The following is a 72,089-nucleotide window of genomic DNA, read 5'->3' on the forward strand; positions in this document are numbered from 1 at the left end:
AAAAGACATTTGAGGATTTTGTTGTTGAAGTTGAGAAATGATGGAGCTAAGACCATTTGCAATCTCCCTTCTATCTTGTTGCCTTTTACCCTCATAATCTTTTAGTAAAGCTTAAACCTCTAGAGAATGCTTCTCTTCAACATCCTTCATCAAAGCCTTTTGCTTTAATTAAGTTGATGAAACACCTCTTCCATGAAAATTTAATTGAGACTTTTTCATGTTATCAGAACCAATAATAGTTGAAATCACACTTACAACCTCCTTTTCATAATCTAATTTCTCAAGTTCATTCTAGATTTTAAAAGATAAAGAAAAAAAATTAATATTGACAAAATTTAATGCAAAAAAAATTAATATAAAATGAGAATGAATTTTACCATCAATTTGTCCCTTAGGTTACCAGGCTTTCGCTTTGTTAGCTTTTCCTTGCGTGTTGCTATGAACATTTGAGCTACAGTAGGATTTTGTGTAGTCTTATTATCCTTTTTCTATACAAGAGTGATGAGTTTAAATCATTTTAATGAAGAAAATAAAACCAATGAGAAAAGAAAACAAACACACACACAATAAACAAACTCACCCACTCATATCGAACCCTAGCAAAACTCTTTGATCCTGAAGTATGCATAATGTTCCTTTCCTTTCCAACTAATCGATTTGCTTTATTTTGCATACATCGTTCCTGACAAATAAAGAAGGTGAACTAAATAAAATAACCTAGATTTTTCTTTATACAAGAAATATACAATCCGTTATAAAGGGGGAGAAATATAAAACTTGTATAAATGTAAATACCTCAGATTTGCATTGTCATCATTCCAAATCTTTAACAAGTCCTGGAACATTTTTTTGGGACTCGTTTTGGTCGTTTGATCATCCTTATTTTATCATTGTCATATTTATGAAAGTGTACTCTTTTCAAATAACATTTATACATTCTTCAAGCAGCGCCAATGGTTTGCAAAACCCATTTTTTGGGCTCAATTGGGACAATATATTGTTTCTACAATAATTAAAAAAAAAGAGTAGGTTATACCAAATTGATCAAATTGGCAATGTTAAACAACTCACTGCCACTCAATTAATCTAATCACAAATCAAGAACATAAGAAAATAACTCACTGAAAGTCTGAAACCTATTATACCACTTAGAAAACATGTCACCGAGCATAAAACGCAGCAGGCAGCCAAGCAGAACACCAGGTTGGCTCGCAACTGCTCTACCAGCCGCATCAGATCTACATCAACAATAATGACATTAGGGTATTCAATTTTTTTTACATAATATATGTTAATCAAGAAAGTTTAATATGACATGATAGCAAGGACCATATAGGACAAGTTAAGCAATTATTATAAAACATTTCTATCATGTTTATTTAAATGAATAAGTAACTCACCAAGACATAATCCCAAAGTCCTTCTTTCTTCTCGTTCCTTCGTATGGGCCAATTCTTCACAGTCAATGGTAGGATATTTTCTTTTCGAGCTATTGTTCCTAAGAAGCTAATGAACTCATTGCATGTTTTGTCATCAGGACCAATAGGTTGTCCATGTTCATTCAAGGTAATTTTCGAGCATTCTACTTCGCTGCGTCCATTGACTTTGTAGCACATAGTGGGTCCTCTTCTAGGCTTATCCTCTTCAGCTAACATGAGCAAAGAAATTCAAAAGTTAACACAAATAATGAATGATCATGCATGCAGGTAAAGATTTTTAAATACAAAAATGAAAGATAGCTTGCCATTTCTTTATCATTCTTGTCATTATTTAAGTGTTCAACTACTAATCCGAGCATTTCAACCGTTTCTTGTGATGTATGATTAGGGGTTGATGAGCCACCATGTGAACAACCCAAATCAACATTCTGCTGACGTTTTGCCAAAGCTGTTGTCACTGCCTTTCGAGTTAGAGCCTTCATTTCGCGAATTTGCATTTAGGAACAAACATGGAAAACATAAAGAGATATAGTACTCTAATATATGTATGTACAAACGTTATATAATAAAACATAACTTCAAATAAAAAAAAAGTTACACATTATAGCTCTTGATAAATATATAAGCATTTTTTTTAAACAATTTATAAGCAATTAAATGATCATAGACCACACATACATAAGAGCATATATAAGAAATTAAACATAATGTCTAACTAAGCATGTTCTTCATGTAGCCTTGGGAATTGTGTTCTTTAGTGTTTCAGACACCATATTGACATAAGAGGCCACATTTGAGCTGAACTTTAGGTATATGCGCATACAAGGAAAATGTGATGGACCAAACTGATGGGTGACCACAGCTCAAGCCCAAACCTGTATTGCAAAATCAGGGAAGGGGAAAACCACAGCGGCACAAGGGAACAAAATTAATTAATTGCTAACGAATGAAGGACAGGGGAAGAGGGAAGTCTGCAGGAAAGGGGAACAACACTCACTAGTGGAGCAGTAAACTTGGAGCAGCATGTCAGAGTAGGTGGAGATAAGACAAAGTGAATTAAGGCAGCCTCTTCTGTATTAGACAGAAGCCTTGTATATATAAGACAAAATATAGAAGCACATTCTAAATTTAATACCCACATTCTCAATTTAAAGAACAAAGATATGCTTATTTATAAATGTATAGCAGAAAAACAACTACCTTCCATTGAATAGAATTGGACTTGTCTCTACTGTTATACTGTGGAACGGGTAACTCTTCATCGGTGGAATCAAGCTCATGCTCCATATCTTGGTTAGGCCTATAGAGCTCATTGTCTCCCGAAACCTTTTTCTTTTTATTCTTACTTTGATTGCCTCTATTATTTTGAACTTGCGCCATCAGTGACTTAGCCTGTTCCTTCAAACCTAATTCTTCCATTCTCGTTAAATTTTTTTTAATCGTTTCCATTCCCAGCCTCTCATATTCTGCCATTCTTGGTTTACGAATTTGATGCTCATCACCTGAACCTCTAATAGCTCTAAGCTTAGTGGAATTTTTCTTTGTCATACTTGGAGCTAATTGATTTTGAAAATGAATCCAATTTATACAGAAGAGAAAAAAATTATATATATATATATATTTATATATATATATATAATAATAATAATAATAATAATAATAATAATAATAATAATAATAATAATAATAATAATAATAATAATAATAATAATAATAATAATAATAAAGCAAACTTGTACAAATAAAGAGTAAGGACTACACAACCAAACAATAGCTATATGCATATTGACCAACGTAAAAACAAATTAGATGAAAAAACATGAATATCAAATTCCAATTTCAGTTCAGAATCAATTAAGAAATCATTGAAGAAATAATGTAGTTTTGGTAATGAGAGAAAAATGATGTAAAAGACCCAATATCCAGACCACAGTTACAGCTTTACACCAAGAGTAATCATAAAAAGGGAAGGCCCCAGAGGAAAAGCACAAACAGCACACTCTGCAGGGCCAACAGGGCATTAAAGCACAACAACAAAAATGTAATTAATTCTTTACTCAAGGAGGGAGCTGAGCAAGGTGAAATTGGAGTTGCAGAGCTGATTCTTCAATAAAATAGTGACAAAATCCTTTAATGTTAGGTTCACTTATAAACTTGTAAGCTTGAGTATATATAGGAATTAAGGCAGTAGTAGTCATTATGTTTGCATTGTGAGGAATTTTGTAAAAGAGATAGTTAATTGGAAGTTACCCATCATTGAGACTGATTGCCTAAGTTGTTAAGTTATCCCTTCTTGCCAGAGTTAATAAAAAATACTCACGCTTTATTTTTTCTTACATTGTTATTACAAGTTTAGTCTTCAAATATCAATCTATACCAAATGACACACAGCGACTCCATAAAAAAATATATATTGATGCTTCACAAGCAAATTTTGGCAACACAGGCCTTAGCTTGAATCCCCTAACATAGTTCAATCATTAAAAAAAAAGGGGTGAGCTGTGACCTCAAGCTATAATTAACACATCTCAACCATACCTTGTTGCTTTTGAAAGGCCATCATAAAGGGACAATTCTATCATAAAGTACTTTACTATTCTCAAGCAATTTAGCATAAAGTTGAATACATTGGAAGCACTTTTACTAATACCAAATTGCCTACCATTCAGCACACCCTAACTTAGTAACTCCTATTATTAACACACACCTAGCTTTCCCTCTTTCTGCACAAGGAGTATAAAAAGTAGTCTATATTTGTCAATAATTTAACACATAAACAAATCAAGCACCTAAGTTTAGCAATTGGCTGGGTATGCTATAGATAATTTAAAGTCTTTTCTTTAGTCTGCACTCTCCAATTGGATTTAGATGACCTAAGCAAGGAGATAATTGCAAGTCGAAGCAATTGACTAGTGTTAAATTGATAACAAGAAGTCATATACGGAGTATTTTGTAAAAATTGATTGTATCATCAACTAATACAAAAACTCTTTCCAAAAGAAAAAACCCACCACAATTATTTTTATCATCAACTAATTGCAATTATATTTATACCCACTCCTTAACAAATGCATAATCACTGCAAGCAACAACCAGAAGTTACATAATTTTTAGTAATTCAATCAAGCATAAAGCTAACCCAGAAACATAACCAACCAAAAAAAAATACGCTAGAATTAAGACAACCTAGAAGATATGTACATCTAAAAATCAGATCCAACATCAAATCAAGCAGTTAAAAAGATTAAATTCATTTGGGAGATTAAAGGGGCAATGGTAACTTACAAATGAAATTCAAAAAACAACGACAACTTTGCCGGCATCAAACCCAACTAGCCAATCATAAAAGCAAAGGAAGTAGTGTGAGTATAGAGCAATGCAACTAGTTAATTACAAAACAGATACTTTATACTCTTAATTAACTCTCACTTGAGTAGAAAGAAAGGAGGTGAGTAACCGATTGATGGATATGATGATTTTAAGGTGATGAGTGTGTTGTATAATGAGATCAACAACTGAAAACTGGAGTAACTGCTGATTCATAATGAAAAAAGTTTGGAGCAAAAAATTCACCATTTCGCGGGTTTGGAGAAGAAACCGGGGTTGAGGAGTTGACGAGTTTAGCTGTTGAGGATGATTGTGGTTTTTTTTTATTTTATTTTTGGGAAATAAATGTGGAGTATTATAAATTTATAATTTCTAATTATGAGAAGACAAGCTAAGAGGTACACGCTACGCGTGTACAATATAATTTTATTTTTACTGTATACGCGTAGCGTGTGCCTCTTAGCTTTTGTAGTATAAAGTGAGAATAGAAAATTATTTTCGTCCATATTTTTCTTTATCATTTATGACAGGTTAAATATCATACAATCTGATTATTTAGACATTTGAAACGGGGTTCAAATAATGGAAAGGAGAAGATGAATTTGATATTCTGCAATAAAAAATAAAAAATTTATACTGGCTTATATAAAATATAAGAATGGGGTTTATCTTAAAACATGATCCTAATTATTATCACAAAATCTAATATCATGCAATCACTTTTTTTTTTTTTTTTTTTTTTTTTTTTTTTTTTTTTTTTTTTGTAATCATCAAACAAACTATAGAATCTGTAAATCAATGGCAGATAAATTTATTTTGTACACACACTGAAAGTAAAAAAAATTGTTTACCTTTTTGAAGATAATGTCACTCCATCCAAAAGTAAACAAATAATCATATGATTTTGTATCCTTTGTTGAGTCCCATGTCAACCAATCAAACAATCAACAAATCCTTCAAATTCAACTAATAATAATATCATATATCCGAAACAATGAAAATAATCAAATTAATCCGAAATAGATGAACACTTGAAATGAAAAATGGTTTCTAAATAAAAGATAGTTTCTTGAAATATGACAATCGACTTTAATGGTTTATTATTAGACGAAATAATAAATTTTTGGGGTTAATCAATTTTTTTTGTGAAAGGTTAATGAGGCAAGTATAATTAAAGAGCAATTATGGTGTAACAGATTTTGAGTATTGGAGATTTGTTCGGAGAAAAAAAAATCGTCAAATGCTTAGTAGTTAGTGAGAAATGACATAGTACATTATATATTTTTATTACTCGTATTAGGATAAACATGCATATATATTAGCAGTTAGCCAGTTAGCAATGATATGCTTAATGATAATTTTTTTTTTCGTCAATTTGGTTCATCCATTACAGTTAAGTGATTAACTCCATGTTTCACGTAAAAGAGCAGTTATGTTTTTTTTTTTTTTTTAATTACAAAAGCAGTTGTGCATTTTTAAGGTAATTTTAAAGATTGAGAAGGGCATTTTGGGAAAAGCCAAATTTATCATCTAAAGAGCCCTTTCTCTTTATATAGTACGATAGATATGAGGGATTGAGGGAGTATTGGATATTAGGACTTAGGAGTTTAGGACCGACTTTGGTTCTTCACTTTTCTTCTTCTTTAATTTTTTTTTTTATTAGTTTTTGTTTTTTTTAAGTTTGGTTGAAAGATGATTCATCATTTCTTTGTAGTTTATTTGGGAAATTGGGAATAAACTAGGGGATCTTACTTGGGTAGTTGGGTGGAATTAAAAAATATCTTAATGAAAACAATGTTGTAATGTGATATGACGAATAAATTAATATGGCTAAAAGTTACTCCGTAGTTGCAACATGCTAATTTGTGAATGGTAATTAATTAAATATTATCTTTTAATATTAGGAATTTTATCTAAATATGTAACAAATTTTAGCTCATAAATACAAAAAAAAAAAAAATATATATATATATATATATATAAAATAAAATAAAATAATCAAACAAATTGTGAATAGCATGGGCTTCATCTAGTATAAATAAAATGTTGTCTGTGTTCTAATGATAAATTTACTCTCTAGAAACTAATAAAAATTAAAGGTTTGTAAGTAAAGGTAACTATAATATCCATATAAAACTTATTTTAAGGGCAATTTACATTAAAATCTTATCAGCTTCAAAGTTACCCAAGAAATTAAAAATTATCCAAAATTGGCAAAATAGTTACCGTACTGAACTATTTCAAGTTACTCTAAAGCATGTTTAATTTTATCTAAGGTTAAGTAATAAACATGAACACAATAAAGTCTTGTTTGTAATAATTTTTGATGAAGTTTTATACAAATGTAATATTGAATCAAAATCAGCAAAGTTGTAATCAAGGAGATCCAAAGTCAACCAATATGAAATAGACCCCCCAAAACCCGTTTTGAACCTAATACTCCAATTTGAGCATTAATACGAAGTTAATGGCTTTGCTCAAACCTGACATGGACCCGATAGCTACCACCCAACTCAAAATTGATCCGACCAAACCGAGGTGGTTTTAAAGGGTAACCTTGACCATTATGACAATCTATTAATATTAATTATACAAATGTGAAAGTCAACTTATTATATAGAATAAAAAGAATCATATTGTGAGATTAACCATTAAGTTTTATACACATGAAAAAGTAAAATTGTTTATTATGTTGATAAGTTTTGTAAAAATGTTAAAGTTAAATTGTTTTATTATGTTAATAAGTCTTGTGCCGATTTCACCAAATTTAATCTCAACTAATTCTAGTTTGACAATCATGAATTTAACCCGGCTCAACATCGACCTGTATAGATATGAGATATCTGATGTAATCCAAACTATTTTGAGCCGATTTGATGTTAGCCCAACTTGTTTTCGAACATAACAAGTTGAATTGACACGACTCATCTAATCTAAACGGTTCAGGTTAATTAAAATGGTAACTTTGACTCATTATGATCCAGTCACTAAATGAACTGATCAACTCGTAATTAAATTGATACTATATAACCAGTTGATACCAATCATGTGCTTACATAATCGATACAACAACAAAACTTGACACACATGCATTACTTTGAAATTAGATAAACTTGATTTTATATTGGTAAACAATATTAATAACAAGAGATTATAAAACTTTAGTGTAACGGAGTAATACCTATTTAAAACTATATTTCATGATAAAATTTTATTTTTACACGTTATTAAAAAACGATGGTCAAAATTAGCATACAAATTGTGAAAAAAGTCAAACATGTCATCTTTACTCAATAGATATTGACTGAAAATTGACAGATCTAACCCAGGATGAATGAGGTGGATCAAAATGGTAACCACAACTAAGGCTATGGTTCCATCCCGCCTTGGGAGGAATTTGACTCGTTATGACTCGATCCGTAAATGGTCAGCCCATAATTGATACAATATTTCAAGTTGACAACTCTACCTATAACTAATTGTCAAATTCTCATTCATCTAACCATCACTAATCATACTTTATTTTAGAAAATACACTCAGAATACATTTTTATTTTGACACAACATATGAAGTATTATAATTGATAATAACATAGTATGTATAAAGTTTAAGCTCATGATTATCTCTTTCAATAATGATTTAATAATTGTATGTTCCCCTCACACAATACTTCATACTATATTATTATTATTATTATTATTATTATTATTATTATTATTATTATTATTATTATTATTATTATCATCATCATCATAAAAGATTGGTTTGATTAATGCTTTTAAGTAGGAAATTTTTTGATTTAGCATCTCTTGATTTAGGGTGCGTTTTATTCACCTGATTTTTATTTATTTGAACTTATTATTTGAACCTGATCTAAACTTATTTTTGAAAGCAAATATAGCAGTGTTCTTATATAAACAGAACAAGGCCTTAATACTCAGTAAAGTATAGCAGTAGTGTTTTTTTTTTAAAGCAAATATAGCAGTATTCTTATATAAAAAGAAAAAGAGAATTTCAAAAAAAAAAAAAAAATCAATTAATTCGTTAGTAGATGGCAGGCACACAAAATCAAACAAATCCATAACAAACTTCCCACAAAATCAAGCACCGTTCTAACTTTTCATAAAAAAAAAATTGTTAATCATATTTCCCAAAAAATCGAACAAACCCCAATTACGAAATCAAAAGATTGTCTCTGTGCTAAAATTAGATTTTGATTGTTGTTTTCTGGTATCAAATTGCAATTTATTGGAGTAGATTGTTTGGTATCATCTTGCCTGGAGTCGATTGAAGATAGCAGCTTGTGGATTGAGGAAAAAACAAAGACAAGTAAGTTTGGCAACTTGACTCAACTAGTTATTTTAATTTCATAGTATGTCAGGCTAAGTCTTAGTAGGTTTGAAAAGTTAGGGAATTTTAATTATTTTTCATCAAATTAGATAAGTATGTTTATTATTTAATTGGTTTGATAATCTAAATTAATAAAGAAGACAAACAATCTTATAGTGGGATAACATAGGTAGATGATCATTAAATGTTGACCACCTCTAGGTGATGTCTCTATATAATATTGCGTTCTTGATTTATAATGTGATGTATGGATAATATAATTTCTAAATTCTATTATTCATTAGGTGCTTGTTGCAGTTCTCTTTGGTTGTATTGGATGTAAAATAGAATCTAATGTTTAATGACTATAATCTTATATGTATATATGGGATGGTTAGGTGCTTGTTACCATTCTCTTTGGCCCTATCTCTTTTAGGGTGTGAATCAATTGTGGTATTGTGACATTTGTGACCTTTAATTGCAGAGAGTTGAAATTGAATATGCATTTTTATTAGCTGAAAGTTTGTCTTCTTATTTTGTTTTAGCCAGTCCAAGAAATCATGTCAATATTTATGTCTTAGTTTATTACCTTTGTTGTTGATCCTCCACATAACTTCTTATGTTATAGAGTATTATAATGGCAAACATGAACAAAGATTGGATTGATGCACCCCAAAGTGCCGAAGAATATATCAAAGGAGTTGAGAATTTTCTAGATTTTGCATTTCTAAATTCAACCATGAGTAGAGAGGAAGATGATGAACTGGAAATTTTATGCCCATGTATGAAGTGTGTTAACAAATTTTGGTTCCCAAGGGAGGAGATTTTCAGTCACCTAATTGCTAACAGATTTAACAAGAGGTATAAAGTGTGGAGCTTTCATGGCGAAGCATTTACAACAGGGTCTTCTTCAAGGGAAGATGGGCATCAATGTGATAATCAAAACACATTAGACAATATGGACGAGATGATTAATGATATTTTCAGAGATGTTATAGGAGGTTCAAGTTCCGATGCAGAAGAACTTTGGAAGGGTCCAGATGAGAGTGCTAAAAAGTTTTATAAGTTGTTAGAGGATGCATGTGGGGAATTATATCCAGGCTGTAAGAATTTTTCTGTGCTTTTCATACACAGTGCGACTCTATCTACTTAAATTTCTTAACGGGTGGAGCAATTCTTCTTTTGATAAGTTGATGAAGCTTCAATGTGATGCCTTTCCATTTGCAAAGCTTCCTACTTCTTTTCATTATGCTAAAAAAATGGTGAAGAACCTTGGACTTAATTACAATTGAATTGATGCGTGTCCTAATGATTGTATGTTGTATTGGAAAGAACATGCAAATGACAAGTCTTGCCATGTTTGTAAAGCTTCTCGATGGAAGTTAAATGAGAAGCAAAAAGTGGAAGGTGCATTGCCTGATGATGGAGTTCTTGCAAAAGTTCTGCATTACTTTCCTGTGAAACCTTGTCTACAAAGGTTGTTCATGTGCTCTAAGATAGCTGAACTTATGACATAGCGTGAAACTGATCGCAAGAAAGATGTCAAATTAAGGCACCCTGCTGATGGACAAGCTTGGAAAGATTTCGATGCTGCACATCCACAATTTGCAAGTGATTTTCGAAATGTGAGGCTAGGTCTTACTACTGATGTTTTCAACCCATTCAGAACTATGAGTGTGTCATATAGTATTTGGCCTGTTGTTTTATCCATTTATAATTTGCCTCTGTGGTTATATGATAAGTCCGAGTACAATATCATGTCTTTGATTATACCTGGTCCTCCTTCTCCAGGTTATGATATTGATGTTTACTTGCAACCATTAATCGAGGAATTAAAGGAGTTATGGGAAATTGGAGTTGATACATATGATGCTGTGAAAGATGAAACATTTTCTTTAAAGGCAGCCTTGTTGTGGACAATCAGTGACTTCCCTGCATATGCAATGTTGTCCGGATGGAGCACCAAAGGAGAATTTGCCTGCCCGAATTGCAATCATAAGACTTGGTCCAAATACCTGAAGTATAGAAGGAATATGTGTTACATGGGACATCATAGATCTTTGAAAGAAAATCATCCGTGGCGTCGTAATAAGAGAGCTTTTGATGGTAATGTAGAGACAAGGCCTCCTCCTCCTACTAGACTCTCGGGTTCTGAGGTATTAAAGGATTTAGAAGGGTTTGAAAATAAGTTTGGGAAAACTCAAAAGAAGGGCCGAAAGAAATTTCCATGGAAGAAGAAATCAATTTTCTTTGAGCTTCCTTATTGGGAAACTAATACCTTGCGTCATAATCTTAATGTTATGCACATTGAGAAAAATATTTGTGACAGTGTGCTCGGTACTTTGCTTGATATCCCAGGAAAGACTAAGGACCATGTGGCATCCCGCTTTGATTTACAAGATATGGGTATAAGAAATGAACTCCATCCAAAGAGAACAAATAATAGAGGGAAGCGTTTATACTCCAAAGCCTGTTTTTCTTTATCTTCTAGTGAAAAAGACTTGTTTTGCAGTGTGATGAAAGGTGCTAAGTTTCCCGATGGTTGTGCATCAAACATCTTCAGATGTGTCCAATCCAATGAGAGGAAGATTGCTGGTTACAAGAGCCATGATGCCCACTTTATGCTTCATTATTTGCTCCAACTTGCGGTAAAGAATGTCTTGCCTAAGGAAGTAGCATCGACTTTGATTAGGCTAGGATCCTTTTTCAGGGGTTTATTTAGGAAAGTTCTAAAGCCTAAATATCTTGATGATCTTGAATCTGAAATCATACAGATACTTTGCCAACTTGAGAAGATATTCTCCCAAGTTTCTTTGACATAATGATCCACCTTTCACTTCATCTTGTAGAGGATGCAAGGCTTGGGGGCCCTGTTAAAGGTCGTTGGATGTCTCCGAAAGAGCGGTATTTGGGTAAATTGAAGTCCTATGTAAAAAATAGAAGTCGACCCAAAGGTTCCATTGTAGAGGCCTACTTGGCAGAAGAATGCCTTATTTTTGTTCTCGGTATCTTCACGATGATTTTTGTTCAATGTTGAATGGAGCACCTAGAAATGATGATGATACTGCATCCAATGAAGATGGAAGCCTTTTTCCTAATGTTGGACGTCCTTTAGGTGTAAAAAAGAAAAATAAAGGCAAAAAGGTTTCTTTAGATGAGGACACTTTGATGAAAGCTCATCACTATGTACTCTTTAATTGTGATGAAATCAGTGATTACATAAGGTTCGTAAGTAATTTTAAATTGGTATTATTTCATATTAACTATATTTAATCTTTATTGTTTATAATTGACTAATACAACTAAGTTGCTTTGTTATATGTATGTAGTGAACATCAAGATTGTGTAAATCGTCAAAGAAGTCAAGGTAGACGGGTTAAGCGGAGTAGGTGGGCGAGAGGACAAGAGCACAATCATGACATTGGAACATGGTTCAATGATTGTGTACGAGAAGAAAATGTTTCCAAAGAAATCAAGGCTTTATCCCAAGGTCCTGACTATACTGTAAGAAGTTTTAAAGGGTACCTAATAAATGATAACAAATTTCATACAACTGCACATGAGTCAAAAAGAAAAACTCAATGTAGTGGATTTAATGTAACATCTTCAATGTCGAGTTTTGCAAGTTCTAGGGATCAAAATCCTGTTGTTGGGGATGTAAAATATTATGGAGTGGTGGAGGATATCATTGAGTTAGATTATTTTGGTCATTTTAAAGTGGTCTTGTTTCGCTGTTAATGGTTTCAAGTGGAGTAAGATGAGTTTGGGCTAACATGTGTAAATTTTAAAAGGTTATGCTATACAAATGACCCTTTTGTGATGGCTAATCAAGTAAACCAAGTTTTTTATGTGCAAGATTCCAAAGAAAAGAATTTGCATTACGTTATGGAAACTATCCCCGGAGACTTCTTTGATATGAGTGAAGAATCAAATGGTGATGTTGGAGTTTCTTAGTGGAATGAATTTGCTAGCGATGGTGTTCTCCCAGGGAAACCGTTGATGATGATTATGATGTTAGTTGGCTGAGAGAGGACTTTCCTGCCACTACTGTTGACGTTCCAGAATACATGTTGGATATGCGAGCAGAGCCTGAAATTGATGATTCTGATGATGAAATCGAGGACGATACTCTATGGGATTCCATGCAAGCATGTGAAGATGAAGATTAGGAAATATGATTGGTCCTTTCTAGTATTCTTCTCTTAGTTACTTTGGAGTAAAAAAAGAACAGGGATTTTAGCTTAAGCATTTTTGGTTTTGTTTGACTGCAAAATTATCCGTTTTAATGACCAAAAGTTTTGTTTTTGTTTGGTTTTGCGATTATTTGATAATCTCTTGAAGCTTAATTTGTTTGTTTTGGATTTGAATCAGCCAACTGCCCAAATATTAGACCAGCTTATGAATGTCGTGAATTATATTAGTCAGCTTGGACTGCCAGAGAAGCGCTGAGTATGAAAAACCATAAGAAACTAGTCTTATTTTAATAATCTATTATCTAGTTTTATTTTGCATTATTGTTATTTTGATCTTGCTAACGAGCGCTCCGAGGCGTTAGATAAGGATAAATTATATTGGTTGAAATGGTATTAAGTTAGGAATTCATGACAAAATCACGCGTCGTTCGGTGTAATTAATGTTAATTTTACTCTAATATTTGCACTTTAATTCTCTTATCTAACGCCCCCGGGGCGTTCATTAGCTTTTGCCTTGTTATTTTGGTAATATATTTGTGATTGTGATATGTATGAGTTTTGTATAATACATCAATGTGATTTGATAAGCTTACGAATGTTGGCGGAGATATTAAGAATTTCCTAGCTGCCAGACAGCCGCAGCAGCAGGCAGCTGCTAGCCCTACCAGCAGGCAGTCAGAGCCGTTAGCAGTTGGCAGCCTGCAGTTGGCAACATGCATCTAGCAGCCTGCAGCTATCAGCCACTAGTAGGCAGCAGCAAGCCGCCAGCCACTAGATGCAGCTAGCCGCCACAAGCAGGAAGTCACCAGCGGGCGTGCAATCGCAGACTGTAGGTTGCAACAACAACTTAGGTAAAAATATAATGAATTCTTGGTTTTTTTTTTCTTTTTGAAACAATTCTTGGGTTTTTATTATTGCAAATTATTTTTTAAATTGGACTTTAGAATAAGAAGTGATAATGCACCTAGACTTGTATCTTTGTCAATCCTTCAAAATCAATGTCCAAACTAATAGTGTTGATGTACCTATAGTCCTATAGATTAGTATACACTCCTCAATTACCTCTTGAAGATTCATCCCACCATGCTGATACTTGTTATTGCCTGCAGCTTGTTGAATCTATGTTAAATTGCATACATGAGTGTACCAATAGATCACCCTTTACTGCTTCTATAGCTTTCATTTCCTCCTTTCTCTTGTTGATGATTGCACGTAGTGACCTGTGAATTTGATCTTCTATGTTCTTAAATCTTCTATTCTTCTAAATCCTAATATAATCATTTATTTATCAACCATACAAAGAAATTATACTCGTATATTTTTGAAAAAATGCTGCTTGCATTGAGATATATCCCTACAATGAATTGACTTTGAATTATCTGGCGAATCACTTCTTTTTCACTGGTCAACATTTTTTAGTTGAGCAGCTGACAGAAACTGCGTTGGCTGTTACAAATCACGGACCAACTAAAGCTCATTCATACTACAACTTGGCTCGATCTAATCACAGCAAGGTTTGAGAATATTTTCAATTATTTTAATGTCATTAAATGCGGAACTTCCTATATGTAGAGTATACAATTGACTAAGGAGAAAAAGATCTAGAGTGAACCCCTTTTCCCATATATTAATTCTATCCAGCTGTTCAATATTATTTTTGTGCCACTCACTCGTTTTTTTTCATCCTGCTTTCATTATCTGCTATCCAGATCATTTTGAATTGTGATGTAAAATTGTAACTGATCATGCTTCTCCTGCTACAAGATTTATGCATTTTGATATCCTAATCTATCTTGTTGGCTCGTTATAATGTATTAGATAGTATGAGTTAAAATTGTGTTTTTGTGATAATACATGAATATTTCTTATCTTTTATAAGAATTAGGTTATGGATTTTTCTAATTTCGGAATTACTGTTTTAATTCTTAGTACGTCCAAATTTAATTGTATTGAAATATGAGATTTTTTTGTGTGAAATTAGATAATTAAGATTATGGTAAGCACGTGCAGTCGCTGTTTTGTTTTTTAGCTGCAAGAAGCAGGAAGCAGGAAGCAGCTAGCAGGTAGGAGCCACTAGTAGGAAGCATCTGGCCGCCAGCCACAGGATGCAGCTAACCGTCACCAGCAGGAAGTTGCCAGATGCAGCTAGCCGCTGGCAGCCGATAGTTGACAGCCACAGGAAGTCACAAGCTTCAGGTAGCAGCAAATCGGGTAAAAATATGCTGAATTCTTTCAGCTACTTTGTAAAATTTATGTAATGCTTAATCAAGCGTTCTAGCTTAAGCAATTTTGGTTTTGTTTGATTGCAAAAGTATTTGTTAAAGTGGACTTTTGAATAAGAATTAGTTGAGAAAATTTTACTTTGGGTGAACTCATGTTGGTAATTAAAATTAGAAAATTGTAAGTATTAGTATTCTCACAGACATATGGTATATATACCAATTAGACACAAATATTATAAGATCGTGGGGATTTTGTGAGTTTATTGATATTTTTACAACGTCCATGTCAGATTTTGGAATTATAACATTTGAGAATTAGATTTTGGGCTGAATATTGACATACATATATTTTTGTTTTTGTAAGAATAATTTCCATGTTATTCGGGTTGATGTGGAGAGGATATGAAGGCAAATGCAGCTGTGTAGGTAAATACTGTTCTTCACTCCACCTTTTTCTAGTTTCATATAGCATACAAAAAAGAAAAGAAAAATGGAGTATGAATTGCCTCTTTATGCTTTTAGTCTTATTTACTTGTTTTTGCAGGAACACTGTCTTGCTGATCATGCTTACCTAGCTCTTTATGGGGAAGGAAAATCACATCCCAAAGTTGCTCCCTATGCTCGCTTTTACATTTGTTATCCTCACCTTGGGCTCCCTGTATATTGTGCTCCCTTCTAAGAGTTCTTTACTGGGTACTCACTACCATCATCAAAGTATTTAATAGGTAAATTTCTTCTTCTATACAAAGGTATTCGATTTTTTTCATCGTCCTTGGAGTTAAAATGATCTTGGATAGGATGGTATACATACAACTTTATGGCAAAACCTTAAAGTATAATTACAAACTTGCACTGTTAGTCCTGTTATGAAGCTCACAATACTCTTTTATGACCAAGACTATGTTTTTCTGAACCATAAATTATATTACGACTCTAAAACAGATGAAGAGAGAGGATAAGACTGAGGTTGGCTTCGTTTTGCAGCAATTGGAGGCAAGGGATGTGAGGTCCTTTATTGATTTCGTTACATTTCTTGCTCATTACAGTTGTTACGTACAGTTACGACTTACGAGGTCAGTCTAAAATTTTAGTACTAGTATTTTTTTTCAAAACAACCCCAAAGGGCGAGACTAATTCATTAAATCAACTGAAGCAAGTTCAATTACACGAGACAGAAAGGCATCACACCACAAACGGTGATCAACCTCCCATGGTTGAAGGTGGGCCAATTAATGTGCAATTTTGTTCCCTCCTCTTCTCACAAAAGACCAGAAAACACTAGAAAAAATAGAACAAAAATCCTAAATACTCGTATCATCTATGACTAAGATGAAAGAACTAGAGCCGCAAGACTTATTCTTATAAAAATTATACTTGCATACAATCACTTTCTAGCACCAAGTGATCAACCCCTGCATCCTTCGTCATATGCAAACCAAACAACACTGCCTTGGCCTCAGCTATCGACGTCTCCCACTTATCATAAGACTGAGAAACTCCACAAGCACGCACATTCCCTTCTGAATTTGGATTTGACAAATAAGATTGTGATGATAGTTTTGGGTGTGATTGTTTTCAACTTGATGCTACATCGTTTGTTCAAGGGAATTATTATTTCTTTTATTGTTGTTATTGTGCAAGTGAGATTGGTAAGTTTCTGGAGTATTTGGTTTGAAGGAACCAATCTATTTTCAGTAATGTCGTAGTATCTCCCTTGGAAATTATCAAGGGGAAGCTAGATAGATTTTTCCAGTGAGAATAGATAGATTTACAATGATGAAGTGGTGTGAGACCATGATTAAACTATACATAGTTAGCTGTGAATCAGATCCTGATCATATGTCAGATGTACGCACTGGGAGGAAAGCTAGGGGATTGGCCTTCCAAATAGCAATAAAAAAAATACAATATTCAAGTATGATTCAAGCTACGTGGTTCCGAATCAGATTATGATAATCCATAAAATGCTCACAATGACAAAGACGCTAGCACAGTCAACTTTTCAATAAACAATAAACCAGAAGAATACAGTATTCGAGAAAGATTCAGGCTAGCTACTTGATTTTGAATCAGACTGTGAACACATTTACAGAGAATCTAGTGGGTTGATTTTTCCAAACACAAACAAAAAGAATCCTAAACCATAGAAGTCACAGAAAATCCCTTGGAAAAAATGTATATTTGCAGCCTCACATTTCACAACAGAAGGATTTGTGGAAATATTTTTGTAATAGTGATAAGTCTATTGTACAGACTCCAGCTTTTGATGAATTCTATACTGAATATTTTTAATTTGTAAAATCAACAAAACTAGCCCCAGGTTCTCGCAAGCTGTGCTCCAGTGACCAGGAAATAAGCGTGAACAACCTAAAATGTATTTCAAGACTAAAATTCAGGATATGTTGTTCCTCCATCTCACCATTACTTATACCATAATGATGTGAGGATCCAGAGATTAATTCGTAGTCGTTTACCTTACTTTTTCCCCATTGACTACTACTGATGTAGAATCTATATATTACATGTACTATGCTTTTCTTTGTTGATTTGTGTATTTTAAACACTAAAGAAATTTTAAGATCTGAAGTCTGATGATTCCTTGCTACTTGGATCAGGAGTCAATTTGGTCAGGATGGTGGTAAACGTCAAACTAGAAGACAAGTCACTTTAGAGAAAAGCTCCAGAAAGGGAAGAAAGAAATCTAAGAACTCGGTTTTAGAAGGAACATCACTTGAAACTGGATACTAGATTAACCCTAAACAGACAGCTAGCACTCCAAAAGATGCTGGCAAGAGAAGGGTTCATGCTGATGGCCAATTTGCTAGTCGTTGGATTTTAGCATAAAATGGAAAAAGGTGAGGATGTAATGAGCCAGAAGTGTGCTTGCTTAATCACAGTTGACTGTTTGATAAAGCAATTAGCATTTTATTAATGATTTCAGTTGTTTGACTACTTTAAGTTGCTGCATATGTTTTCTTACTAGATGAAATCATCAGTGTTAATTGGAGGTAGATATATTTTGATAGGAAAGAAAAAGTGTATTTATGTTACACTGATTTTTCTAAATATAGCTAAACTATCATGTGTTGATGAAAGAAAACCTGCTTGAAACTCCATTTTTTACAACATGTGGAGCATCCTTGTTTTACTTGATCACTTCCAAAGTTCCAAATTCTAATTTTTTGTGCTACATCTGGTTCACACAATTGACGATTAAGGAATAGAATTACCATCAACAATTGTATTTGCTTCCTATTTGGCTATTTCCCAATGGAACTGTTTTTTTTTTTGCAGTTATTTTCATTTGTGTTATTAGCTTGTGTATGTTGTATAATTGTGTCTATTAATAGCAATTTGATCAATATGAACATTATCTCCAATTATTTTTATTGTGATTAATGTCACTGCAGTCACCTCTTTATTCAGTTTTGTAAATCTTTTTCAGGTGTATATCACTAAATAAGAACAAGAACTGACATGTCAAATTGCCTACAGACATTAAAGAAAGGTATCTATAACCAAATTGTTCTGATATGTCACTCTGCTCATGTTACTAAACGATTTAAGCTTTGCGGTCATATATCTTAGTACCATGAAAATTCTCCTTTCTTTATTTCCTGCTAGAATTCAGTGAAAGTGCATGAAACACCACAACATTGTCGGTCATTTCTATTTGCACTTTAGGGAAGATGACCAATGCTTGATTTTGTTCTTGACAAGAAAGTGGAAATAGTTATAAGAAGTATAAAAAGAAGCATTCTATGAAGAAAAAGTGAAAGTTTCAAGCTACTGTGTGTAGACATCTACTTTTGGCCTCCTGTCCCGACAGGAAGTGCAATGACGATAAATAAAGCCATATTCGTGCTGGACCGAAGTCAAGAATACTTATGGATAACTGGCTAAGCCACAAAACACAAAAGACTAGCCCAAATTAAAGGAAAAGCCAAAACAAAGATCCAATTAACTAAACCTCATCATAATTAGGCTTAAGCCCGTGCTTAAACCCTAATTAATAATGACGGATTTAGGAGTGCCTAGGTTAAATCTTAGTGTTGTCGCTGGAAAAGCCGCGCACATCTCGCAAAGTTGCGCTAGTTTGCGACGCACAACTAATTCGGTTGCGCGCGACACCCAGCATAACTTTCATATTTGCGCTGCGGAAGATTTGTAATTATTCGGAAATTATACGGAAAATATAAAATCGAATCTTACCATAAAGTCGCGCGAAAGACCATTAGTTGCGCTGCACATAGCAGCACAGCTCTATAACTTGCGTTGGGTTTCCGTGTGCAACTCTCTCTGTTGCGCGCGAGACTTACTGCAGCAGAATGCTCGAAAACCTAAACCTAATCATTCCTTATAAATACGAGCTTAAACCGAGGCTTCAAGAGACAAAAATTAACCAAAAACTCTGGCGAAATAACTTGTGAACTTGTGCAACCTAGCCCTCTTGTCCTAAACACTCACCCTTTCGATACTTTGTTACTACGGTGGAGGTTCCGCAGCAAGAAGGAGTCCATAAGTATTCCAAACGGAGATCTAGCAAAGAGAAGTGGTAAATTCCCGAGCACTTAGTTAAATCACCTTTATTTTCTTGTTTAAAAGGACTCTAATTAATTAATTAGTGTTGTTTGATCACCTTTAAAATAATTAATTAATCAATTCCACATAGTATCTTGCGTTAAATAAAGATTAGAATTGAATTAAATAATTGTTGGTTGATCACTTAAGCCAAGGTGAATCTTATTTATTTATTGTTCTTTCAGGAATATTATTAAATAAGAATAACGACTTTTGCAATGTAATTCCTACGTGAATTAATGCTTGTAAATAAAATTAACTTACATAGTTTTAGGTACCGCGTTGCATATATTGTTTGGTGATGAAATTGTGAAAAAAGGAAGATCTAGTAGAGGCCGTACTAGGGCTAGGATGACGATTCCCCTCTAAAAGGAACGTTATCTTAGTACCCTCGCTCCCGAACTCATTTCTGGTTTATAGACCAATTTGGGCATGGGTAAACTTATTATTTGTGCTAATTATTCCATGAATATCACATGGAAGAATGGCATTAACGAGGTTTATGAGTTTTTCCTAAAACTCATTGGCGACTCCTACTTGTTTTCTTATAAAAAAGCGTGATGATAGAATTAATTCTAATTCACGGTCCCCCAAACAGTCAGGAATTCAAATCCTACTACACCCTAACAAGTGTAAAGTCCTAGGCTTTTAAGTGGCCAAGGGCATTTAAGGAGAGCACCCCTTACGATGGGATCGCCCTCCTTACAGTGGCGATTCAACTGGGGACTTAGAGGCTACATGATTAATTCATAGTTATGGTCCAAGGTATCCAACACTAGGTTGCCTATGGCTTGTAACGAGAATTCACTTGGACAATCTCTAGTTAGAGAGCAAGACTTGAACGCATAATATCTTCCTTTTGCACAAGAGTAAAAACAAAACAAGCAACATTGCATCATGCATAAGCATAACACACTTAAACCATTGGGGATTGGCTCATTGACTAGGGGTCGCCAACACTAGGCGTCTATCTCAAAATCAATAAGAATCATCCAACCCATATCACCAATAAAATGTTGGGAGGGCGATGTCATGGGTCAACACGTTGAGTGATCGATTTATGCGTCGTTTCTTAAGGTATGGTACCTTTGGACACCTAAGCCTTTTTTGACCTTAGAACGACATTGCGTGAATCTTGACTAGTGACATGCTTATATGATTATGTGACTATGTGCAACGTGTTAGGATAGTCTTCTTTTTTCTTTTTTTTGGTTTGGTCTAGGTTCCCAATTAAGAAGTTGTCTCTTCGTGATTTAGTGTCAAATTTAAAGGATAACATAAAAAAAAGGGTCAAGTAAAAAAAATCGAATAAAAAAAACGCTCGAATTAAAAAAAAATATTACGAGCAGGTGGCGCGCTCAACTAAAGAAGTTGCGCGACCCCTCCCAGCGCAAGTAATTTCCGAGTCACTTGCGCGCGCCCACTGGACGAGTCAGTTCTGATTTCTCAAAAAATAAATTAACTCGTCCGAACAATATCTTCATTGAAGAATTGTTAAGGGCGATGTTATCCTTTTGAGTATATTTTGCGTCTTTTTCTTTTTTTTTTTCCTTTTAAAAGCAAGCGTATCGATTTACTTATACTTTCGTACTCCTTTAGGGCCGGTTTTCAAGCTTGGGAAAGAAGACCCCCGGGCACTCGCATTCTACGTTTACCACCCAAAGATCAACCCCTTTCAAACCACTTTCCATCGACAACTAATCCTAGTCCAACAAAAATGACAACCGTCGAAGAACTTCAACAAGAGATTCTTCGTATGGGAGAGAAAAAGGCTCAAGAGGCCGAGGAGAGAAGAATTAAGAAGATGGAAAATGTTGAAAAGAAAAAAGTTGAAGCGTTAGCCTTACAAGAAAAGATGGAGCAATTATCCATCAAAGAAAAGTCGTTGGAGAAGCTAGTTCTTTGTTCTACAATGGGGAACAAGTACTTTGACGCAGAATAGTTTGCTCCTCCCCTAGGACTTGCTTTACTAGAAAAGTTCGTAGCTACGGACTTGCCAATATTTAAGGTGACCTATAATTTACAAAATCATTTAATATGTTTTACTGGCACTATAACACTAAAGGGAGTTGATCCTAAGCTTTATGCTTTGACTTTCTCTTTATCACTAGACCTAACTGCGAGAGAGTGGTACTATGGGCTAGATCCAAAATTTAAAGCAACATGGGAAGATGTAGTTTCGGCTTTCATCACCCAATACGAGAGTAACATAGAGTTAAAGTCAACTTTACGCGAACTTGAGATGCTTAAGCAAGGCGGCGATGAAGGTTTCCTTGCTTTCCATGGTAGATGGCGAGAAAAGGCGGCCCACCTTTCCCAAAGGCCTCCTGTACTCGAGTTAGTAAAAAAATTCATTGACAATTGTCATGAAAAGTACAACAAACATCTACGTTACCTTGGTCTAGACACTTTTCAAAAGGTCTATTATGTGGCTACTAGGATTGAAGATGATCTTTCTAAAGAAAAAGCAAACAAATCTCATTATCATCATCAACATAAGAATAACTACAAGAAGGGGAATGATGACGCATCATCCTTTATTGACGTATTTGCGACTTCCACGCAATACAATAACACAAATCGATATGATGATCCTATAAAAAGATGGACAAAAGAGAGAAAATTTACTCCATTTCCTGTAAGCTATAAAGAATTGTTAGAAAAATTAAATGAAAAAGGCTTACTTGCCCCAACAGGGCCAACACCACCCACTCCACTAGAAAAGATGTTTCCTAAATGGAATGGTGGTGCTTATTGTGCTTATCATAGAGGCGTTGGACACGATACTGAACGTTGCTATGTTTTAAAGCACAAGATACAAGATTTAGTAGACGATGGGAAAACACCCACGCCCAAACCTAACAATAATGCATCCCCCTTAGGGATGTTTCACATCGATGAAGACCATATGGGAAGTGATACGTTCAATCCTTTGGACTATATCACACCCATAGAAGAACCTCTATCCACAATACTCATAGGGGCAACTAATGTAGTATGTGGACTATGGGACGACGACTTTCAAGATTTATATGTCTCTAAGTATGCCGCCGTCCCACCTCCATATTGTTTGCAAAATGAAACAATGGAGCGCTTGATTGGGATCATTTCTTGGGGAAATCGCAAGATTTATCGAATCTCTCCTTGGATGAACAATGACATCAAGCACAACTCATGGAACATCATGAAATGGAGGCACATCCAAAGCCTCTAGAAGAAAGTTGGTTTATGAGTCCTACGACTAATCCAAATGAGATAGATCATTTAACTCGTTCTGGGCGAGTCTACCAAGCACCATCACCAAATAGATCTTCGACCACAAAAAATCAAACTTAAGGTCAAACACAAAATACAGTACCACCTTCACTTGAGGTGGAAGATCCATTGGTCAAACAACTTCGCCAATCCAAGGCGAATGTTAGCATTTGGGAACTCCTAAGTACTTCTAAAGAACATAGGAATTCTCTCATGAACGCTCTAACGGCTTTGTCTGTAATCACAGACACAACCCCTCGGGACCTTGTTAGCTTGCTTACTAGCGAGAAATCCGACAAGTCAATCGTTTTCAATAATGATGATTTTCCTTTAAAAGATACTACCCACAACAATGCGTTATACTTAACTGTGGGATGCAAGGGATACAATATCCCTCTAACTTTGGTAGACAATGGGTCGACTGTAAACGTCTGCCCATTACGATCGGCAAAATACTTAGGCCTTAATCCTGAAAAAGATTTCCAATCAACAAAACAAAGCATTAGGGCGTATGACAATTCGAGAAGATCGGTGTGTGGAACTGTTAAGGTACCAATTACCATAGGCCCAATAAAAAAGATGGTTGAATTCCATGTTATGGACATAAAACCTACATTCAACCTTTTACTTGGACGTACTTGGATACATAAGCTTGGTGCAATACTGTAGACACCCATTTGTGTCTCCCCAAAACCAAACCTGGTGATGAGTGCCTTTCACGTCAAATCATAATAGAATGAAACGAAAGTGTGGAAAGGTCTAGTGTTGCGGAAAGTTTTATTTCTTTTCTCTTCTCCCTGTTTTTGAAAACTTTATTTTAAGAAAACAGCCAATCCAGTTTGGTTGGTCCATGATATGGGTCCAATAGTGGTGTAGTTGGATGGGGCTTCCAAAGACCTTTCCAACGATATATTATAAGCCCAATTCCAATGAATATTGAGGAAGTTATGGCCAATTTACTAAACTGGGCCCGGTTTGAGTTTTAAGTACGGCCCAATGATCTAGGGGAGGGCCTAATATAATTTATCATTCCTAATGCAATTAGGAATGGTTTTAGTCTTCTAGAACATTCTAGAAGGTTCTTTTCATTCCTAATTCAATTAGGACTCTTCAGAGTTTTAATCGAGATCAAATAGCATTTTCGACTGAAATTATATTATTTTATCTTCCAGTACGGGAAATTTATCGGATTTTCGAAAACGCGTTAAAAATTAGTTTGGCGTCCAACCCCAGGCCTTGGCGCCTGGAACCAGGCTTGGCGCCAGACGCTAACCATTGGCGCCTGGCGCTAGCCACTAGTCCTGGCGCCAATTAGCCAGGGCTGGCGCCAAGGTGTTTTTTCGATCTTCAGACTCTGTTTTGTTAAATTATCTTTTTTGGATGATTTTCTCTATAAATATCGTATCAAAAACTCCGTTTTCATTCACGAATTCTCATCAACAATTAGTTTTAGTTAGCTTTCATCAACTCTCTTCATTCACCAACTCTCATCAAGATTTTCTTGATTATTCTCTCTCTTTTCTAAACTTTGTTTTCACATACAAAATTCCGCATTCGCAAGATCTAGAAACACCTAGCCATATTCAAAGTTGCCTTCGCCTTAGACGTGAAAGGTTTAATTTCTGAGGGTTTGGTCCCAAATCTCTTTTTCAATTATTTAATTTAATTGTTTGTTTATTATTTTCCTTGAAGTTACTAACGTGTGTATTTTGTTATTAGAAAGAGATACGAGGCATCAAAGTAAGTACTTTAATTGATTAATTGATATTATGATGTAGAAATCATGTTTATATTGTTATTATGATATTCCTAGTATCATGTTTAGGGAAAAGGTTATAATATCAAATATATTAAATATGATTGTTGCGATGCTTCCTATGTTCTTCCTAATATTAATTCATGTTAGTATCATGTTAGGGCTAAATATTTGATTTTTATTGCTTAGTGACATGCTAGGGTTTGTTATTAATCTTGTTATTATTATGCTTTAATATTAACATGAATATGATTATGATTATAATTGTTATAATTTATTATTATTTTGATGATTATTATTTTATTTATGATGATTATGATTATTATTATGATATGATTATTATTATTCTTCATGATTATTCATTATTATGTTGCTTGATGCTTATTATTTATTGTTTGATCACCTTTATTGCATGTTAAAGGGAATTGGTATTTGCAACCACGCTTAATAAGATATTTAATAATCTTGTTAGGTTAATTGTGATTATATTTCAAGTGATCGCCAATAATAGTTTATTTGTGCATTAAATTCAACCAACATAGATTAAACAGGTTTAGGGTTAATCCTAATGATTGCATGTTAGTCAGAAAGCGCACATGAATACGAGCAGAATAAAGTAGAGGCCTATTATTAGGGCAGGTTCAATCTCTTTTAGGTTGGATTTGTACCATCATCCCCGAACCCTATTTTGGTTCATGACCTTATGGAGTTTACGATCTCTTGGATCGTTAAGGGGTGTAACCTTCACCTCGTGAACGGTTTACAAGTTCCTTAAAAACTTGTTGGCGACTCTTTAGCTTTATCTTCTTCCCTTTTGGACGCCACCGTACTTTAGTGTATGATCACAGTGGGGTTCAAGCTAGTGGGATTTTAAAGGCTTGAAATTATTCCCTACAAATACCATCCTCACTTCATCAAAGGATTAGGTTGAACTATCAAGGGCTTCCTATGACTATACATGCTTCTCCACTCAAAATAGCAATAAATGATCAATCACACTTAGAAATAAACCATTATAATGATGAAGAGGACATGTGGGGATTTTCCGTGGAGCCAATCTTCACAATTGAAATGGAAGAAGACTTGGAAGAACCATTCAAGCTTGATCCATATTCCACTCGGATAGTAAACAACATTTTGCTCAAGAGTACTTACTTTCCTAGGATGCCTTTGGGAATAGGAATGAAGAAATCTCTCTTACTTCCTATCCCTAAGAAAAGCTTCTCCTTTTAATTGGAGTATAAACCAACCAAAGAAGAATTGGAGTCTCACGATGCAAAAAACAAAACACGTAGAGACAATAATAAGAAAGGGATAATTACTTTACTCCCATCCTATCAACAAACCCTTAATGGACAATTTATTAGGGAGGGAGAAGATTACCCATGCTACGACTTTCCAGAACCCTTAGTTTTGGAAGAAATCAAGAAGCCTGGATTTGAAATATTTCATGATTGCTACTTCTTGGATGACTATCTTAGTATCGTTAAATTAAAACACCCAACTCTAGGGTGCTATGATGGGCAAGCATTTAACTTGCTATTTGGACTAGAGCAAAATCATGTCGCAATAATGACCAATCAAAACGCCATTCAAGATGAAGCTATTTCTCTATTAATGCTTGGCATATCTTCATATGACCAAACAAATACATCAATAAATTCTTTGAGTAGATTAATTAAATCATATCTTTCTTCTTTATTAAGCATTAGTCCGATTTTAACTTCTCTTTTAATGGTTGAATCATTTGAGATATCAACCGTTTCAGTATCCTCATTTACCGGTGTTTTCTTTTCAAGTGTTTCCATTGCTTTAATAATTTCTTTGTCATTTTCATTGTTAGTTAAGCAATGCTTGTCATCTTGGGTTAATGAAAAGCACAAGGAGTAAGAGGAAGAAAACATATTATTGAATTCTGAAACCATTACATCGAATAAAGAAATGTCCTCAGGTAATTGATTACTAACTATCCTAGGAGTAGAAATAGAAGAATTAGAACTAGGGGGTGCTACAGCTAAGGATTTGGAAGATTCTACAGGAAAAGATTCAGACTCTGACTCCGACTCAGATGACTCTTCAAACATTGGTCCTTGTCCTGTCGTTATTGAGATTTTTCTTTCACTCGGAGTAGTCACCTTGACCGTCTTGCGCCATCCTTGCACTTAACCATCTGCTGGAGTGATGAGCTTCGAAGGGTCAAAGCTCTCACTTTGTAGGACCGTTTGAATGAGCGAGGAATTATCCTCTATATATTTTGGCTCATCCTTTTCACGCCCAAAGAGTAGTCCCATGACATTAAAGTCAAAGAATGGGAGTGCTTTTTCCTTGTGAATAGGAGTTGGGATCTCATCTAGAAAGTAACAATCCAGAAAGATTTTGAACCCAGGTTGCCTTATGCCATTTACAATGAAAGGTTTGGGAAATTCATAGCATTGATAGTACTCTCCTTCTCTTATGAATTGTCCATTGAGAGTAAGAGGATATTGGTCCGTTGGGATTGCTTTCTTTTGGGTGCGAGCGTTCCTACGCGCCTTAGATATTTCCTGGGCTCGCTTAAGCTCTTCCTGAGTCGGTTCGAAACCAAGTCCGAAAGTATCTAACTTAGGGAGGCCAAGTAATTCCATTTGTTTTGCTATCTCCTTTTTCTTTCCTAGAGTCATTCTTGGAAAGTGTCCCTGTCTCTTGAGAATAACATTTACCGTCATATTAGAGTGGGGGTCGTGAGAAAGATGGGTCCTTTCATCCTCCTCGATTAAGGAGACCTCTTCATTAAAGCCCCACAAGTCTTCATCATTCTCATCGTGCTCCACATTAATGATCGGATTTTCAATAGCTTTAATCCTCATAGGTGAAGCATCGATTGTAATAGGGATTCCTCCAACTATAGCCTTTACTTGTTGGTGAAGAGATGAAGGGACGACCTTAGGGTCATGAAGCCAAGGGCGTCCTAACAATAGGTTGAAGGAAGCCTTAATATCTACCACTTGGAAGGTAGTGGCATGTTGTATTGCTCCCGCTGTTACATTCATAGTGATTTTTTCAAGAGCTTGACGACGAGTATTGTCGTAGTCTCTTATTCCTTGTGTTGACGGTATTAAGTCTTCATCCCTTATTCCTAACATTCTCGCAGTTCTAAGCGGACATACATTGATTACCGATCCATTGTCTACAAGAGTCATTGGGACGTTCATCCTCTTGCAGACTACTGTGAGGTTTAAAGCCTTGTAATGTTTGTCACCTTTTAGAGGCAAATCTTTATTAGAAAAGATGATTAGATTGATAGGACTAGGGAGATCACTCGTAAGAAAGTTAGCCAACCCCTCGGGAGTGGTTTTGGAATCTATCCCTATCTTATCCAAGGTGTTCATTACCGCCAACCTATGTTCTCGGGATGTAGCTAGAAGTTTCCATACATTCATTTCGACCTTGGTCTTCTTGAATTGTTTGACAATATCATTTTCCTTTATAATTGGTATGGGAACTTGTTGCACGGTACAAATAGGTTGTGTAGAGATGGGAGGTTGCATTCTCCTAGATCTTGTGAGGACTTCTATGGGTGAATCTTCTTCATCCCAAAAATCGCTTACAGGATATACATGACTAAAAGCGGAGGTTCTTCCATATCCTTAAGATAAACGTCTTCATCATCGCTGTCCCAAACCCCATTGATGTTAATATCTTGTTCTTGTGGGATTTGAACTAGCTTCTTATTATCAATCATCTTCTGAATTAAATCTTTGAATTTAAAACAGTTCTCAACGGTATGTCCCCCAGATTGATGGTATGGACAGTAGAACCTATCTGTTCTCTTTAGTGATTCAAATGGTCTCGGTTTGAGAGGTTTGACTTTACCACTCTCGGAGAGCATTTTGAACATATTAGCATAAGAGGTCCCAATTAGAGTGTTGGGCTTGCTACTCTTCTTGGGTGTGTCAATTACTTGGAGAGAAAATGGTTACTTCTCCATAAGTGGAACTTTAGCATATTTGCTTTGAAGCTCTTTTCATTGTTTCTTTGCTAATTCAATAGCTTCACGTAACGAGTCTATTCCCTCCCACATTGATCGAATGAGAATCCATACTTCTTCCTTGGTTGTAGTTTCTTGTTCAGAAGGAAAATCACTCATGGCATCGAAGAAGGTTTCCTCCTCTTCTTGGATAACATGAATTTCTTTAACAGGTTTAATGGGAGATGAGGGGTCAACATGGTCTTCCTCATCAGAGATAGCCAAAGAATTAGAGAGGGGTGCATTGTTAATTCTTGGATTCTTTCTTGTAGGGGGAAATGGTAGCTTATTGTTGTCAATCAAGTCTTAGATAGCTTCCTTAAGCTTCCAACAGTTCTCAGTGAGATGGCCCCTACCTTGATGGTATTTGCAATGTGCATTGGGATTCCAGTTAGCTATTCTCTTTTCAACCGGTGGATCCCCGAATGGTCTAATAGTAGTTATAAGAACTTTTGCATTAAATCGATCGAATGTGGTGTCATAACTCATACCAATAGGAGTAAAGTTCCTCCTAAATGGGTTCTTTTGTCCTTGGTTGTTCATATCAAGGACTTCACTCAAATTAAAGGTGCTAACATTATTTGAGTGGGTGGTTTTGGAAGAAAAAGGATTGTCGTTCTTCTTACCTTTTCAACCACTGTTGGAGTTACTTTTAGCAGCTTTTTGTTTAGTAAGGTCGTCTTCAATGTTAATCCCAATTTCATACACGGCCTTGAAGGTGTGAAGATTGTTTTGGTACTTAAAATTCTTGGAGTACTTTTCTTGGAGGTTCATAATGAACATCCTCACAGATTCCTTTTCACTTGGTACTTCAATCATCCTAGCAGACGTTTCTCTCCATTTATTAAAGAAAGAAGTGAAACCTTCATTCTCTTTTTGCTTAAGTATTTCAAGTTCCCTATGATCAGTTTCAACTTGAATATTGCATTTACACCTATCAATGAAAGCGTTTACAATTGATTCCCAAGTACAAGTTTTCTCTTTGTCAAGGGAAAAGAACCATTGTTGGCAAACGATTTCAAGAGATAAGGTAAATAAAGAATGAAATACTTTTCTATCAATCCCCTTAATATTCATTGTAGTTTCAAAGGCTCTTATATGAAAATAAGGGTTATCGGTTGCCTTAAACTTTGGGATTTCGTTGGCATTGAACTTCTACAGAAGAAGCTTCTTGTCTACCGAGACCCCTTGTGAGCTAATGCCCTGGAACATGTAATCATTAGATATCTTGCTCAAGCTCTCATGCATGAGCTCCATGTGTTGTTGTTTCACAGGGTCATTGATTTGGAGGGCTAAGGTTTTTAGCAGCTCAGTAACACCAGCCATTTGCTTCTTGAGCTCATTAACTTCTTCTTGGCTTGCAATTATCTTCTTAGCTTTTCTTTTCCGGCCGATTGGTTTGTCAAAAAGTTGTACTTGAACGAAAAGGTTGTCTCTGATTAAGCGCCCTTTCTTTCTTGACCACGCGCTGTAAATTAAACCATTTTTTTTATTTTAATGACTCGACTCAAATTGACTTTTACTTTACAGGTTTATAAAGAAAAAGAAAAAAGAAAAAATAGGGTATGTATTTTTGGGAATCAAGTATATGGGTTCAAACAAGTAGTTTAATTGGAGGATTAATATCCGACTTACCCCCCTAAAAAAAATGACGGAAAACACGTGCATAAAAGACTCTCTAGACATGGTCAAAGTGTACATTAGTGTGTGCTTTATTTGTGAGTGTAAGTGACATGCTTTGACTCTTGTGTAAGACCATGGGACTAAGTTCTTAGACTCAATTATGGACTAAACATGGTTACTATTTAATTAATCGTACTGATTAATAAACTATTTAATTAGACTCGTCGTGATGACTCGAGCTAAATCTGAACTGTCGCCAAAGAAACAAGACAATCGCCACACACTGCAATGCAGCGCCAGACAACAGAATTGTCACACGGCATTACGTAGCAGCGTTTGGCGTTGCAGCCCAAATTTTTGCTCCATTGCTGGAGCATTAATCTGGGACTGCTTTCAATATTTTTACTCTACAGGACAAGCCTAAAGTCGTACTAAGTCAGTTCTAATTAATTTATAAGCTTTAATCACTCAAATTAATTAATTAATTAGACAAAGTCCTTTTAGTCATTAATTAGTTTATTTAGGGCTTAAACATAAGTCAAACAAACGGTTAGGAAAAAACACACAGAATATGCACAAATAGTCAAGTAGGCACAATATGATGCAATGAGTTTGCAACCTAACCATGGCTCTAGTTTTCTAAAGTTCGGGATATGGGTTAGTTAAAGAGGGTTCATAATTATGAGTACGGATGCACCGCGCGGAAGCGTTACCTTTGGAAGGGTTGGTGCATGTGGATGGGACCCCACGAGTTAAACTCGCTTCCATGGTTTGGTGAATTCAACATTCTCGGATGTACCCTTTGTTGTTTAGAGCGTTCAATCGGGTAGATGGAGCATAAATTCCCATAGGTTTATGTCCATATGTAGAATACATATGGGTTTCAGAAAAGTGACAAAAAACTTAATCAGGAAGTAGAATCAAGCCAATAGTGTTAGAACTGGTCGAAATAAGAACGCATATTTCTGGATCGATAATGGAAGAACGCAGTGCCAGCCAACAGGGACTGTCGCCGGGATATAGCCCTGTTGCCTGCGCGACAGAGCCATATCTTCGGCGACATGCTCTGTTTTGTAGACGCCAGTTCCAACATGTCGCAGCAGCTTTCTGTATTCTTAAATTTTCCATTTTTTCACAGCATTATTTCGATTCTAGTTGTGAAAGATATTTCTCAAATTTCCTACGTGTAAAATCCTTTTTTTTTACTCATTACAGATGGTCTTTCCATTGAGAGCCTTTTTTATGCATATGACAATAATTTTAATCAAAATTACGTACATGAAGTACTTAGAACTTTTTGAGTCTCATCCACTCATTCTAAATAATTGCCAAAATAAATTTCAAGAATTAAAATAGAAATCCTCCCCAGTGGAGTCGCTAAAAACTATAGGGAATATTTGAAGCATTAGCCCAAACTTGAAACCCACTATGATCATACACTTAAGCATGGTGGTGTCCAAAGAGAAAAAAGCTAGAGCAAAGAGTCGCCAACAAGTTTTAGGAACTTGTAAAGTGTTCACAAGGTGAAGGTTACACCCTGACAGGGGAATGAACACGTCGTCAATTGTCTATCCCTAGATCAAATACAATTTATACAACCTAAACAAACCTAATACGAGTATAAGGCAAGCATAGGGGTCGAACCACAGAGAACGGTAAACACCACCAAATGTTATCGACAATTAAGCTAGTCCGGAATAGGAGATAAATAAACTAAAGTCTAAAGATGCTAAAACAAGAAATAAAACATTAAGGGAAATGGTTTAGGTATAGCATTCACTTGAACATAAACAAAGGCATAGAAATTGAATTAATTATGAACTAAACATGCTCGAATATCGAAATTAAGAATCCAATCTAGCCGCCTTCCGGGGTCAATTGGCTTCTCCTAACATAGCCTCTATGTTTCCACATTAGGACCATATACTAGGAGGTACTATTAAATAACAATCGATAGTAATGAACCTTAACTAAGTCAACTTCCGTTTCTTGTTAGCAAAGATTCACCTTTAATCAACCAACAATGTGCACTTGCAAGAAGATTAAAGAATATCAAGCATATAAAGACTTTAATCACAAATAAATCAATTCTAAACCCTAGAACATACTCAAGGTCCAACTACACCACAACCATCCCCTTAATGGGGAAATTACTCACTAATCATGATAATAACAAGATTAACCAACAAATAATCAAGAATCAACATGATCAACAAGCAATACCAACAACTAAAATAATAATCAAAATAAACAAATAAAAATAGAGGAGAGAGAGTAAGAAATTGCTCATTAATTGAAGATGAAGGTCTACAAAGGATTGAACAAGCTCCTTCTTCAAAATCCAAGTTCATTAATGAAGAAAACCTCACTTTCTCTCTCTACCAAAGAAGACTAACCCTAACCTAACCTAAAACTAAAAACTAATTAGAGAGAGGAATAGATAGTTATTGAATGTCCTTTTAATTACCCTAAAAATTGGGTATTTATACTAAGCTAGCCAAAGTAAGAAAAATAAAAGAAGGAAAAATAAAATAGAGAAAGAAAAGGAAAATAAAAAGAAAAATAAAATAGAAAAGAAATAAAAGAGAAAAGAAAAAAGAAAAGGAAAAGGAAAGGAAATGAAAATAAAAGAAAAAGAAAAAGAAAACCAAAACCCATCAATTCCCCACCCAAAACAATCAGCACGATTTCCTTCTTCTTCTTGGCTGCTCTATCTCCATTGATCACCATCACCACGCATCAAAGTAATCAATCATCACCGCTTATCATCATCATCTTCATCAAGCATCCAAGATCGTGGCCGTCCAATTTTCTTTAAAACTCGCGTGCATAGCTCGTGAAGTGGTTCGGTCGAACCATGGGTTGGTTCGGTCGAACTACGGGGTTGGTTCGGTCGAACCATGGGTATGTTCGACCACTCCTCTTCGATTAACGAAACCCACAAAGTCTCTGACTCGAACTTCGACCGAACCACAAACGGTATGCTCGAACTTGATTAAAATCAAATTTTAATCTGATTTTTGCTTAATTGAGGGCCGAAATGCTTGATTGGTGGCTTGAGTAGTTGCGGGTCAGGTGTGGTGAAGGGCTGCCGTTTTGGGTGGCTAAAAGAGGTTTATTGCGGTGGTGGTAGGCGTCGTGGTTGAGGTGCGGCTGCTGTTGCTGCTGCAGTTGGGGTTGCGGGTTGGTTAGGTTGGTTGAATGGTGGTGTATTGGTTGCGGCAGTGGAGGTGTATTATGGAGGCAGCAGGGGAGTTGCGTTCAGGGGTTAAATTGGTGGTCAGGTGGTTCTGGTTGTTGCGCGGCTGTGCGGGGTGTTCTGATTGGTGATAATTGTTGTTGGCTGATTGGATGGGAAAGAGGAGCAGGGGAATTGTTGTTGTTGCTGATGGTGTGGGTGGAGCATGGGATGTGCGTGAATTGGTGGGTGATTGTGGTTGTTGTTGCTGGCAACTGGAAGTGAGGAAGGGGCAGCGAAATGCTTGTGTTGTTGGTGTGTGTGGTGTTTGCGGGGAGAAGCAGGGGAAGTTGCTGGTGGTGTTAGGTTGCGCAATATTGCTGCTGTTGGTGCTAATGGAGGTGCGCTGGTGGTTTTGGTTTGGTTTGGGTTGTGGTGGTGCGGCTGCTGTGCGTGAATTCGGGGCTAATGGGTTGGTTGATGTGGCTGCACGGATTGGTACGGGGGTAATTGGTGGTGTTTGTTGGTGGCAGCAGGTGAGTACGGTTGTTGTTGCTGCTGGTGTGAGAATAAGGGGTTAACTGGTGGTGAGTGGTGTTGTGTGGCTGTTTTGGGCAATTGCGGGTTGGTGGTGGTTGATTGGTGGCAGCAGGGGAAGAGTGTTGTTGCTTGGGGTGGTGTAGGATAATGAAGGGTGCGGTGATGGATAAGGGGCAACAGGTTTGTTTGGCGTTTGACTCAACTTGGAACCCGAACCCACTTGACATAAAACCCGAACCCCTACACACAAAACCGAGGAGAAATCAAGACAAAAAGGAATGAAATAAATAAATTAGGAATAAAATAAAGTAAAATAGAAAAAGAGAAATAACACTAAACTAATAAAAATTAAATAAAACTATACAAGTAAATAAAATCAAAATAAAATACGAAAATAAACTAAAGCTAATAAAATAAAGAAAATAAACTAAAACGCTCCAAAATTACCGAATAAACAAGAAACTTTATTAAAAAGAAAACAAGAGAAAGAAAGGGGAAATAAGATAAAATAAACACGAAAATGACTCTAAAACTACTCCCTAAGAGTGACATAAATGTCACTCATCAAATTCCCCCAAGCTAAACCTTTGCTCGTCCTCGAGCAAAGCTAAGGCAAAAGAGAACAAGATGGAATTGTTTAAAGCAAAAGAAACAAAATAGAAACAAAGAGAAAGAATGTACACTAACTCACTGTCGTAGGAATCACGGATGCATTTAGCGTATGCATCAAGCCCTTTAAACCCCTATGTCGCCAAAGAGGACGAGTAAGCTCTCGTGAGGGTTTCCTAAGAGGTTTAACCCACAACTCTCGACAAAACATAACATTCAAGGCAAAGGTGAAATCAAGAAAACTCGAGTTTTGATATTTCAAACCAAACACAAACATTGGGCTAAATGCACAAGAATACAAACCTTTCTAGACATTAAAGATAGCTAAGCAAAAGAATAGTTAAGGTTGGTACACACATAAAGCATGCAAAGGGTAGAGAACTTAGAGGGACTTACACTCCTCCTTATCTCCAACCAAACTCCCGCATCCTCACTAGTTTTGCATCCACTTTTAAGGTGATATCTCGAGATTCCTCGAAGGAATCGGAAGAAATAATCAATGAAAAACATTTAGGCTACCCGACATCTTGGCGTTGATAGCTCGCTCAATAGGCTTGGCTTGATTACCCTCCATCGGTAGTAACTAAACCTCACTAAGGTCAAAAGGTCTTAAAAGGGTTGAAACGTTTAGGCTAGGGTAAAGGGTGTGGAAATAAATTTGGAAATTGGTGGTAAACTTAGAAGTGAAGCAAGGTTGATCATTCCTCAATTCAAATTCAATAAACTACCAACTTTCAAATAAAAAATTCTAGCAACGCCTCCCCCAAGCTTATTCTTTTTTCAACCAAACAACAAATATTTTTGTATTTTCTCAATATTTTCTCCTTTTTTTTTTTCATTTCTTTTTATTCTTTGCTCTCGCCTCTTTTAACTTTGAGCGGCTTTTTCTTTCATTTCCTTTATTTTCTTCTCATTTACTCAAACCATTCAACATAACAAAAATAATCTCAAGTACCAAAATTTGAGTTTTTCACTTCTTTTTCATTCTTTTTCTCACTTTCATTAACCAAAAATACAAATCAAGTCCCAAGAATGCTTCACAAAAACTAAAAAAGGTGAAAATAAAGCAAAGGTCCATTGGTTTGTAATGTGGTTATGCCAAAGAAGGGAAAATGGCTCAAATTGGGTTACTAAATGAGCAAATGCAAAAGAAAAATAAAAGAAAAGAAAATAATAAAACAAAACAAAAATCCTAATTGCCTTTGTCTTCCCCTAGGTTGGTTCGGTCTCGATCTTGGGTAAATTAAGCCAAATTCTCGATATAAGCTAGCAATGCCAAGGATCCAAACGCCACACATGCAAGAAATGTAGAAGGCTAGAACAAAATAGACACATTCTCACAAAAATGACAGTAGTGGAGTAGCAAAAATCACCTTTAAAGCTTCAACTAGCTAGAGAGCGACAACCATCTTACCACAAACCAAGTGAGCTAAGGTCTCATAGCCCTTAAGTTCTACTACCTTGGCAAGGTTATATGTGTGAACCAACCTCGACATTCAAGTGCACGGAAACCTCTAACAACTAGCAAAGAGGGTATTCTAGGTGCTAAAGCCCAATTATGTCCAAGTTTAAAACAAAACATTTTGAAACTTGCCTTGAATGCCATGGAAAGACACTATACACACAAATATTCACAAAACCAACAATACTCAAGAATGCATATACAATAGTGCAATATGAAAGCATGATCAATTAAAGCTACAAATACCAAAAGTCAACTCAATAAGGCGCTCATGGCCATCCAAACATAGAAAACCAATCTCAATAATAGACTTTGGCAAGTATGAGAGAAATAAATCAAGCAATCATGAGACTATGGATTAAGAAACCACCAAGAGACATAGATAACCCCCCCAAGCTAGCGAATAGCTACTCCCCCAAGCTAGAATGGAGCATTGTCCTCAATGCTCAAAATAAAGGCACAAGGGGTGGGTGGGAGGGGAAGGAAGAAAACTCATTCACACAACAATTCATAATCATTCAATCCAAATGCAAATAAGAAAGCAAATCCAAGATGAGGGAAGAAGGAAAGAGTAAACCAAATGTGAGGTGGGTGTTGAAACCCGCAATTGAGCACATTGTCCACAATTTCATCTAATTCCTCGTCTTTGTTGCTTTTCCAAATGCAAGCAATCATTGGTGTGCTTCTTCTCAAGGAGCTCAATCCAAAATCCTTGCACATGAGTATGTGCATCGAGTACCTATACACATAGACAAGAGAATAAACAAAAATGAGAAACACAAAAGAAAGAAAAAGAAAGCAATAAAACACGGGTTACTTCCCGCAAAGGCTTGCTTAACGTCCAAGCATGACCAATCTAGTAAATAACCCGACAAAGAACGCAATAGCTTGTCATATGCACCGGCAAACATATCAAGAAATAGAGCATACGCGATGCTCATATGACAAGCAAACATAAAGTACAAGGAGACTTTATGCTTGAGAGAAGGGAGAAAAGAAAAAGTAAAAGAATCAAAAGAAAAATCAAGAAAATAAGAAGAAAAAGTAGAAGAAGAAAAAGAAAAGTCCTCACAAAAATCTTTTTGGTTGGCATTATAACTCTTTTCCTCATCAACAATGAAAGGGTTAGGGGCTTTGGAAGCTTGAAAAGGAAGAGGATCCCTAAGAGGTTCTTTGAGAAAAGAAGGGAGGAACATAGGATAGTAGGAGATATGGTTAAACCTTTGGGAAAAAGGTGTATGAGAAAGGCAAAAAGGGGTAGCTAATCCCTCATCACAAGATCTCACATCACTAATGAGGGAATAAAAATCAATCATGGAATCCTCAAATGAAGAACCCTCATGTTCTACATCTCCCTCAAGCTCAAAAACTCCAAAGTAATCAACCTTATCCTCCTTTTCACCACAATAAACAACCTTTCCTTCTACTATCTCAAAATCAAGAGTGAATGGGGGCAAATTTCTCTCAAACTCATCTCTTTCTAATGAAGCCTTATCAATGAACTCACTCATAAGGTTATGGGCTACCGTTTGAAACTCAAGAAATATTTGGGCCATAATCTCAAATGAGTCCAAATCATCATGGATAGACGAGTCAAAAGCTTGCTCATTGGAATCATCTAGAGGACTATGGGGCACACCTTTAGAATTTATGCAAAAATCGGATGCAAAATGAGAAAGAACATGCACTTCATCATCATTAGAATGTACCTCATTACATTGAGCTATAGAGGGAGGGGAGTTGAAATCATGCATTACATGGTCACTATGGGGAGAATCAAGCACATCATGGGAATTCATATTAGACAAATCATGACAATTAGCATCAACATTAAAAGCATGAGAATCCCGAACATAAGTCTCATGATTGGCCCTCTCCCAATCATAATTATCCCTAGCTAACCATGAATAGAAATCCCAAGCTTCATCCGAAGACATGTCTTGAAATTTACCATTTAACATATTATCAACTACTCCTCTAAAATTCTCATTTAATCCCAAATTGATGATTTCACAATAATCACCCTTGGTTAAACCTTTAACACCATCTAGGAAATCCTCAAGTCTATTGAAATACACCCAAAACGGTTCATTATCAAATTGAGGAATAGAAATATAAGCCATTTTTTCTCAAACAAAACAAAGAGAACAAAAACAAATCAAAAGAAAATATAAACAATGGACTAGTCTCAATAAGATAACATGACGGTAATGGAAGCCGTTCCCCGGCAACGGCGCCAATTTGACAGGGGAATGAACGCGTCGTCAATTGTCTATCCCTAGATCAAATACAATTTATACAACCTAAACAAACCTAATACGAGTATAAGGCAAGCATAGGGGTCGAACCACAGAGAACGGTAAACACCACCAAATGTTATCGACAATTAAGCTAGTCCGGAATAGGAGATAAATAAACTAAAGTCTAAAGATGCTAAAACAAGAAATAAAACATTAAGGGAAATGGTTTAGGTATAGCATTCACTTGAACATAAACAAAGGCATAGAAATTGAATTAATTATGAACTAAACATGCTCGAATATCGAAATTAAGAATCCAATCTAGCCGCCTTCCGGGGTCAATTGGCTTCTCCTAACATAGCCTCTATGTTTCCACATTAGGACCATATACTAGGAGGTACTATTAAATAACAATCGATAGTAATGAACCTTAACTAAGTCAACTTCCGTTTCTTGTTAGCAAAGATTCACCTTTAATCAACCAACAATGTGCACTTGCAAGAAGATTAAAGAATATCAAGCATATAAAGACTTTAATCACAAATAAATCAATTCTAAACCCTAGAACATACTCAAGGTCCAACTACACCACAACCATCCCCTTAATGGGGAAATTACTCACTAATCATGATAATAACAAGATTAACCAACAAATAATCAAGAATCAACATGATCAACAAGCAATACCAACAACTAAAATAATAATCAAAATAAACAAATAAAAATAGAGGAGAGAGAGTAAGAAATTGCTCATTAATTGAAGATGAAGGTCTACAAAGGATTGAACAAGCTCCTTCTTCAAAATCCAAGTTCATTAATGAAGAAAACCTCACTTTCTCTCTCTACCAAAGAAGACTAACCCTAACCTAACCTAAAACTAAAAACTAATTAGAGAGAGGAATAGATAGTTATTGAATGTCCTTTTAATTACCCTAAAAATTGGGTATTTATACTAAGCTAGCCAAAGTAAGAAAAATAAAAGAAGGAAAAATAAAATAGAGAAAGAAAAGGAAAATAAAAAGAAAAATAAAATAGAAAAGAAATAAAAGAGAAAAGAAAAAAGAAAAGGAAAAGGAAAGGAAATGAAAATAAAAGAAAAAGAAAAAGAAAACCAAAACCCATCAATTCCCCACCCAAAACAATCAGCACGATTTCCTTCTTCTTCTTGGCTGCTCTATCTCCATTGATCACCATCACCACGCATCAAAGTAATCAATCATCACCGCTTATCATCATCATCTTCATCAAGCATCCAAGATCGTGGCCGTCCAATTTTCTTTAAAACTCGCGTGCATAGCTCGTGAAGTGGTTCGGTCGAACCATGGGTTGGTTCGGTCGAACTACGGGGTTGGTTCGGTCGAACCATGGGTATGTTCGACCACTCCTCTTCGATTAACGAAACCCACAAAGTCTCTGACTCGAACTTCGACCGAACCACAAACGGTATGCTCGAACTTGATTAAAATCAAATTTTAATCTGATTTTTGCTTAATTGAGGGCCGAAATGCTTGATTGGTGGCTTGAGTAGTTGCGGGTCAGGTGTGGTGAAGGGATGCCGTTTTGGGTGGCTAAAAGAGGTTTATTGCGGTGGTGGTAGGCGTCGTGGTTGAGGTGCGGCTGCTGTTGCTGCTACAGTTGGGGTTGCGGGTTGGTTAGGTTGGTTGAATGGTGGTGAATTGGTTGCGGCAGTGGAGGTGTATTATGGAGGCAGCAGGGGAGTTGCGTTCAGGGGTTAAATTGGTGGTCAGGTGGTTCTGGTTGTTGCGCGGCTGTGCGGGGTGTTCTGATTGGTGGTAATTGTTGTTGGCTGATTGGATGGGAAAGAGGAGCAGGGGAATTGTTGTTGTTGCTGATGGTGTGGGTGGAGCATGGGATGTGCGTGAATTGGTGGGTGATTGTGGTTGTTGTTGCTGGCAACTGGAAGTGAGGAAGGGGCAGCGAAATGCTTGTGTTGTTGGTGTGTGTGGTGTTTGCGGGGTGAAGCAGGGGAAGTTGCTGGTGGTGTTAGGTTGCGCAATATTGCTGCTGTTGGTGCTAATGGAGGTGCGCTGGTGGTTTTGGTTTGGTTTGGGTTGTGGTGGTGCGGCTGCTGTGCGTGAATTCGGGGCTAATGGGTTGGTTGATGTGGTTGCACGGATTGGTACGGGGGTGATTGGTGGTGTTTGTTGGTGGCAGCAGGTGAGTACGGTTGTTGTTGCTGCTGGTGTGAGAATAAGGGGTTAACTGGTGGTGAGTGGTGTTGTGTGGCTGTTTTGGGCAATTGCGGGTTGGTGGTGGTTGATTGGTGGCAGCAGGGGAAGAGTGTTGTTGCTTGGGGTGGTGTAGGATAATGGAGGGTGCGGTGATGGATAAGGGGCAGCAGGTTTGTTTGGCGTTTGACTCAACTTGGAACCCGAACCCACTTGACATAAAACCCGAATCCCTACACACAAAACCGAGGAGAAATCAAGACAAAAAGGAATGAAATAAATAAATTAGGAATAAAATAAAGTAAAATAGAAAAAGAGAAATAACACTAAACTAATAAAAATTAAATAAAACTATACAAGTAAATAAAATCAAAATAAAATACGAAAATAAACTAAAGCTAATAAAATAAAGAAAATAAACTAAAACGCTCCAAAATTACCGAATAAACAAGAAACTTTATTAAAAAGAAAACAAGAGAAAGAAAGGGGAAATAAGATAAAATAAACACGAAAATGACTCTAAAACTACTTCCTAAGAGTGACATAAATGTCACTCATCACACCCCTTAACGATCTAAGAGGACGTTAACTCCATTAGATCTTGAACTTAGACTGGAAGTTCAGGGATGAAGGTACAAATCCAATCTAAAAGAGAAAGAGCCAGCCCTAATAATAGGCCTCTACTTTATTCTTCTCGTATTCATGTGCGCTTTCTGACTAACATGCAATCAATAGATTTACCCTAAACTTGTTTAATCTATGTTGGTTGAATATTAATGCACAAATAAATCTATTATTGGTGATCACTTGAATTATAATCATATTAACCTTAAACAAGATTATTAATTATCTCATTAAGCGTGATTACAAGTACAAATTCCCTTTAAACATGCATAAAAGGTGTGATCAAGCAATAATAAATATATATCAAGCAACATAATAATCATAATAATAACAATCATCCAAATAATTATAATCATGTTAAAGCATAATACTAATAGAAAGATCCTAGTTATAATACTAACAAGATTAATAACAAACCCTACCATGTCACTAAACATATAAAAATCAAAGCTTTAGCCCTAACATGATACTAACATGATATTAGGAAAGAAAAGAGGAAGCATCATATAAATCATAATTGATATAAGGAACTTATTCTTTACCCTAAACATCATACTAAGAAAAGCATCCTAACATCATACTAGGAATCAAAATAACAATCTAAACATGATTTCCATATCATAATATCAATTTAACAATTAAAGTACTTACTTGGATGCCTCGTATCTCTTTCTAATAACAAAATACACATGTTAGTAACTTCAAGGAAAATATGAAATCAAATAATTAAATTAAATAATTGAAAGAGATAATTAAGAAAGTTTAGACTAGATTTGATGCCAAACCGTTAGAAATCAAACCTTTCACGTCTAGGGCGAAGGCAACTTCGAATTATGCAAGGCGTGTCAAGATCTTGTGAATGCGGAATTTTGTTTGTAAAAGGTTGGTTTAGAAAAAGAGAGAGTGAAAAAGTATCAAGATTTTAACTCATTATGGATGGTCTTTCCAATGAGATCTTTTTTATGCATATGAAAATAATGTTAATCAAAATTACGCACAAGAAATACTTAGAACTTTTCGAGTCTCATCCACTCATTCTAAATCATTGTCGAAATAAATTTCAGGAATTAAAATAGAAATCCTCCCTAGTGGAGTCGCCAAAAAAATGTAGCGAATATTTCAAGAGTTAATCCCTAGCTTGAACCCCACTGTGATCATACACTAAAGTATGGTGGCGTCCGAAGGGAAGGAAGATAGAGCAAAAGAGTTGCCAACAATTTTTTCTTAGGAACTTGTAAACCGTTCATGAGGTGAAGGTTACACCCCTTAACGATCTAAGAGATCGTCAACTTCATAAGGTCTTGAACCAAATAGGGTTCGGGGATGAAGGTACAAATCCAACCTAAAAGAGATTGAACCTGCTATAATAATAGGCCTCCACTTTATTCAGATCGTATTCATGTGCACTTTCTGACTAACATGCAATCAGTAGAATTAACCCTAAACCTGTTTAATCTATGTTGGTTGAATATTAATGCACAAATAAAACTATTATTGGCGATCACTTGAATTATAATCAAATTAACCCTAAACAAGATTATTAATTATCTTATTAAGCGTGATTACAAGTATCAATTCCCTTTAAACATGCATAAAAGGAGTGATAAAGCAATAACAATAAATATCAAGCAACATAATAATAATAAAATAACCAAGCAACATAATAACAATAAATAATCAAAATTATAATAATCATGATAAAGCATAATATTAATAGCAAGATCCTAGGCATGATACTAACAAGATTAATAACAAACCTTAGCATGTCACTAAACAATAAAAATCAAAGCTTTAGCCCTAACATGATACTAACATCATAAATATTAGGAAGAACATAAAAGGCATCATACTTTTAATCATACTTGATATTAAAGTTAACCTAGACATGATACTAGGAAGATCAAAACGCCCTAACATAACATTAGGAATCATAACAACAACTTAAGCATGATTTCTATATCATAATATCAATAAAAAAAACCATTAAAGCACTTACTTGGATGCCTCGTACATTTTTCTAATAACAAAATACACGCGTTAGTAACTTCAAGGAATATATAAAAATAAACAATTAAATTAAAAGATTGAAAGAGAGATTTGGGACCAAACCCTCAGAAATTAAACGTTTCACGTCTAGGGCGAAGGCAACTTTGAATATGGCTAGGTGTGTCTAGTGCTAATGTATGAGGAATTGTGTTTGTAAAAAGGCTATATTAGAAAAGAGAGAGGGATAAATCAAGATATTCTTGATGAGAATTGGTGAGAATTAGATGAGAAGTATTGATGGGAATTGGTGAATGAAAACGGAGTTTTTAGAAGACTATTTATAGAGAAAATCAGCCAAAAAAGATGGAAAATCGAAACAGAGTTAGGATGCGCATAAAACTTGATTAGCGTCGACCTTGGCAATTAGCGCCAGGCCATGAAGGTTAACGACAAGCGCCAAGACTTAGCTCCAGGCGCTAATGCTTAGCGTCAGGCGCTAATAATCAGTTTCACGCGTTTTTGTTTTTATTATATCTTTTGATCCGGAAGTCCAAATAAGGCATATAATATGTCGTTGGAAAGGTCTTAAAGTCTAATTTCCAACCCAATTAGAATCAGATTAAAATATTTTGTTCATAAAAAGATATGGTCGAAATAGTGGAAGGGTGTCAGTTTTGGATAGAGTTCTGTATCTCATTCATATCTTTTTCGTTATAGCTCGGATTTAATATTATAATATATCATTGGAAAGATAATTTCAAGATCTATTTAATCATATAAAATTTGGATAAATATTATGATTCACGAAAATAAAATCTTAATATATTCCACTTTGTACAAAACAAGGATTCTTAAAAAGAGTAGTTTTATTCAATTACAAACTCTTTAAAACATAATTATCAATCCTAACTCCATTAGGATTTAAAAGAACCTTCTAGAGTATTCTAGAAGACTATAATCAATCCTAATAGCTTTAGGAATGATAATTAATAATAGGCCCTCCCCTAGATCATTAGGCCGCAAATAAAAACCAAACCGGGTCCCGTTTAGTATTTTGGCCATAAATTCCTCATTATTCATCGGAATTGGGCTTATAATATATCGTTGGAAATGTCTTTTCAAGCCCCATCCAACTACACCATTATTGGGCCCTTATCATGGACCAAACTAAATAAGAACGCTCGTTTTTCATAAATAAGGTAAGAAAAGAAATATTTTCAAAAACAGAAAGAAGAGATATTTTAATAAAAACATCCTCATCACTAGACTTTTCACACTTTTGCTTTGTTCGATAATCAAATGACGTGAAAGGTATTCATCACTGGGTTTGGTTTTGGGGAGACACATTTGGGTGTCTACAGAAGCCCCCACTTTGACTAAGTTTGGAAAAACGCAAGTTTCAAAAACGAAAGTCAAAGTATCGATAGGGACGGAGAATGATTCAGAACGTTCTGCGATCCTAAATCATTCTTGTAATGTTGATACCTACAAACTAGCGTCAGTTAAATAGATAAAAGAGTTAAGAAACGCGTATCTTGCACCGTCGAGCACACGTCTCTGAAGTAACCGATTTGTTGCTGCTTTTTCTATTTTGATGACTTCCTGCAAGTCAGAAAATGCCATCCTGCTTGAATACTGCTATGCTTGCAACTGCCTCCAATTTTCGCCTTAATAATCTTCCGCAAGCCAGGGAACAGTATCGAAGATTGCTTTGCTTGAAACGATCCCCTTCCGCTTTGTGACCATCTTCCACATCTTAGGGAACACGATCGAAGACAACTTCGCTTGAAATTACCTTCAGTTGTTTGTAAAAACTCTCCACAATCTAGGGAACTCCATCTTGCTGTTTCGATGTTCACTCGTCTCTGAACAAAGAGCTTCTTTTTTTTGGATATGTTCAGGTGCCTCTGAACAAAGAGCTTCTTTTTTTAATATGTCCACGCGTCTCTGAACAATAGAGCTTAAAAGTATTGTCCACGCGTCTCTGAACAAAAGAGCTTGAAAGGATTGTCCACGCGTCTCTGAACAAAAGAGCTTGAAAGGATTGTCCACGCGTCTCTGAACAAAAGAGCTTGAAAGGATTGTCCACGCGTCTCTGAACAAAAGCGCTTGAATGTTTATTGCGATAATATTCCGAAGAAAAATTTCCGAAGACCAACGCTTGTTGATCTTTAAAGCTCGCTTGAACTTTTCTTCCGCTATCCCAGTACGTTGGCGGTTTGTTTCTTGTGAACCATTATGTCGGTGCCTCTGCTGTTTATGAACCAGTTTATCGGTGTCTTTGTTATTTAGGAACCAGTACGTCGGTGTCTCTGCGATGAGCCAATGCATAGGCGCTTTAAGCAAAGTGAGACGATCTTTCGTCAAGTCGATCACCTATTGCGATTGTGATCAACCTGACTACTTGATCATGTCAAATTGCTTATAGGGGCTAACTAGCGTACCAAGGAACCCGAAATTGCTGAAAGAGGTTGAAATATACTGCTCTGAGTGGCTGAGCGTTCTGTCGCCGCTGCAATGCCTCTGGCGCCGCGATTTGGCTCTGTCGCCAGACGCTGGGATCTAGCGCCAGGCGCTGAAATTTGTTGTCAGACGGTAGATGTTTTCGTCTGGCGCTGGAGTAGGGTCTTCCCTATTCTGCTCCTGCTGCCGCTGGAATGCACCTGTATTTATCTTTTACTATAGGACTTTGCTAATCTCTTTAATTATTTTAGGGTTGACCTAAGGTTTAATGTCGCTTGACTCATTGATTTGATATTACTCAAGGTATAAACTTGACTCGCTGTGATTGTCTCGAGGATGACTCGACTCAAAGTGTTTGACACATGTGTTAAACTCAAATCAAGGTTATATAACACGACATGACTCAATGTGTACATGACTTGTGTGTGCATTGTAATGTGATCGTGCGACTCGAAAATGCAAAAAAACAAAAATTTTCCGTCATTTTTGTGGAGGGTACCGACTTTCTCCCGAAAAAGAAAGACACGAAAAAGAATCGAAGTGAAGTTTTTGAATGCATGTTGAATGAGCTTAGTCAAATGTTGTTTGATACTATCTCTCAAGGTGCAAGGATTAATCCATCCTAGGCTATTTCAATGGTTAACTCAATGATGAAAGTATTTGGGTAACTTAAGCACGGAGGCTAAGCACTTCATACTTCGTGATGCAATGACAATTATGATTGATGAGTGATGTTGATATGACAAGGAATGCTTCAACGTTGTGTTAAGATTCCATGACAAAGGATTCCTAAGGGAAGGTATATTTGGTCATGTATCTGTGTAGTGTGTGAAAGTGACACTAATGTTAGGCTGCAAAGGCTAAATGTGTGGAGAAAATATTATTTTTAGAAGAGTCAAATAATAGTGACTCTTAGGCTAGGTAGGCTAATGATGTAGGGAACAAGCCCCCAAGTCTAGCTCTAAATAAATAGGGATGAGCACAGGGGATCCCTTGATATGATCATGGTGTGAGTGTGTGAATGTGAATATGAATGCAATTTTATTACGGCCGCACATCGATGTGAGGTTGCCTACGTATCCGTTAGGAATCAGGCCGAACGTAGCTCTAGCCGAACCTCGCACAAGTGTGTGTATACCTCAAAAAGGTCTTTTGAAGGGTTGTAACGTGGTTAGGCTAAAGGTTGGAGAAGAAGGGGATAAAGGCCCATGACCCCCGTAAGCCCCCAAGGTGTGCAACCTTGCTATTGAGTATTTGTATTTTCATGCTTGAGGTTTTCTACTCTTTTTTAGCTCTTTATTTTGCTTTAGCATTTATTTCATTTTTATAAGTGTGGGCAATCCCGATCACGCGATCTATCACTCACTTGGCATTCATGTTTCTTAGGCACGGTACCGAGCACTCAATAAGAGACGCAATATGAGACGTGTTCATATCAAAGACATGTTCATGTCAAAGACATTGGAACACTTGCCCTTTTGTACACTTTTTATTTATTTATTTTTTTGCTATTTTAATCTTTTGAAGTCACTCAAGATTTTTATGAAATTTAAAATTGCATAAGTTGCACACCATCCCATCGCAAGGTTAGGTAGATACGGGTTGAAAAATGAAAGGTCTATCGTTAGACGAGGCTCAAAGTGGTTTATAAAAAAAGGATTGCATATTTGAAGGGTGAAAGGTAATATGATGTGGCTACATGGGGTGCCTCAAATCATTGGTATACCTTGTGCTTAATTCGACATGATTTTTTTTTTTTAATGCAATATAATGAAATGATCATATATAAGGAAATAAATGCTCATTTTATTAAAAGTGGATAGGGTAAAGAAAAAACCTATGAAATAAATCTAAGGAAGACAAAGGGTGCCTAATGCTAGACTTATTGGGGAAAGGGTTTGAAAAAAAGATAAGAAAGCATGAAATTTTGGTGAGAAGCTTGCCTTGTGTATTTGTTTCATCATTACCCTCAATTTTTTTTTTCAATCACATGACTCAAACTCAATTCAACATGCATGGATGGAAGAAGGTAGGAAGAATGAAGGTTGTGATATGGAGAAAGCATGTAGAGAATGGAAAGATGATGTAGATGGAGAGATATGAAAAAATTAGGAATAGAATGTACCCTCAACTCAAATGACGGAAAAAACCGACTCATGCATGAATATAAGACATGGTCATGGTGTATATACATATTCGTGGGTGCTTTATTTTGAGTGCAAGTGACATGTTAAGACTCGTGTCATGACCATGTGGCTAGACTATGTGACTAGACTCGAACAAAGACTAAGTTAAGACTTCACGTATATGCATTAAACTGGACAGGCTGTGGTATTTTAGTCATAAATTTTGATATGCGACTCTGATTGGGATGAAACCAACGCCAAATTAAAGAAAAAAACTCGGGGCTACAGATCCATAGGCTGTACGACTCGTAGTTCTTCATAGAACTCCGCCTATGACCAAAACAAGTTGACGCTTGTGCAGTATACGGGAATAAAAATCCGGATTGACTTAAAGGAACTATGACTCGACTTAAGGCATATTTATTAGCTCAAATTAATTAATTAATTAATTTAATTTAGTCCTTTAGTCATTAATTAGTTTATTTAGGCTTAATCACAAGTCAAACAAACGGTTAGGAAAAACACATAGAGTATGCACAACAAATAATGCACAATTAGTCAAGTAGGCACAATATGATGCAATGAGTTTACAACCTAACCATGGCTCTAGTTCTCTAAAGTTCGATATATGGGTTAGTCAAAGAGGGTCCATGGTTAATTGTCCAGATGCACCGCGCGAGAGCCTAACCGTGAAGGTTTGACGCGAGTGGATGGGACACCGCGAGTTAAGAAATAACTCGCTTCCATGGTTTGGTGAATTCAACAATATCGGATGTACCCTTTGTTGCTCAGAGCGTTCAATCAGGTAGATGGAGCATGAATTCCCAGAGGGTTATGTCCATATGTAGAACACATATGGGTTTCGAGAAAAGTGAGAAAAACTCAATCAGGAAGTAGGATCGAGCAAACAATGCGAAAAACTGGTCAAAATTAGAACGCATATTTCTGGCTCGGTATTGGAAGAATTGGGCGCCAGCAAACAGAGATTGGCGCCGATTTTTGGTTGTAGCGCCTGGCGACAAAGCTGTCGTCTGGCGCAACAATCAAAATTCTGGCGCTGATCTTTGTTCGCTGACGCTAATTCCTGCATGCCTCAGCAGCTTTCTGTGCTCGATAAAATTTTCAAGTTTCGCACAGTGTCATTTCAGTCCTAGTTTTGAAAGATATTCCTCAAATTTCCTACGTGTAAAAATCCTATGTTTTAACTCATTATGGATGGTCTTTCCAATAAGATCTTTTTTATGCATATGAGAATAATGTTAATCAAAATTACGCACAAGAAATACTTAGAACTTTCGAGTCTCATCCACTCATTCTAAATCATTGCCGAAATAAATTTCAGGAATTAAAATAGAAATCCTCCCCAGTGGAGTCCCCAAAAAAATGTAGGGAATATTTCAAGCGTTAATCCCTAGCTTGAACCCCACTGTGATCATACACTAAAGTATGGTGGCGTCCGAAGGGAAATAAGATAGAGCAAAGGAGTCTCCAACAAGTTTTTTTTAGGAACTTGTAAACCGTTCACGAGGTGAAGGTTACACCCCTTAACGATCCAAGAGATCGTCAACTTCATAAGGTCTTGAACCAAATAGGGTTCGGGGATGAAGGTACAAATCCAACCTAAAAGAGATTGAACCTGCCATAATAATAGGCCTTTACTTTATTCAGATCGTATTCATGTGCGCTTTCTGACTAACATGCAATCAATAGGATTAACCCTAAACCTGTTTAATCTATGTTGGTTGAATATTAATGCACAAATAAAACTATTATTGGCGATCACTTGAATTATAATCAAATTAACCCTAAACAAGATTATTAATTATCTTATTATGCGTAATTACAAGTATCAATTCCCTTAAAACATGCATAAAAGGCGTGATAAAGCAATAACAATAAATATCAAGCAACATAATAATAATTAAATAACCAAGAAACATAACAACAATAAATAATCATAATTATAATAATCATGATAAAGCATAATATTATTAGCAAGATCCTAGGCATGATACTAACAAGATTAATAATAAACCCTAGCATGTCACTAAACAATAAAGATCAAAGCTTTAGCCCTAACATGATACTAACATCATAAATATTAGGAAGAACATAAAAGGCATCATAATTTTAATTATATTTGATATTAAAGTTACCCTAGACATGATACTAGGAAGATCAAAACGCCCTAACATAACATTAGGAATCATAACAACAACCTAAGCATGATTTCTATATCATAATATCAATAAAAAACCATTAAAGCACTTACTTGGATGCCTCGTACATTTTTCTAATAACAAAATACACGCGTTAGTAACTTCAAGGAAAATATAAAACAAAAAATTAAATTAAAAGATTGAAAGAGAGATTTGGGACCAAACCCTCAGAAATTAAACCTTTCACGTCTAGGGCGAAGGCAACTTCGAATATGGCTAGGTGTGTCTAGTGCTAATGTATGAGGAATTGCGTTTGTAAAAAGGCTAGTTTAGAAAAGAGAGAGAGAGAGAGAGAGAAATCAAGAGATTCTTAATGAGAATTGGTGAGAATTAGATGAGAATGATTGATGAGAATTGATGAATGAAAACGGAGTTTTTATAAGACTATTTATAGAGAAAATCAGCCAAAAAAGATATAAAATCGAAACAGAGTTCTGACGCGCATAAAACTTGATTAGCGTCGACGCTGGCAATAAGCGCCAGGCGCTGAAGGTTAGCGCCAGGCGCTAATGCTTAGCGTCAGGCGCTAATAATCAGTTTCACGCATTTTTGTTTTTATCATATCTTTTGATCCGAAAGTCTAAATAAGGCAAATAATATGTCGTTGGAAAAAAACATAAAGTCTAATTTCCAACCCAATTGGAATCAGATTAAAATATTTTGTACATAAAAAGATATGGCTGAAATAGTGGAAGGGTGTCAGTTTTGAATAGAGTTTTGTGTCTCATTCATATCTTTTTTCGTTATAGCTCGGATTTAATATTATAATATATCATTGGAAAGATAATTTCAAGATCTATCCAATCATATAAAATTTGGATAAAGATTATGAGTCACGAAAATAAAATCTGAATATATTCCACTTCGTACAAAACAAGGATTCTTAAAAAGAGTAGTTTTATTCAATTTCAAACTCTTTAAAACATAATAATCAATCCTAACTCAATTAGGATTTAAAAGAACCTTATACAGTATTCTAGAAGACTATAATCAATCCTAATAGCTGTAGGAATGATAATTAATAATAGGTCCTCCCCTAGATCATTGGGCCGCATATAAAAACCAAATCGGGCCCAATTTAGTATTTTAGACATAACTTTCTCATTATTCATCGGAATTGGGCTTATAATATATCGTTGGAAATGTCTTTTCAAGCCCCATCCAACTACACCATTATTGGACCCTTATCATGGACCAAACTAAGCTGGAATGCTCGTTTTTCATAAATAAGGTAAGAAAAGAAATATTTTCAAAAACAGAAAGAAGAGATATTTTAATAAAAACATCCTCAACACTAGACTTTTCACACTTTCTCTTTGTTCGATAATCAAATGACGTGAAAGGTATTCATCACTGGGTTTGGTTTTGGGGAGACACATTTGGGTGTCTACAGTACTTGACTTGATTTACGTTTTCTATTTCAGCCTATTCCTCTGACGTGCACTTGTACAAGACCCGAGGCTAGGAGAGAGAGATCGGGGTCTGACTCGAGGCGTCGCCAAACCTCAGCTGGGAGCCAGGGCGGTCGAGCATAGTCAGACCATGTTGCCAGACTATAGGGCTCTGGTTCTTCGTTTAAGGGTGCATCAGGGGGGGCCGACCGGCCAAGGAGTCATGACGTTTTCTCCTTTAGCGATCGTGGGACGTACGAGGTTGGCTCGTCGTCGTAGCAGCCACAGCAGCCTCAGCAGTTTCCGCATTTATGAGTGCAGTAGTAGGGTGAGCCTGGATGGGCTGACCCTACTCTCTCGATTCCGGTTCCTTCAGATCAGGTTGCAAGCGAGAAGCATATTCCACGGACTGTATAGTTCTTTTACACTTTCGGAGTTCCTCTATATTTGTGCCCTCCACCGTCATAGATGTACCAGTACTTGTATTTATTTTGACTTTGTATAACTTTGCTTATTTGACTTAGACACTTGTATATATATGATTATTATGTTAATTTTTAGTTTTGCTTTTTTTTATTTTTCATTTTATTATGCATGCAAAAATTTCCGACAATTTTTTTTTATCTATGGAGGGTATTCGACTTTCTCCCCCAATAGAGAAAAATGAAAAATAAAAATCAAGCTTAAACTTAATTAAACTCAAGATGATCAAAAGTTTTTGTAATGAGGTTGGATTGGCTAATTTTCTAAAAAGAAAGGTGAAACCGTAAAATCGTAGTACAAAACCGACACTAAATCAAGAAAAACTTGGCTAGCGCGACAAGTATCTGGTTGTCGCGGTGCGTGATTTATGTCGCATGGCGCTGGATTTATTTTTCCGAATCCAAACATGATTTCATTTGCGCCATTTTTGTGCATAAATAGTCCCCAAATCTGATGATTTTTGTATAGTCAAACAGATTAAAACTAGTCTTAGAATTTATTTCTTAATCTTGTCTAAGAGTTTTAACGATTTCACTCATGAGTGGTGTCGGTCTCTGACTGTTAAAGAGAGAAAAAGAAATTAACGTTTTTTCCCTTGGGGGGTATCTATGGTATAAAGGGGGGAAACCTTGACATAGACTTTATTCATACCGCCTTGGAGGCATGGAGTATTGGGATTCAGATACTCATTGCTTTAGACTTGGTTATGATGAAATTTGTCCTTTATTGGAAGAATTTGGTGCCATCTATGCTTTCCTTCTCTAAATCTTGTGGTAATTCTGAAAGTGAGTGAGTATTATTACAAAGATTTTGAGCGTTTTCTTAACCTTAAGGACAAGGATTTGAAAAATATTGTGCATGGAAACATAGTTAATTTGAAAGAATTTGCACGTTTTTATTTTGACATACCACGCTCCGAATCTTTTCATGTTTATAGGAGAAAAGAGCCTTCCTTTTTTGCATGCTAAACCAGTATTTGCTCACTAGTGGTAATATTCATGAGGGCCAAGCTATTTTAGCATCTGTCATGGACCAAATTGAATTAGGTTGAAATCCAATGCCTTTGATCGTTGGAGAAACCATGCTTGGTTTGGACGAACTAAAAAAAGAATCCAAAAGCACTTCTTCGAGGCTCTCTAATATTATGACAGGTAGAAAATTACTACTTTTAATTAAAGAAATAAAAAATATTGAACTTTGTATAGTAATAATAATTATTTTGCATTGAATTTTTAAAGATCTGGCTAATGGAGAGGCTTGAATTAATTAGCCCTCCTGACAATGTTGATAACTATACACCAAATTGCTTTGTAAGACGGAAGAAACGCTTTTCCATAAAGCCGGGAGTGGAGTAGGATCTTTGAAACTTGCGACTTTAGCATCAAGTGGGTCGTTCTTTGGTGGAAAATTGAGAAGATGGTTGGTTTTAATAGCCAATGTTTTTGCCATCTTCCTAGTTGTCAAAGTTGACTTTTTATTACCCTTATAGGGTGAGGAGACAATATGGCCTTGCTCAAACTGCTCCATCTACTTTGGCAATAGATTACCATTGGTCATTGCTAAAATTAGCAACAAATTATTAATTATAATTCCTAAAATAGCAATAAATTTTATTAATGTTGGTTCCTAAAAATAGCAACAAATTATTAAAGTTGGTTCATAAAAATAGCAACAAATCATAAATATTGGTTGCTATCAACACTACAAGACAAAACCTAATCCCTATTAGAAATTCGGTTCAACTCGATCTCGACCTATACCAATTCGAAATCTCCCTCAGGTCAGGTCAACTTGGCTAAACTTTGCATTTAAGGCTCTTTGAATCCCTAGTCTACAGTCTCAAGAATCCTAGTTGGTAGGAGTCGAACTTGTGACCTCAAAGTCACATGGTAAATCTCTTACCAACTATACAAAGTACTGTATGTTTACTTTTATGCATATAATTTATAATAAGTGAACTAAATATTAGAGACGAAATTGGAAAATTTGTCACTAAATTAGGGACAAAATAAAAAATGCGTCTCTAAATTAGAAACAAAATTGAAATCCGTCTCTATTTGATGTCATCATAGCAACAAATAATAAGAAGAGTATTTTCAAATAATTTTACACATAATAGCAAAAACTGACCTACATATAAATTAACAACAAAATGTAACACAACTTGTTTCCAATGGCAACAAATAAAAAAATATGTTATCATCTAGAAACAACAGTTTAGATGACTTGTTTCTAATGGCAACAATTCAAAAATTCATTGCCTTTGTTTTCTATTAACAATATTTGATGTCATAGTTTGTTACAATATGGCAACAAGAGAAAATTATGATGCTATCTAGTAACAACTAGTAAGACAATTTGTTTTAAATAGCAACAAATCAAAAACATGTAGCCATAAATAATTAAAAAACTTAAGCATAAAATGTCGCTTTTAATTAGGCAATGAAATGAATTGTATTCGTTGCTATTTAGCAATGTTTTAAAATTTTGTTGCTAAACTTAGTTGCTAAAAAACTTTTATTTTTGTAGGTGATCTTCGTCATCCCTATGAATTTCTAGTTTCACAGGATGTAGAAATATTTGATGATTATTTGTGTGCTAGACGTTTATGGGAAGTTGTTACCCAAAAGGTCCCTCCATGTTTGTCCAGGGATATGAAGCAATGGCTACTTGGTAGATCTCAAAAGGACAAGAACAAGACTCGGATGCTGAGTAAGACCAATGTGAAAGACCGCTTAGGGGACAAGAAAATTCATCTTAAGGAGCGTTTGGGTGAAAAACTTGAATTCAAGACTCCTGTTATGCCTAAGAAGAATAGTTCTAAAGGTAAAGAGAAAAGAAAAGCTGACTCTACCGAAGAGAAAGTGTGGGTTGAAATAATGGCTATTTGAGAAACTATCAGCAGCAAGAAGAAGTGCAGATCATTAAGAGGATGCTTACTAGCAAAAGAGCTAGAAAAGAGAAGATGGATTAGAGCATTGCTTTACTTTCAATTTATTTTACAAGTTTATTTTTAAGCTTTATTTAAAATTTCATCAATAATGTAATTTTTAATTTATTTTATTAACGCAATTTTCAACTTTTTAAATTAAATTAACTTTTTACATTTAAAATTCTTTTTAAAGCAATGAAAAATATTTGAATTATTCCAAAAATTATTCGAGTACGAAAGTCGAAAATTTCCAAAAAACACAAAATTTTCCCAGATTAATGCAGAACGCCTGGCGCTGCAATTTTGACATTGTCGCCGGAGAAATTGTCGCGATGCGCTGCTCTTTGTCAATGTGCGATAGCTGCGGCGTGTCGCGTTGGATTTAATTTTTGCACACTGGCTATTTTATTGCTTACGAATTAATTTTTGTGAGAATTAAAGCAGCCGCACCTTGTAAAGGGTTGTCTACGTATCCTTTCCTAAGGAATCAGGCCAAACGTAGCTCTCTTGAGTTATCCTACTCAAGTAATTATGGGTAGTACTTCTTAACTTGGTCAAGATTGGTCATATTTTAAAATTCATTACCATCCATGTTAGTAAGCTTTGCGGCACATCCTGATAGGATAGTTTTGACAATGTATGGTCCGGACCAAATAGGATTAAATTTGCCTCATATGTCTAAACATTCTTCCTTAGTGCTTTTAACACCAAGTCTCTTACCTTGATATTTCTTGTCTTGACCCTCTTATTAAACTGTCTAGCCATACGAGTTTGGTAGCATTGAGTATTATGTAGAGCTTCAAGTCGTTTTTCATCAAGTATAATTAGCTCTTCATATCTTGCTCTAGTCCATTCGACTTCATTGAGTTTATTTTCCAACGCAATGCGTAGGGAAGGTATTTCTAGTTCTATAGGTTGTACGACATCCATTCCATCGACTAAGAAGAATGGCGTATTTCCTGTTGATGAGCAAACTAACGTGCGATAACCGAAAAGAGCAAAGTGGAGTTTTTAAGGACTTTGTAGTTTTCTGTCATTTTCTCGATGATAGCCTTTAAATTCTTATTGGCTGCTTCTGCCGCACCATTTTCTTGAGGTCTATATGGGGAAAAATGATGATGTTGAATACCATACTTTTGTAGTAATTCTTCGCATTGTGCTTGAAAGTGAGTAGACATATGATATTTCTTTCGATAAAGAGTACTACATGCTTTTCAGTAAGTTTTGCATAGGATGCCGCTTCAACCCACTTTGTAAAATAGCCCGATTGCTACTAGGATGTATTCGTGTCCTCATGTCGTAGGAGGAGTAATCTTTCCAAAAATATCTATTCCCCATGTTGAGAATGGTCATGGTGAAGTGTAGGTACAAAGAAGTGATGGAGGAACGTGCTACTAGTTGGCGTATATTTGGCATTTGGGACATCTTTTCACATAGTGATAATAGTCTTTATTCAAAGTAGTCCAATAATACCCTTCGAGCATTATCTTTTGGACTAGCATCTTGCCATTCACAAGAGTTCCACATACTCCTTCGTGGACTATTCTCATTATCCTTTGGGCTACTTTTTGCCTACACATAAGAGAGCTCGACCTTTAGGTACCCTTTTGTGTAGCTCATTGTCTATGAGTACATATTGAGAAGTCAAAAGCCTTAGGCCTTGTTTTGCTCTTTTGTCAGCATGGAGTGGATATTCTCTTTTGGTGACACAGTTGAGGATGTTTGTATACCACAGTTCTTCTTATTCCTCTTCTTCTTAGACTACCTCATCGTCTTCTATGGCTTGAATGTAAGCAGGTTTACGCCTTTTTTCTATTGTTAACGGCATTTGCTCAATTTTTGTGGGAATTCTAACCATTAAGGCTAGCCTTGCCAAAGCATCAACAAGTTAATTTTCCTCTCTTGTTAGGTATGTGTATTCTACCTTTTCTAATTGATTATTGAGAGTTTCCAGATATGTTTGGTAAGGGGTTAATCTTTCACTCCTTACTTTCCACCTTTTTGAAATCTGGTTGATGATTAGAGAAGAGACTCCGAATATTCGAAGTTTCTTTACTCCTAATGCCAAAGCTGTTTTGAGGCCTACCACGCATGCCTCATATTCTGCAGCATTATTGGTAATGTCAAAATCTAACTTTATGGAGATTGGGACATGTTCTTCTTTGGGTGATACTAATACTCCTACACCACAACCTTTTTGGTTTGACGTCCACGTATCATCTTCAGTGAGCATTAAATATTCATCTGGAAACTCGTTTTCATGTATTAGTGTCAAATCCTCTATTGGGAAATCCGCTAGAAAATATGAGACTATTGATCCTTTAATAGCCTTTTAAGGCATAAACCTTACATCAGATTGGACTAAGTTGACTATCATTCTCGATATTTGCCCATTAAGTGAAGATGTTTTTTAAGAGATACTTTAGTGGATCCATCAGAGATACTGCATTGAGTATCTGAATAAGCATGTAGTGTCTTAACTTGGTTATGGCCCACACTATTGCGAGGCACAATTTTTCAACTGGTTTATATCGTACTTATACTCGAGCATCTTTTTGCTTAAGTAGTAGATGGCTTTTTATTTTCCTTCTACTTCTTGTGCAAGCATAGCCCCGATTTTCTCTTTGGTGACAGTTAAACATAACATAAGAGGGATTCCTAGGAGCGCCGGTGCTAATACAGGAGGATTAGCGAGGTAAGCTTTGATTTTCTCAAAGGATTTATGGCACTTATCGTCCCATATAACTGGCACGTTCTTCTTTAGTTTCTTTAATATGGGTTCACATATCGTGGTTAATTTAGATATGAACCTACTTATATTTTGCAACTAGCTAATGAATCCTCGAATCTGTTTCTCGGTCTTGGGCGGCGACATTGACATGATTGCTTTAATCTTGGTTGGTTTTATACTATCTCTATTCCTCTAGAGCTAATAATGTATCCTAAGAGTTTTCCCGAGGTTACTCTAAAAGAACAATTAGATGGATTTAACCTCATGTTATATTTTCTCATCCTTTTGAAGAATTTTCTTAAGGTTACTAGATGTCCTGGACGATCTTTTGATTTTACAATCATATCATCCATGTAGACTTCAACTTCTTTGTGCATCGTGTCATGTAATAAGGCAGTCGCTGCTCTTTGGTAAGCGGAACCCGCGTTTTCAACTCGAATGGAATTACTGTGTAATAGTAAGTGCCCCATGGCGTTATGAATGTAGCCTTTTTCCATATCTTCGTCGGCAATGAGAATCTGGTTGTATCCCGTGTATCCATCTAAAAACAAGAGAAGAGCATGATTTGTTATATTGTCTACCAAGATGTCGATTTGTGGTAAATGGAAGTCGTCCTTTGGACTTGCCTTATTTAGATCTCTGTAGTCGACACACATTCTTACCCTTCCATCCTTTTTTGGTACTGGCACCACATTTGCAACCCATTCTGGGTATTTGGATAACCTGATAAAACCTGCGGTAATTTATTTTTCAACTTCTTCTTTTATTTTAAGAGTTACGTCGGGTTTCATTCAACGTAACTTTTGTTTTATAGGTTTCATTTCTGGAATTAGTGGTATTGTGTGTTGAGCTATTTTTCTATTTATTCCTGGCATATCTTCATATGACCAAGCAAATACATCAATAAATTCTATTAGTAGATCAATTAAACTAGTTCTTTCTTCTTTAGTAAACTTCTCTTTTAATGCTTGGATCTTTTGAAATATCCACTATTTCAGTGTCTTCTATTACTAGTGTTTTATTCTCAAGTGTTTCCACTGCTTTAATTATTTTTTTGTCTCTTTCATTGTTAGTTAAGCAATGCTCGTCATCTTGAGCTAAGGAATGACACTAGGAGTAAGCAAAAGAAGACATAGTATTGAATTCGGAAATCATTACATCAAATAAAGAAAGGCTCGTTGGGACTTGACTACTAATTATCCTAGGAGTAGATGCTAAAGTAGAAGAGTTAGGGAGAGGTGCTATAGCTAAAGGTTTTGAAAACTCGATAGGGGAAGACTCGGACTCAGACGACTTTTCGAACATAGGTCCTTGTCCCGTTGCTATAGAGATCTTCCGTTCGCTTGGTGTAGTCACCTTCATAGTATTTCACCATCCCTGAACTAGTCCCTCTGCCGGAGTGATGAGCTTTGAGGGGTCAAAGCTCTCACTTTGTAGTGTTGTCTGAATGAGCTCGGAGTTGTCTTTAATATACTTTGGCTCATTTTTCTCGTGCCCAAAAAGAAGTCCCATGACATTAAAATCAAAGCAGGGAGGTGCTTTCTCCTTATAGATAGGAGCAAGGATGTCATATAAGAAGTGGAAATCCATGAAGATCTCGAACCCAGGTTTCCTTATTCCATCTTTAACAGAGGGCTCGAGAAATTAATATCATGAATAATCTTCACCCTCTCTTACGAATTGCCCATTCAAGGTGAGGGGATATTGATCTATTGGGATTGCTTTGTTGTGGGTACGAGCATTTCTCCGCGCATTAGCCTTTTCCCGGTCTTGATTATAGTCTTTCGGAGTCGGTTTGAAACCAAGTCCAAAAGTATCTAATTTAGGAAGGTCAGGCAATTTCGTTTGCATTGCTACTCCTTTCTTCTTTCCCAGAGTCATTCCAGGGAAGTGTCCTTGTTTTTGGAGTATACCATTAACTATCATATTTGAATGGAGGTCGTGGAAAAGAGGGGTCATTTCATCCTCCTCACTTCAGGAGACCTCTTATGCTTTAAAGCCCCATAAGTCTTCATTATTGTCGTCTTGCTCCACATTTATGAGAGGTTTATCAATTCCCTTAATTCTTAATTGGGAGGCATCGATTGTAATAGGAATTCCTCCAGCTATAGCCTTCACTTGTTAGTGAAGTGATGAAGGGACGGCCTTAAGGTCATGAAGCCAAGGGCGTCCCAGCAACAAGTTGAAAAAAGCCTTGATGTCAACCACTTGGAAAGTTGTTGCATGCTCTATCAATCCTGCGGTGACATTCATAGTAATAGTCCCAAGAGTTTGACGACGAGTATTGTCATAACTCTTATTCCTTGTGTGGATAGAGATAAGTCTTTGTCCCTTATCCCCAACATCCTTGCACTTTGCAGTGGGCAAACATTAATTGCTGACCCATTATCTACAAGAGTCATTAGGACATTCATTATCTTGCAAACTACTATGAGGTTCAAGGCCTTATTGTGCTTGTCATATTCTAGAGGTAAGTCCTTGTCCGAAAAGGTTATTAGATTAATAGGACTTGGAAGATCACTCGTGAGAAACTTAGCTAATCCCTTAAGAGTGGTTTTTGAATCTATCCCTACTTTAGCTAAAGCATCCATTACTACAATTCTATGTTTATGAGATGTGGCTAGTAGTTTCCATACGTTTATTTCGACTTTAGTCTTTTTAAGTTGTTTGACAACATCGTTGTCTTCTATAATTGGTATGGGAACATGTTGGGTAGTAGGGATAGGTTGTGTAGTGATGGGAGGTTGCACTCTCCTTGATCTTGTGAGGACATTTATAGGTGAATCTTCTTCGTCCCTGGTGAGTCTATTTTATATATATTTTTGTTCCCCGTCCCACGGTCATATTTGTGCTTATTTGAGCTCTATGGAGCTATTTTTATTACTAATATACGTTTTGTAGTGTTTTTGTAGAGTTGGTATTAATTTGTAGGAATTTGCATAATTGTGACAATTTCAGAGCTTATTAGACTACTACGAAGACAATGGAGTCGGATCGTATTTTATGACCAAATATTTTATGCCTAAGACGAAGTTAGAGGTATTTAATTTGGTGATTAAGGGCTCGATACATGAAAAGGTCTAAGATTTCACAAATTATTATTATGGACCAACCAAGGAAAGAAATTAGGCCAAAGAATTAAATAGCTCAAGCGTACAAATCCAAGCTTGCAAGAAGGTTGTTGGGCTTCAATCTCTGAGCTTCAACGCGGGTCCAATCCAGCGGATCAAAGCAAATTTGGGCTTCAAACTCTGAGCTTCAACGCGGGTCCAATCCAATCTTGTTATTTGAGATTTCGTAATTGGGGTAGGAATGCAAGAGTCGGTGGAATTGATTTGTTTTTAGGAGATTGAGTTGAAGTAGATGTTTGACTTTTCTTATATAAGGGAGGTAGTAGTTACGTAGGAAGGGGCTCTAGATGAATTATTTTAGTTTCTTTTCATTAGTTTTAGTTTCGTTTTAGTTTCATTAGTTTGTTTAAGTTTTAGTTTTTCTTTTCCCTTTCTCTCTCTAACTTTTCTCGCTCCTCTTAATTAAACTCTTAGTATTACTATCTCTCTTATTTTTCTCTCTACAATCTTGGTTTATGCAATTTTATATATCTTTCTTTTAGTATTATTTCTTCTCCACTTTATTACTTATTTTATTCGTTTTGATCCTTATCATGTCTCCATTAATTGGTTTGTTTAGTTTATATTTAATCATGTGTGAGTAGCTTTATTTCTAGGGTTTATGGGGATCCATAAATAATATTAAGGGGTAATTTATTGTTGTTGATTGTCAATTCTAGATTAATTTCCTATTAACTGATTTAAGGATTTTTTTGAAAATAACACCACATATTTTGAAAAAAATGAATTATAAAACCACCTTTTCTCGAATTTGTATTATAACACCACATAAAAATCAAAAAAATTGATTTCACTACCTACTAACGGATTCCATCCAAGAATCAGTTAGTGGGGCTCACTTTGGACACATGTCACTCATCTATTGGATTAAATAAAAAAAATATTTTAAAAAAAAAATTCCTAAAATGCTAAACCATCCACCACCGCCCGTGGGTTCCCACCACCGTCACCCAAACCTAACCCCCGAAGCTCCGAGACCGTCGCTGAACAACCGTCGTCACCATACCCTACCCCAAAACCTCCGATACTGTCACCACACCATCGAAACCCCAACCTAAACTAGCCGAAACTCCAGCCCACACCGTCGCCGAACCACCGTCAGCCGAAACTTAACCCAACCCAGTCGAAACCTCCCAGCCACTTTGCTTCCTCCTCGAAAAACCACCCTTGTACTTCTGCTTCACCTTCCAACCGGTCGAAAACCACTTTCGAAGCCCTAGCTGGGTTGATTTTGCGGTGAGGCGACGACATGGGTGGTTTTCGGTGGTTCGTGGTAAGGGTTTGCACGGATTGATTGGTGGGATTTGCGCGGGGGGAGGGGGGCTGTGGTGGGTGGGGATGATGGGCGGTGATTTCGCCGGTGAAGGAATGGTTGGCGGCGTCAGTAGGAGTCTCCGGCTGTGGAGTCGTGGCCGCCAGTGGTGGGCTAATGGCTGGGTTAGGGTTATAAGGTGTTTTTCTTTTTTTTTTTTTTAATTTTTTTAACCTTTATTTTTTAAACCAATGTGTTATTGCCACGTGTCTATCTTGGGTCCCACTAACGGATTTCATCCAAAATTCAGTTAGAAGGTGGTGAAATCCAATTTTTGGATTTTTTTGTGGTATTATAATCAAAGTTTGAGATTATGTGGTGTTATAATCCATTTTTTGTAAAATTTGTGGTGTTATTTTCAAAAAAATCCTTGATTTAATGCTCTGTGACTAGATTAGGCCTGATCTTTTATGCATGAGTTTGACAATATTGATTCGAGATTCGAGAGATGAGAATTGATGTTTAGGTCTAGTTTCAATAGGCAGGTTAATTTGTAAATGGTTAAGTCGAGATTCGAGAGATGAGATTTAATACCGGTAGATTAATTATGTGATTGTAATACGTAGCGAAAGCCCTTTATGATCTGATTAATATATGCATTGATGATTGATTATAAAGTTTTACCCTGGAATATTATTTATTGGTGAACCTATGCCCTAGGTCTTTTATTCATTGTTTTCTCCCCCTACTTTTATTCTTTTCCACTTTTACTCTTAGTAGTTTAGTTTCCTTTCGATAAAAATAATTTGTTACTCTATAATCTAGATTATATTAATTAATTAGGTATAAAAAGACTCGTTTCCCTGTGGATTCGACCCTACTTCCCTATCTATTTTAGTTAGTTGTTTTAGGAATTACTTTTGATTAGGTGATACGACTTTAGCCTGTCAAAATTTGGCGTCGTTGCCGGGGAAACGGTTTTATTTTTATTTCTAGTTATTATTTGAGTCTAGATTATTTTTTATATATTTTTTTTAATTTATAATTTTTTTTTATGAGTTAAAAATATCCATGATTACACCACTACAAGAATTATATAATTTTTATGCAGCACCTAACTACTGTAGTTGTCAACGTCTTTGTCATGAAAATTCTGAATGCCCTTATAGTGAGTTTTTTTTGCGTGCTCCGGATGATTTTAGAGTCTTTCCATATACATATTATCATATTCGGAAACGATTAGTTGCTAATGAAAGTTAATTGAAGGCTCTTGATGAAAAAGTCTATGGACACTATAATAATATGAAAGTTATTGAGGATGAAGAACCATCGGTTATAGAATTTGTGGTTGAAACATCATTGGTTGACGAACTGGTGATTGAAAAATCATTAGTTGTAGAAACGGTGGTTGAAAATTCCTTTGTTGATGATGAGGTTATTCGTAATGGTAAAATTTTCAAGTGATTATTGGATGATAAAAAAAATGACTACCTCCATGTTTGTTCTATTAATTCTAAATTTTTAACGAATGAAGTAGAAGGTTGTGGTGTATTTTCATCTCTCTCTTTTGATTTTTTCTTCTACCTTGAGTTCTATTTATGTGCTCCTAATTTTTTCTTTGTAGGGATTAATGTGCTTGCAATTAAGCCCTATATAGTGTTTAATGAAATGTTTGCAGGAGCGTTTGATAAGTTACTCAAGGCGTTGAATTCTTCCGATTGAGAGAAGGGGTATGGTCGAGCGAGACCTTGATAAACTAGCGCTTTGCGGGAGGCAACCCGTACTTTATTTTGCTTTTTAGTTTAGTTTTTTCTTATTTTTGTGTGTGTGTTTTATTTTTTTTTATTTTTTATTTTTTTTATTTTTTGTTTTAGAGAGGTAGAGAAGAGTATATCTTATATTTGTGGGAGTGTGATTTTGTGCAGAGATGACTAGAAAAGTTGAGAAAAGATCGAAGGGCTAAAGAAATCCCGGGGCAATTAGCAGCAACAAGATGCCCCGTCAAATCAGTAGCACGGGCCCGGTCGGGCAGAGCTCGGCCCGATCGGGCGCGCGTACGCGTCAGAAAACTTTGTCAACTTTGACAAGCCATAACTGTTGCGTTTCTTATCCAATTTAGGCGTGTGACCTATCGTTGGAAATATCTTCAAGTCTACTTTCCAATGCAATTAAAATCACTGAATTATCACTTATATATCATAAGTTATGATCGAAAGAGTACACCAGACTCAAATTTGGAATTTTTCCCACTAACACTTTGTTTCATTTTTGCCCAACTTTGTTCCAAAGAGATGCATTGTAATCCTTAAGGCTTTGGTGACATTGATGTGGTGATGATGAGGAGTAGTCACCTTGACTACTAGCTTCCCTTTAAGACAATGAGGACATGTCTAGTTTAGCTTGGGGGGGGGGGGGGGTTCTCGTGTGCGCTTGGTATATATTTCACCCTCTCTCTTTTTATTTTATTTTATTTATTTTTATATTTTTTTTTCTTTTGGTGTGCTTAGTATAGATTTTATTGCTTTCTTAGGTTAGTTTTATTGCTTTCAAAAATTAAAAAAAAAAAAAATCCAAAAATACATTCCAATGAATTATAAATCATGCTTCCCTGTGCCCATTAAATGAAAATTTTTCGAAATTGTTTTGATTCTTGGTTATTGATGATAAATATTGAGGATAAGTTGATCATGATTTAATATTTGATTACCTTGAAACCTTAACATGCGTCAATTTTGTCCAACTACTTGTGAATATGGTGCTTGACTAGTTTATTTGGTAAGAAATATGTGTTAGTTCCTGGTATGTCAATGAAGTTGAGTATTGGTTTTAACTTTTAGTAATGTTTATATGGCTCAATATTATGCACATTGAGGAGGACGAAGACATTTGTTCTTTAGATGGCCTTCAGAGGATATTAGATACATTTGTTCCCTTCTTGTTACCCATGTTATTGCCTTGACTTTTTGTTGTTTATTAGCCACATTACAAGCCTATTCAAGCCCCATTGGTTACTAGTCCCAAGCTTGGCTTGGGGGAGCTAATAGTTAGTGAGGTGAGGGAGTTGTAGTGTGCTTATTTATTTGCACAATTTGGGTGAATTTGAGAAGTTGTTTATTTGTTCTTATGTTATGATTGGAAAAAAATAAAATAGGTGTTTAAAAGTTGAAAAAATTTCCAATGTGAGATAAAAAGAAAAAAAAAAGAGCAATAGAAAAAAATTGTTTCAATGTTCAAGTGGAATAGTTGAAGGTTGCTCAAGAAAAAATTCAAAAGAAAAAAATATTCAAGTTTAATAAGAAAAAGAAAAATAGTTCAAGGTTTGCGTTTCACTCAAGTTCTATAATATTATATTTTTTATAAGTGATTTATTGTAAGTGTTGAAAAATATTGTTATTATTGGTTGGTTGGTTTGTTTGGTGAACTTTTGTGGAGTTAAGTTGTGATTGGAGATGATTTGGTCATTACTTATTTTTGACCTTGGGTTTTATTAGGATATGGCTCCCTTAAGCATACCTTTGCTCTCACTTTTTCCCAAATATTTTCCTAACCTTTACCCTAGCCTTACATTACAAGCTTTAAAGACCTTCCGACCTTTGTGCATAGAGTTGTATGAATGTGAAAGTGTTGTTTATCAATGCAAGTTATGATTTGACATATTTCGAGTCGACTAGTAGGTTGAGTGTACATCTGTTTAAACACACGAGGGTGTGAGTTGGGAGGGCATTGTTCATATAAAGGGGTTGGTTGGAGAGCGATCAAGTACATCTTTTACTCGCCACATAAATGAGAGTTGAGTGTGTGAGCAATAGTCTTGAATTCTATATGCTCTTGTGGTTTGCTCTATTTGACAATTGTTAAGGAAGATTGGTAGTTAGATGGATTTGATTGATTGTCATTGATATATGTTTGTCAGATTTACCATGAATTATATTTATTGATTTTAATTGTATTTTGGGTGAAGTATTGACTTATTTATTCATTGCTTTGCTTAGGGACAAGCAAAGGTTTGGCTTGGGGGAGTTTGATGAGTCTATTTTATATATTTTTTTATTCCCAGTCCCACGGTCATATTTGTGCTTATTTCAGCTCTATGGAGCTATTTTTATTACTAATATACGTTTTGTAGTGTTTTTGTAGAGTTGGTATTATTTTGTAGCAATTTGCAGAATTGTGACAATTTCAGAGCTTATTAGACTACTACGAAGACAATGGAATCGGATTGTATTTTATGACCAAATATTTTAAGCCCAAGACCAAGTTAGGGGTATTTAATTTGGTGATTAAGGGCTCGATACATGAAAAGGTCTAAGATTTCACAAGTTATTATTATTATGGACCAACAAAGGAAAGAAATTGGGCCAAAGAATTAAATAGCTCAAGCGTACAAATCAAAGCTTGCAAGAAGGTTGTAAGGCTTCAATCTCTGAGCTTCAACGCGGGTCCAATCCAGCGGATCAAAGCAAATTTGGGCTTCAAACTCTGAGCTTCAACGCGGGTCCAATCCAATCTTGTTATTTGAGATTTCGTAATTGGGGTAGGAAAGCAAGAGTCGGTGGACTTGATTTGTTTTTAGGAGATTGAGTTGAAGTAGATGTTTGACTTTTCTTATACAAGGGAAGTAGTAGTTACGTAGGAAGGGGGCTCTAGATGAATTAGTTTTAGTTTCTTTTCATTAGTTTTAGTTTCGTTTTAGTTTCATTAGTTTGTTTAAGTTTTAGTTTTACTTTTCCCTTTCTCTCTCTAACTTTTCTCGCTCCTCTTAATTAAACTCTTAGTATTACTATCTCTCTTATTTTTCTCTCTACAATCTTGGTTTATGCAATTTTATATATCTTTCTTTTAGTATTATTTCTTCTCCACTTTATTACTTATTTTATTCGTTTTGATCCTTATCATGTCTCCATTAATTGGTTTGTTTAGTTTATATTTAATCATGTGTGAGTAGCTTTATTTCTAGGGTTTATGGGGATCCATAAATAATATTAAGGGGTAATTTATTGTTGTTGATTGTCAATTCTAGATTAATTTCCTATTAATTGATTTAATGCTCTGTGACTAGATTAGGCCTGATCTTTTATGCATGAGTTTGACAATATTGATTCGAGATTCGAGAGATGAGAATTGATGTTTTGGTATAGTTTCAATAGGCAGGTTAATTTGTAAATGGTTAAGTCGAGATTTGAGAGATGAGATTTAATACCGGTAGATTAATTATGTGATTGTAATACGTAGCGAAAGCCCTTTATGATCTGATTAATGTATGCATTGATTATTGATTATTATGTTTTACCCTGGAATATTATTTATTGGTGAACCTATGCCCTAGGTCTTTTATTCATTTTTTTCTCATCCTACTTTTATTCTTTTCCACCTTTACTCTTAGTAGTTTAGTTTCCCTTCGATAATAATAATTTGTTACTCTATAATCTAGATTATATTAATTAATTAGGTATAAAAAGACTAGTTTACCTGTGGATTTGACCCTACTTCCCTATTTATTTTAGTTAGTGGTTTTAGGAATTAATATTGATTAGGTGATACGACTTTAGCCTGTTAGTCCCAAATGTCATTTGTTAGGTATATTGTGTAAGTGGGGGTTTCTTCTACATCTTTGAGGTAAACATCCTCATCATCACTTTCCCGAACTCCATTGATGCTAATATCCCTTTCTGGTGGGATTTGGACCAACTTCTTACTGTCAATCAATTTTTTGATTACATCTTTAAATTTTGAGACAGTGTTCTATGGTATGTCCCTCTGCTTGATGGTATGGACAATAGAACCTATCTATCCTTTTCAAAGATTCAAATGGTCTTGGCTCGTGAGGTTTGATCTTCCTACTCTCAAAGAGCATTTTGAACATGTTTGCATAAGAGGTCCCATTTGGAGTGTAAGTCTTGTTACTCTTTTTGAGTGTTTCAACTACTTGTAGAGAAAATGGTTTTCTCTTAATAGCCTTTATAGGTGTCACCTCTTGAATGTCATGTTTACTTTGAGTCATCTTTATGTGATCGAGGGCCTCGCGACAAATGACTATTGCCTCCTGTATCAATTGTGTAAGGGCCCTTACTTCCTCTTTTGTGGCAAGTTGTTGACTTTTAGGAAGATCACTCATGGCATCGAAGAAGGTTTCCTCCTCTTCCTCGATAGCATGAGCTTTTTTGACTAGTTTAATGAGAGATGATGGGTTAATATCACTTTCCTCATCGAAAATAGCCAAAGAATCTGAAAGTGGGGCGCTATTGATACTTGGCTTCTTGCTTGCAGGGGGCAAGGGAAGTTTGTTCCTATCAATCAGATCTTGAGTAGCTTCCTTTAGCTTCCAACAGTTTTCAGTAAGATGGCCCCTACCTTGATGGTATTTACAATGTGCATTGGGATTATAACTGGTCGTCTTCCTTTCTACCGATGGATCTCCAAATAGTCTAATTGGAGTTATAACACCATTTGCATGAAGGCGATCAAATGCGGTGTCATAACTCATGCCAATAGGAATACAATTTTTCCTAAATGGCTTCTTTTGTCCTTGATTATTCATAGCAAGGACTTCAGTCATATTAAAGGTACTAACATTGTTTGAGTGGGTGGTTTTGGAAGATGAAGGATTGTCGTTCTTCTTTCCTTTCCAGCCACCGTTGGTGTTGTTAGCAGCTTTTTGTTTTACAAGGTCGTCCTCAATGTTAATTCATGTATCGTAAACGGCCTTGAAAGTATTCAGATTGCTTTAATACTTGAGATGCTTAGAATACTTTTCTTAGAGGTTCTTAATGAACATCCTTACAAATTCTTTCTCACTAGGCACCTCAACCATTTTAGCAGAACTTTCCCTCCACTTATTAAAGAAAAAGGTGAACCCTTCATTCTCTTTTTGTTTTAACATTTCCAGTTCTCTATGGACAGTTTCAAATTGAATGTTACATTTATACCTATCAATGAAAGCGTTTACTATCCCATCCCAGGTAGAAATCTTTTCCTTGTCAAGAGAAAAGAACCATTGTTGGCAAACGGTTTCAAGAGATAAAGAGAACAAAGAATGAAAGACTTTCCTATCTATCCCCTTAATATTCAAATAAGGATTGTCAGTAGGTTTGAACCTAGGGATGTCATTGGCATTGAACTTCTGCGGAAGACTTTCCTTGTCCACCGAGACCCCTTGAGAGCTAACGCCATGAAACTTGTAGTCATTAGAGAGCTTGTTCAAGCTTTCCTCCATTCGTTGCATCTGTAGTTGTCTCGCATGCAGGGTCATTGACTTGAAAGGACATAGTCTTCATCATTTCAGTTACATTAGCCAAGTCTTACCTAAGATCATTTACTTCTTCTTGAGTTGCCATTATCCTTTTAGCCTTTCTGTTTTGACGAATCGGTTTATCAAAAAGGGAGATTTGAACAAAAGTATTTTCCTTAATTAGCCGGCCTTCTCTTCTTGACCAAGTACTGTAAATTAAACCAAGTACGGAAATATGTAACGAAATTAAAGTTATACTTTACCTTATGTTGATCAGAATTAACTGTGATATCTTCTCTACCAAAGTCAGGCATATCACGTTTTAGTGTTTCTAAGAACCAAGACCATGAGTCATTATTTTCAGCCTCTACAGCACCCCAAGCAACTGGAAACATTTGGTTGTTTCCATCACGACCAATTGTAGTTAGAAATTGCCACCCCCCCCCCCCCCAAGAAAGTTTTGAGAAAGCAACTATCAAGGCATAACACCTTCCTGCAACTAGACCTGTACCCGGCCTTCACTTAGAGATGGAAAGCTGATGTACAATCTTTTAAAAATATGATCACCATCCTTTTCTCTTTCAGTTGTTTGCAATTGAAACCTCATACCATCATCACTCTTTTTCAACTCAGACAGATAAGTGGCCAGCTAAGAGTAATGATCATATAAGTTACCATGAAGTATTCCGTGAGCAAGAGATTTAACTCTGTAGAAATTCCACTTTAAGAGTCTAACCCCAAACCTTTCCATCATATCTTTTTCTAACTCTTTTCTTGACCAATTAGGATTGTCTCTTAATTTCTGCAAATACTCCTTAGTAAACCAACCAGCCACAGCTTGCAAATTCTCATAATCATCCATGTTGCATGTATGCTCTGGATTGCATGATTTCATAATAAAGGACCTATTATCACCATCCTAAGATGCATACAACTTCCACTCACACCTACACTTGCACCTAGCTTCAATTTTCTTATTTTTCTCAACTTTGTACCACCTGATGCTTTACCCTACATACAATGTATACCTGTTGACCATATATCTAAACTGTTCAAGAGAGTAGAATTTAATTCCCACCTGCCATACAAGCTTCTTAAAATCAGTTTTCTTATCCACTACTTTGACTAAATTGGTTGTTAGTTCTTGTAGTTCACCTTCACTGTCTTCAACATCTAAAGTAGGGTTTAAATCTTCATCTTCATCCTCATACTCACTCTCCTATCCACTTGATAATAATGGTATACTTTGAAAGGAATGGTGTCCTTCAAACAAGTGTACTATTCCGTTAGTGGGTTCAGAATTATTAGAAAGCTAATATATTCAATAAGGTCAAGTGATCGGAATGCCTAGGTGGAGGCCGCTTCCGATCAGTAATATTAATGCATAATTAATATTACAGCTTAATCTTGACTAAACCCTTCGGGTCACACCCTTAGCAGTAAACGAACCGACTCGACGAATTAATTCGGAAGAAATTAATTCGTCGCCCGAGTATTAAATATTTAGACGTCGGAAATTCGAGCTTAGAGCGTCGAAACCGAGCGTCGGAAGTCGAGTCAAAAATAGTAAATGACGAGGCGCGCAAATAATAATAAATCGACAATATTTCCCAAAATATCCCTAGCATCGGAATGCCCCGAGCATCCGAGTGCTAGCAGGGGCATAATGTGCTAAGCATTGGTGGCTAGCATGCGCACCAAGCCAAGCCTAGGATGGCTGGGGCATGCTAGCGCACCAACGCTAGCAGCCAAAGGCAGCCACGGCCGCAAGCTACAGCAGCAGCCTGCACAAGGTGTGCGTGGCTTGCTGGCCACAAGCAGCAGCAGCCCGCACAAGCGTGCGTGGCTTACTAGCTGCGAGCAGCAGCAGCACGCATCACCTAGGTGCGGGTGGTGGGCCGTGTGGAAAAGGGGAAGCAAGTAAAGGGAGGGTTAAAGGTGAGGGACATGTGTCACAAAGAGAGTATGGAGTGGGGAGCAAGTATGGTCCCGTACTCTCAAAGTGGTCCTCACTTCCCTTTACATATAATAGTGACACTTGTAGATTTATTATTAGTTTGCTTATTTATTTTTATTTAGCTTTAAAATAAATTGTGGAATTTCATGACTCCCACATTGATGGGATAGAAATTCCCACTCTCCGTCTTGCCTATAAATACCCATCTTGGGGTTTTTGGGAAGAGGTCTTGAGTAGGAGTTCAATAGAGCATTGCATTAGCAAAAACTCTTAAACTCATATAATACTCGGGTTTTGGTCGGACCTCGCTAACCTCGAGGTAACGGACCTAAAAGTCGCTAGTAGTTTTTACGGGTGGACTTCCTTAGGAGGCTCGCGTATTTTCGGAGCTTAAAGCTTTCAAGTAAGAGCCCGACTTTGAGAGCGAAGCACGCGACAAAGGTAAATTTTGATTTTATCCTTTTATGTTTATTTGTTATTCTTTATGGTTTTATTAATTGCGAGTGGTTCTTTTGGTCGGGGTTATTTCCGCAGTAAGTTGGACTTACCAAACCCCAACATACTTAACAACTATTTTTCCCTAGAACTCCTAGCCTCTTGAGTGTTACTTGGAATT

The 72,089-nt window shown here is 35.9% G+C and overlaps 1 long non-coding RNA gene across 1 annotated transcript; it reads left to right on the forward strand.

The window, feature by feature from the left end:
• Positions 1 to 8,825: 8,825 nt before the first annotated feature.
• Positions 8,826 to 13,401, forward strand: LOC145640841 (uncharacterized). Its single transcript, XR_014114983.1, has 2 exons — positions 8,826 to 9,096; positions 12,426 to 13,401. It is a non-coding gene; the product is annotated as an uncharacterized LOC145640841 (long non-coding RNA).
• The last annotated feature ends 58,688 nt before the right edge of the window (positions 13,402 to 72,089 follow it).

This window comes from Chenopodium album, chromosome 7, assembly GCF_948465745.1.
Source record: "Chenopodium album chromosome 7, dcCheAlbu1.1, whole genome shotgun sequence".
In the NCBI taxonomy this organism is placed as follows: Eukaryota; Viridiplantae; Streptophyta; class Magnoliopsida; order Caryophyllales; family Amaranthaceae; genus Chenopodium; species Chenopodium album.